General features: G+C 45.4%; 1 protein-coding gene across 1 annotated transcript; it reads left to right on the top strand.

The window, feature by feature from the left end:
• The first annotated feature begins 27513 nt into the window (after positions 1-27513).
• Positions 27514-71342, top strand: LOC144147219 (meso-2,3-butanediol dehydrogenase-like). The gene is made up of 9 exons (XM_077679301.1): positions 27514-27700; positions 35219-35358; positions 39503-39595; positions 43608-43746; positions 59605-59645; positions 64584-64653; positions 66938-66974; positions 68006-68069; positions 70745-71342. Exons 1-9 carry the CDS (start codon positions 27664-27666, stop codon positions 70940-70942), a joined length of 819 nt encoding a protein of 272 aa, XP_077535427.1. The 5' UTR covers positions 27514-27663; the 3' UTR covers positions 70943-71342.
• Positions 71343-72089: the final 747 nt, after the last annotated feature.

Below are 72089 nucleotides of genomic sequence, written 5' to 3'. Positions count from 1 at the left end.
GCGGACGACAAGGAGCTGTGATTTTTTACGTGAACACTGGAGCCCACAGGCTTTAGCACATTGGCGTACTAGAAGTGAGATGCCATGCATTGGTGTGAGCTGCCTTTAACTTTTGTAACTCTTAGCACATGAGCAAGGTGCGCACAGGGCTGCTAGACGGGCGTGAGTGGTCGCGTGACGCTCTCACGTGGCATTCAGTGAGAACGCAGGGGGTAAACCAGTAGATGTGCTTGGTGAGTACACCACCCGTCTTCCGCGTGTTCGCGTGGTCTCGTAGCTAAATCGGTAAGACAACCTGCTGTCTTCTGCTTGTTCGCGTGGTCTCGTAGCTAAATAGGTAAGCCAACAGGCTCTCGCTTTGTTAGTCTATTAGTTCTAGGTTCGATTCCCGGCGGTGCCAGTAAATTCTTTTATTGGTTCGCTGGAGTTTTCTGGTGACACCAGCGGCCGAAAAGAACCCTTGGGGGGTAGAGGTAAAAAGCTTTGCTTAAAAAAATTATGTCAACTTGACTTTGGTTGTCTAATATTGCTGCAAGATCATGTAGTGTTTCAAGTAATTGCGTCGTAGTAAACACCCCCTTTCGAAATTCGTGTTGACGAGAACCAACAAATGTGTTTTCTTCAAGAAAACTTGTGAGATGCCTAAAGATAACCTGCTTTGGGGTTTTTTGCGCAAGTACATAGTATATAAATTGGCCTGAATAATGCAATATTGGACTAGTCATTGGTTTTAGGTACTGCGGTAATTTTACCGTACTTCCAATCTTCTGGAACTTGTGCTAGGCTAAAAGACTTTTGGTAAATAACGCAGAGGTCCTGTGAGCACCATTCAGCGTATCTAACGAGGAATGCGTTAGGAATGCCGTCTACATAAGGTGATTTTTGTAGTCTAAATTGAGAAGTAATGAAAGTATGCCCTGCTGAGGTGCAACATTTTTGAAAGGGCTCATATTTTCAAAACGAGCGAAGTGTGGTAAGCTGCCGCCTTCATCAGTAAAAACTGAGCTGAAGAATTGATTAAAAGACTGGGAAATCACAAACCTGTCCGTGACTATTTTCCCATGGATTAAGAAACTGGAAGGTCCACTTTTTTGGGACGAAAAATGGCGCCAAAAGTTCGATGGGGAGGATAGCATTATATTTTTTAAGTTACGCCCTGATAGTAGTCTTTCACAGTTTTTATACTGCTACTAAGTAGTAGGCGTGTGGTTGTTAGCTCTTGCATGTTATTTACTGATAGGTATTTGCGGCACTTTATTCTTATCTTTTAGCTTGCCGCTTCAGTCTCACTATTTCCTTTTTAATCCACGTGTTCGCGTCTCGAGAAAATTTCAACCTGGTTGGTAGAAAATCCCGGACGCATTTCAAGATAAGGTTCCTAAAGAAACACCATAAACTGTTGACCATGCATGGGCTAGTTTCCGAAAGATCGATAAAGCGTGAAAACGGTATGTCCAGTGTGTCGAGTATGCCCACGTCATCAGCACGCAAGAATACGGGAACAAAACGCTTTTCTTTCTTTTTATTCCTTGTTACGGGATTCATCGCTAACGTAAGGCAGACAATTCTGAGATCCGATATACCATCAGTCACTGCGATTTTAGGGTCGCGTGCTAATAAACACCTGTTATTTTTAGAACTGTCTTAGACGCAGTCTTAGAACTGGTGCCTTGAACAAATGACGAATGCGAATACACGAACATTTATTTCGTTAGCCGGTTGCTGGAAATGTAACAGATAGCGTATCAAGAAAGCCTCGCGTAAAGATGAGTTGTTCGAATATTCACACAGCGGAGATGAGGGACCTAAGGTGTCGAAAGCCTTCAGCTTGAAACCAAGAGAAAGAGCTCGGCTCAGCCGTTAACTGTGGAGGCGTCAGCTTTATATTCACCTGTGCACGCAGTGGTGACAACACGAACGAGTATAAGACGGTAACCAAGGGAGATCACTGTAATGGCGTGCATTATATTTCTGAGAGCAAGGTATGTCATGGGTCGTTGAAAATACTTTTCTCTTTCGGGTTTTTTGGCGGTGATCATGCGTCTTTTCTACTGAGAAATTACGTAGCCTATTTTCCAGGCTATATTATTCAGATACTGCTACCACGGCTCGTATGTATATATTGCCCAGAATATGTTTGACGAGATTGACCAGACTAAGACAGCAAGCCTCCTGTTTCGCCCGTCGCTCAGCACAGCCATGAGCGTCGACATTTGCCGCCTTCTGTGGGTGTCCCACTACAAGCTTGCGGGCCTTACATTTCATCGTGAGAAGCCAGACCTGCTTAAGCAGCTCCTTGTGACGAACCTCATCCTGAAGGCCCAGGACGTCGAAGATCCGGAAATCCCAACACCCAGCATCCCCGGCCCGCCCAGTGGGGTTGAAATGGACGGCTCCACTGGGAATGATGCAGATCTGTGGGCTTTCGCGGCGGAACTGCAAGCAAGGCTGTCTGCCTCAGAGAGCGTCTTTCCTCATTCCGGCGCTTCGCCGCACAACTGAGCGCGGAAGACACCGCCCTACGTCCGTCCTGTGGTCTTGCACCTTCTTCCTGGACGCCAGGTTACACGGGATACCAGGCAAGTTTTATTTTCCCGCTTTATCTGCAACGCCGACAACTGTTCTCAGCGCATACCCATTCTGCTCACCGTGACTTAAAACTGTGAGCCTATTTCGAATAATTACGATTTCTGGGTACTGCCGTGGCACCAAAAAAGGAATCTTCAGTACACCACGTCCCTCATTATGGGAGTAGTACTTATAACTGCAGGTGGACGTCACCGCCGGGTGTGCTCAGCCCTTGCGCTTCTTCAGCAACGCCAACTAACACGTCGTGCGAGCTATGTTTCAGGACATCGACTGTTGCGTAATGCCGACAAATGCGTTCCCAGCGTGGCCGTCCGCCTCATCCTGCTTATTACAGCCGACTAACGCTCGCCAACTCATACTAGAAGTGTACATATGCCCAAAGCAGCGCTAGATCCAAGGCTACCTGCATTAAACTGCGTACATTGTAAAGAGCCATACCGGCAAAAACTGAGCAAGAACAACCCCGTGCGATAATATTGGGTCCTGTATGTTCTTTCTCAACGCAAGGGGACACCTGGAGCCAACCAAGTTTAATCTTCCCGGCTGTTTTGAAATGCCCACAAGCGTTTTGTCATCCTGATTCTCTCGCTTAGCTTCTCCCTTCTGCTTCACGCTTTCAGGAACTGGGACCGCACCTTTAACCAGGAAGATATGTCAGCGTACCGGCTTTGGAAGCATGTGTGCTGAGTTAGTGCGAATTTTGTCGTGCGACCATTCCATCTCGCAACTGAGCGCGGACGATACCTTCTGTCTTGTGCGTCCTAGCTTATCGGTAGTTGACACTTCTCACCGGGGTTTCATTCTTTCCGTCAGTTCTGCAATGCCACTTGCGCTATGATCTAGCACGTTCCCCGTCCTGTTCAACTATGCCGATTGGTGGGCCTCCGCAGTGTGTCTGGAAACACGGCTGTTTAACGTATGCATCCCTTTTGGTCATGCCACCATCCTTTCTAACTGAGCTCGGCCAGCACCATGCGACGTGCGTCTTCGGGACTTGCCCATGTCGGCACCTGCTGACACCTTGTTTCATTTGTGCAATGTCAACTGGTTTCACGGAAGGGCAGCCCAGCTTGCAACCGCCTGTTCGAGACTGCATAACTCATTTGTGTGTATGTATTTGCTTTGCATATCATGTCTTTTAAAAATGGTTCTTTGTAAGCATTGACCATAGGACGACGTTTCATCATGAGCCGCAACTGAAAGATTGTATAACCAAGAAAGATTTTTCCTGAAGCAGCCATTCGTGCGTTTTCGGCGATTGTTCTTCGTTTTCTCGCGTACATAAAAAAACCCTGCGTAAATTGCGCAGCTTGGCGGAAAAACAAAGCGTTGCACGTTGTTAAACGCAGCGAACGCTGCACGAACATTTGACAATCCCCACGTTTGTTTCAAGGCCAGGCAGCACAGGCAGCGCATCTCACAGCAAATAAGGTGCAAAAGCCAAGGCGACCGAATCAAGGACAAGGCAAACAGTCATCGCGCTGAAGCAGGTTGTGCTTGCTCACATTCTGTCGGTATCAAACAAGACGTTATCACTAGATGTTTCCCGCGCAGGCCGGAGCACGCCGCTCGAGCGTTATAAACAAGCGTTCTGCCAACTGTAGGTAGTGCACTCCCTCTCTGAAACGGGAAGGTTCATTTGCCTTCACGGTTCGAAATCATTGCCCTTGCGCTGATCATCAACACATGAGCCACAATTTGTCCTGTTTTCTTACAAGAGCGGCGTTGCACATTTTCTGTCGCATTTCAACTCTGTTGAGCAGTTGAGTAGTGTGCAAAATATCTGGAGATTTTCGGCTACGGATATTTTGCACCTCCGGCAAGGTCAATGTCTTGTGTTCGTGGGTAATTGTAATGATTGGGAGCATCTGTCAACTTTCCAGACACGCCCATCCAGCGTTTCGCTGTGCGCTATGGCATTTAGCAACAAGCAAGCATGTTTACCAGGCAAATTAGCAGGGATATTGTGTCGGGATGGCATATCTCTAAAATGAAGGAGAGATTCGTGACTAACCCATTTGTCGCTTTCTTTTACAGTACGTTTGAACTGCTCAGCAGGATCGGATAGCTAAGTGGGAGTTTTGGGCTGTCGTGTTTTTTATATTGTGTTGGACAGCGGATGACCCGGTTCGTGCGCACTAATCAAGGGTTGCTCTTGAAGGTATATATTCACGTGTTAGAAAAAAAATTTTGGTATAAGTCTTTATGACTTTTTTTTGTCGCCGTGTAGAGTTGGGGAAATACCCTCAATCATTCTTATAATGTATCTAGTATTTTGAAGCAATGGTTTGTGCCATTAATTTCTATGTTTTACCCAACATTTACCCGTTACATGTTACACCATAGGCCACAAACTCTGTTCCCTTTTTACCGTATTTGGCAGGTTTTAACGCTGCCTTCATTGTAACGTGCAAGTAAATAAACGTCGGAAAATTGAAGAACAGTAATTGGACACCGATTCTTCCTCGCAGGCGCAAAAAATTGACACCACGTACCCAGCAGAAGATATTTTATTTGGACACCATAGTGTGACACCAAAAATCCTTGGTGTGTGATTAACATGCTTCTTCGGCTTTCGCTGCCATTAAAACTGACGCGGGGAACAATGAAATTGTCCTTCCTATTTCAGGTGCGTTGACCTGAATAATTTTAGTTCAGTCGCTACTAATTTAGGAATTCAACCATGCAGTTTTCAGATTCTCAAAGAATGCGTGCTCAGGGCCGCTGAAGCCTTTCATGCAAATATGGTTCTGCTTTGTTTACGCCGATCGCGAACTATTGTCACCTGGTGGCCCAGTTTGCGGAAAGCTGCACGGTTTCCGTCGCTCTCGGCAAGAAAAATTATCGTGTGCTTGATGGACGTGCCATAGTAGTACCTAACTGGAGCCATAATGATTAAAATGAGACGCTAATTTCAGCAGCAGAAATATGGGAAGCAGCTGGCTGATGTATGTTAATTGTTAAATGGGTGGACCAAAATTTACTCATGGGTTGTTGGCGGGATGTTTTAGATAGGATTCACTCTACGACAAACGGTGTGGTAGTTTCTCCCTTATGGTGAAACAGGAATGTATCATATATATCTCCATAAGAGGTAGAAACATTGTCCCTTAACCTGGAGGAGCGCGTTTCTCCCCCTAAGAGTGGAGGAAGATTTTCCCCTGTCGTGAGCTAATGGAGGAGTGTTCCTCCCCTGGCGGCGGTACCCGAGCAAGGGTTGTTATGCGAAAAGGACCTAGGAAGCTGATCGGTTTGAGGATCGAGAAAGTACAAATAGATAGTTTACTGTTGTTGTGTGCACTCGAAATGCGCTAAAATACCCCACAAATTACCCACCGAGCACCATACTGCGATTAGCAACCCACGACGCCAATCGTATCTGCGCGACTTCTTGCATTCGTCCTGCTAAGCGCTCCGGCTACGCGTTCAGCTAGACTAACGCTTGCATTCGCAATGGTGCCTTTAGTTTCCCAAACGCTTGTAATCCCTTCTTTGACGAACACACGAGATCGCAAGCATGCAATGCAACCGTTCGAAAACAACTAATTGTTGTTAGTCGTCTTAACTCACAAAAACCGCTGCATCAAAACGCAGATATTCTGCAATCTGCATCTGAGCGCAGAGACAGTGAAGGTGGCACAAAAAATGGCTCCGCCGCATCCGTCCCAGCGAGGAGGTGACACTGCTCGCCATCTAGCGAGCTCGAAGTAAAGCAATCGTAAACGTTTAAAAATGACCGATAGATGACGCAAATAAAACCTTTAGGCAGGGGAAGTGCAACTACTAAGAATCACTATCAGAGTGCGCTGAAATCAAGGCGTTTCCTCTATTGCTAAATTATATATAGGCAACATATCAAGGGCCGCACGGGCCGCCCGCTGGCAAGCACAAATTGGGAAGAAACATAGCACAACGCAGAAACATACACTTCATTGAAGGCATTGTCAACCGCCAATACTCGCAATCAGCAACAGCGCAAGCATAATACACGTATACATACACACGGCACAATACATAGTACACTTTTCACATGTCCGCGTGATCACAAAGCAAAACTAAACCGTAGGCGGCTACAAAGTATATACAACACTTATTGCACAGCGTTCAAGAAGGAACATTGAGCTTGTTGTTTGTTTCAAAAAACCCACAGAAATGCATATGCCTTAGCTGTGTTTTTTGTTTTTTCAAATGTAACTCGTTCAATTGCACCCTTTTATTAGTTTCAGCTTTTGTAAGGGACACCGGAAAGCTCAAAAAAGAAACAAAAACGTGTAACGAAACAGTACAGCGCGTATGAATAGTTCACAGAATAACAAAATGTGTAACGAAACACTACAGCGCGTATGTTTGAGCAACTACACTCAGTGCCTTCTCTCTTATATCGAAGAGCGAACCGCTGGTCTGGCAACCATTCTGAATCGCCGGCCGAAATGCTAATGAATGGGCCCTTTCGTTGTTGGTAACTGATGCATGAATATGCTGCCGTCCGTGCTCGTTGATGAAGAAAAGGGCAGTTAGAGCATCGTCCTGCCCTCGTCCTGCCCTTGAGTGTGAGTAGAAAGCGTCCACAAATGCGGTCGTAACGTTGAAATGGGCGCAGGCGAGTCGCACCCAGCAAGCATGCAGCGGCTACCACAGAAAGTCCGCGAAACACGGCTGGAGAACTGTGCGTTTGCGTGGCGAGCAAATGGGGATAAAAAAAATAAAAAAAAAGACAGTAAGAGGACAAGGACCCGCCGCGTGGCTCAGTGGCTAAGGAGTTGCGCTGCTGAGCAAGCGGCTGCGGGTTGGTTTCCAGCCGCGGCGGCCGCTTTTCTGATGGAGGCGAAAAGCAAAAACGCCCGTGTGTACGAGATTTCAGCGCACGTTAAAGACCCCAGGTGGTCAAAATTATTCCGAAGCCCTCCACTACGGCACGCCTCATCGCCTGCGGTGCGTCAGCAGTTTAAACCCTACAATAAATCAATCAGTAAGAGGATAAGAAAGCAGCACACTGCAAGGACGATGTTGCAGAGAGCCATCGTGTACGCCAGATCGGCGAAAGCCACTGTGCAACGAAGAATGGTTTCATTATCGACGTCAGCGCCGACAGAAGATCGCAGACGACAGGGGAGAATGCATGCTCCCACGTCAGGCCGGACTGAAGGAGCGGCGGGCGTGGTAAGTGCGCGCTCGCCGCTCCTACAGTCCGGCCGGCACCCGTGTCCGTGTTTCGTAGAGGCTGTACAGAGGGCGCTACGGGTAATGAGCCATAGGAAGAAATTTGCAGAGCTAGCGGAGAAAACCCAAATTTTCTCCCAATTTCTACCCTTTTTTCTTAGAGTGCTTAGTTAGATTTCGGGTGGAGTTCGTCTCCGTGGCAGTCCTGCAGCCTGCTGTAAAGCTGACTTTGGTTTTAAAACCGATTTTAACACGCCCAAAAATATAAGGGCTACATTCAGGCAAAAGAGGTGCGGATCAGATTTGTGCAAATACGGTACTCAGTAAATATTCCAGCCAAAGCTAATTTGTTGACAACTTTCCGCCACAATTGCTACGTAACCGTCTGGCATTTTGCGGTATTGCGTAAGTAATTATATTCGGTGCAATTTTATGATGGACATCTTATTTCCCGACACTCGGTTCTGTGTAGGGAAAATAGATTATCTGGTAGAGCAGAGAGAACTGAACGACAGAGTAAGTAAGCTACCATTAGCCTTATCATATGCGCTTGATTTATTTTGGACGAAACAACAAGTACCAGTCCCTCGCTTACATAAGACCCTCTACGCGAACCATTCACTCCAAATCTGTCGACTAAACCTCTAGAACACTTTACGAAGATTTGTCATAATGAAAGCTCTACTACACTAAGTCTAGCAAGTTTATTCGTCTCGTAGCAATGACATTGAGTCACCGGCTTGCGGGTGTAGCTGGTGTAACGCCACGGTACGTAAGTTACTGCGGAGACGTCTCAGCTGCGCTCACTCTGAGCCACGCTGTTGTGATACCAAAAAACTATGCAAGGATTAAAGGCTGCTTTAAGGATTAAAGTCTCGCGCTGGACGGCGTGCGTGCTTGCGCAAAAATGACAGACTGAAGGAGGGGTTTATCGAGAATTTTGAGTTTTTTTGGCAGGGGGGAGGTGTTGGGGGGCGTGGATGTGGGGGTGTGTATGAAGCCCTGGGAAGAGTGGTCGTGGATGTTCAAGCTTTTTTTTTTGGGGGGGGGGGGGGTGGTATTGTAATCCTTGTGGGGGGTGTTTGGGGAGTGTATAAATCCCTAGGCTGAGGCGAATCACCCAGTAGATATAGCTAGAGAACAATTTTTCATATCTGAAGCAAAGGCGCTTCACGAACCGTGAGACCTTGTTCGGCAGCATTCGAGAAACACAAAAAGACACACCATCAGACTTTTAACCAAAACGTAATCTTAACATTCATGAAACACTCCACGTGTGTTTTGCAATACCAAGCCAAGCAGACCTTTTAGTTTCTTTTAATAGGTTTACAAGTTTTGCTTGCAACTCAGCCAGAAGAGAGGGTTGAAGCCGAGAATAAAAGACTCTCACCACTTGTTAAATATTTCTTGCTGACGTGAAATCTCTATCTTGCGGTTTACGCGCCGAAGCAACACATGCGTTATGAGGAGTGTTGTAGTCAAGTCTTCCAGGTGTACTCCACTCACGTGGGGATGTTCATGTGCACCAATACCTAGGAACTTGGGCATTATTGTTTTCGCCTTCTTCAGAAACACAGTTGGGGGAACCAGTATGAAGCCCGTGCGCTTTATGCTAAGGACCCGCCGCCTTAGCTACTCAGCCCCAAGGCGGATAAGGCTTTTGCTTAAAAGTCAGTGGTTTATTTACTATTAGGGAAAGGGCCCCATTGCTCTGCACTCCTACGTCTTCCGCATTCTTTGTGCCATTAGAACAATTATTTTCATAGAAATATTTGGAACAATACTTTCTGTAGGATGCTCATTCTTGGTTAGTTTAGCACTTTTAGTCTGCGCTTTTGCGGTCAGCGAAGCCATGCGCTCCGGTCCCTAGAGCTCACATCGTGGTGGACTGAATCCACCAAATATTATTCCTGGGAAGTTTTTTTTGTCAACAAAACTATGGCGTCAAAACATATGTTTAAACACTTTAAAATTCGTCTTTCAAAGCAGCTACAAAATGTCGCCCTTACCTATGGTATAAGAAAGTTACCTCAGCCTAGATAATCGCTTAGTTCATGTAAAACGCAAACTTGAAAGGCTATCTTTCACAAACCTTGCAAATAATTAGTTTAGTTATCTGCAAAAACCACATATATTGTTTGTTTCGGGTAATATACGCAAAAAACGCATTACAGCTCTTGCATAAAATACTTGCTGATACCAACTGAAATCAGGTGCTGCCACAGGGGCGAAAAAGTTTATTCATGTACGTCTGTGAGAGTTCTAACCACTCAACAGATATCGGCTAGCTGCACTAGCTATAAAACCTTAATTCTTAGCTTTCCTATTACTTGCTTCTTCTAGCATTGAACCTAAAACCTGGGCGAAGCAAAAAAGCTGGCTCCTGAGCCTGTCGTAGTAGCAAACGAGCTTAGTAATCTTCGTCTTGTGTACTGCAGAAAGCTGAAAAGGGTACACACAGAGTTATTGGAAGCTACTGCGTGGGTGCACGAAGAATTTTACAAGCTTTGTTACGGTCAACACTTTATAAATGTTTTGCTGTTATATAGAGCGAAATCTTGAAATTTCCAACTTCCATTATTTATTATAATTCAAGCTGGAAAATTCGCTTAGCAGGACAGTTTAGGCGGAAGGGCCCTTCATTAAAACCCTGAGTCATGATCTACAGCGTCTCAAAAGCGTCGATTGGCGGGAAAAGCATCTAAGGTCCCGTTTGCACTATGGTGTGGTGGAACTGAGCACACGACGATGCTTGCAGCCCGATATAGTTAGCAATGAGGGCTCGTTGAAGAAATACAACAAAGCAAGCCAGCACTATGGATCGCGAAACAGCATAAGGGAACAGTTTAATTTCTTTAAAAATTTATGCACCCTAAAGAAGTTTTTCCGGCTTGCGATAAAAATCACAAAAAAGAATGACTGGAACACTACCTTATGCACGTGCTGCCATGGGCAATTGAAAGGCGATGACGAAAATATAAACCGGTACACGCAAATAGTGCGATGTCGTCCGGCGCAAGTCAAATTGAAGGGTGGCTCGATTAAAGTAAGAAAATTGGTAAGCTGGCTTTCCAGTATGCAAATGCTGAGCCAATATTAGACCACCGCGAACAGTATTTTTTATATTTGTGTGATCTCATTTACATTCTCAAAATCTGTAAAGACGACTATATTCACCCGCCTGGCCGCTGTTCTATGGACGAACCACGATAAATGCATACGTCCCTTCAGTGCGCATAGCAATGTGTTGAAATATTCCTTTTTCCCTCGCGCTGTGAACGCTTGAAACGCGCTACCAAGTGAAGCTCTGAATATTACAAATATTGATCAATTTTTTTCATTTGTGGAGCAGGTAACAGAGCCTGTATAGTTATTTTTTGTTGTTGTTCTTGTTATTGTGATATCGAAAAACGCGTTTTACAGTGGTGTATTGTACTTTTTGTACACAAGTTGTTTGGCATGGGTAGAACGCGGTTTCTAGTATTATTGTTTCTTCTTCTCGTGTATGGGAAGAGCACCAATGTACTATTGATGTACTCGCTATTGTAAGTGTTCCGCTGTTCCACGTATTGTCCCTCGAAATATTGTAGTTCCTTGACTTTGTATCTAATCAGGTACCTGGGATGTTGTATGCCCGCTCCGCTTCGTGTATGGGTCTTCAGAAGACCTACAGTATTGATAAATAAATAAAATAAATAAAAAATTTTCGTGGTCGCATTTCATTTGTTTATGATTGCTCATTGGCTCAGAATGGACCAAATGTACAAGCGGTAAGTGAAACATTGGGTCGTAAATGGTGCAGTTCTGTTCAAACTTTTCATACAAGTTGCAGACAATACGAACTATGTATGGTAGAACGCATTGCTAACCTAGACTGCATTACACGTTCAGTGACAAACTATTTAAGCAAATTGATGGATTCTTTTATAGAACCAGCGACACCACACCACTAGACTACGTTGTTTAACAATTGTGGCAGGTGTCCTCAAAATAGCCACAGAAGGTGTTGAACAGGCAGAAAAAGTGGCGCAATGGTGTCTTAGCGAACATTTTTTTTACAACAAAATGTTTGCAATGCGAGCCGTGCTCTCTATGCGGTTCATAAAAAAGAAGATTGAAAAAACGCCACAGACGTTTTGCGGTTTATAGACAGTCGTTAGAGCAGGTAGATAACGGAAAAGGATGCTGAGCACAGCATGATCTAGATTCAGGCCCCATGCCAGTGCGGGGAAACAAATACATAAAAAAACTACTCGTACTGGAGCCAAACTACTCTGCTTTATCGCGTTACGCGAGAGTGAAATAGGTCGCACGTGGGCGTACTTCACCTTTGGCGGAAAGGCAGCGACGGATGTGCGCGGTTTCTGCGCATGGATTGGCAAAAACAGGTTGCGTTACTGTGACTGAAGCAACTGATTCCACAAGAAGGTAACCTAAAGTGTGAATCCCGAGTTCAGCACAAATTGAAAAATCCCCCAAAATACCTATACTGAAATATAAGTTTATCTTGATAACAGGTACGTGTCTAGTGGAAGTAATTTAAAAAGGTTCCTTTCCGCTCATTAGGGATATATTGGTACAGGGGAAGGAGGAGCTCACCTACTAGCACAAACGGATGATTCAAACAAAGAGAGAAATAAGAAAAATAATTTGGCCGGCTGGCGCGAAATCGGGCAGTAACACAACATTGCAATTTGTAATTTTCGTTGTCTCACCCGAATAGAATGATGTACAACCAATGCTCATTCGAGTTAGGAATTCGAGTGCAGACTCTTTAGGTTTTCTTTAAAAGGCTGAAACCATACATCTCTTAGCCCGGATCAGCCACGCAAAAAAGAGCTCCAGGAGGAAGGTTAGAATAAAGCAGCATAATAGAATACTGAGCCACTTGTATATAGGAATACACTCTAACCAAAAACCTTAAGTTGGGCGGGGCTTTTATTTAGCAAGTTATATAAAAGCAGGACTACCCTTGCAACTGAACACGATAATAAAGGTTCGGTTAAAATTATCAGATACCAAACACGCACAAAAAGTTTGCCTCCTAAGCACTATTTATAAAGTAGTAAATGAAAAAACGTAACGGTTCAATGTTTTCAAGTATATATGCCGCTTTTATCTCTGGAGCAAAGTCGTTTTGCGGATGGCGTCGTGCCGTGATGGCGTCATGCCTCCTACATAGGACAGCGGCAACGGTGGGTGTAGCACCATACGATAGCTGTTTATTCACAGCCGGAGTAGAGGTAAACGCCTCGTAGTTAAACCCCGTAGCTTCATCTCAGTCGCTGGTGCAGCTCATGGTTATATCATCCCGTCATGTGCGCCGCACCTTTCTTGGTTATGCTCGCAGTAGGCGACTGGGCGTCTGTTGGCGCGGAGTCGACGACGAGTTAACTCTCTTGGTCGCTTTCTGAGACTTCCAATGCTCTTCAGCGACCAATTTTCAAGGCTGATATAGATGTACGCAGTTGGTACTCGATCGCCGTATACAATGCCGCCGATAAAAATTGAGTAAAAATATCGCCTGAAATGTAGCGCCCATTTTATGTATACTCATGATGTAGTGCGTACAACGGTACACCCTTCTCATATTGGCTTCAAAGGTGGGTGTAGAACGATATCACGGTTTCCTCACAGTACAATTAGGTTTAATTCCTTGCGTGTTTTTTAGGGGTGAAGCCCTTTAGGGGCTGTGGCTCTTGGCGTCTTCTGTCATCGGCGTAAGCGTCGTCCCATGGAGTCACGGTAAGGAAGCACTCGTCTACGCCTCGCGCTTAAGGGTTTCGTAATGCGTGCTCAAACACACCGGCACGCTTGTTAACGCCTTGCACTAGAGAGCTTCGTGCTTCAAAGTCAAGAGGCTTTTACATCAAAACTGTATACTTTACCACCCAACGGTTTCATCTCCGTTGCCAAAAACCTTATGAGGAGAAGGATGCACTTATACACTGCATGCTTCACCCCTCCTCTGGTTTCAGGTTAGTGGAGATGCGGCGGGATTTTTTTCTTCCTATCATTGGTACTCTGCAAGAAAGAATTTGGGCATCGTCCTTGTGAACACTATTCATTCCATTTCATTTCGTTTATTCAACCTTAAGGGCCCGAAGGCAAGTTGGAAGTTTCATAGCAATGTAACAGTTTGAACGTTCACACTGAATACAAGAAATAAAAAAAACGAAAAGAACACGCATAACAAAACAATAACATATATAACAGGTAATAAATTATCCTAGTGCAGTCAAAACCCAACTATAAAGGCAAGAGATAAATTTGCTGTTAGGACCTATCATTTCGATTTTGGAAACGCTTTAGTTAATCGCAAAATATTTTGCGGTATCTGCAAGAAACAATATTATCTGGCAGTGAATTCGAGAGTGTTATGGCATGGGGGGAAAATGAGCTGCTCATCGCCGTCGTCCGGCATTTCATAGTCATTAAGAGGTGCGTATGGGTCAAGGGAGATGGTGTTCTTAATTGGCATTTTACTAGGGGGTGTCCCGATCTGCTGAAGTAAAGGAAAGTGTGAAGGAGGCAGACACGAGAAGTTATGCGACGTTGCGACGTAAAGCAAGCGATGCGAGTGACAAAGTTTGTTTTAGTGCGATTGCGCTGATGTGTCTTGAATATTGGGACGTATGAAACGAGCTGCGCGGTTTTGAACGGCTTCGAAATCATCCGCGAGATAAGCTTGTGAGGGATACCAGATGGACGACGCGTACTCGTGTTTTGGTCGCACGTATGTTAGATATGCATTTTTTTTTATGTCGGGAGATGCAGTTCGCAAGTTTCGTCGTAGGTAGCGTAATGTACGCAGAGGTTCTCAACGAATGGTTTTAATATGTATCACACAAGGCAGTAATGACGTGAGACGAACTCCTAGATATTTGTGAGTGCACGTGCGGTCAATGGGAACGAAAATAATGCAGTAGGTTTCGTGTGTGGTGGTGTGTTTATGCGTGAAAGACAAAGACAAGACTTTGCATTTAGTGAGGTTTAGAGCAATAAGCCATTTTTCGCACCATGAAGTGATTGTATTAAGGCCATGTTGTAGGGTGATTGCGTCGTTAGAACAATGAAGGGGTTATAAAGAACGTATTCATCTGCAAACAGGCGCAGTGGTGTATTGTACTTTTTGCACATACGTTGTTTGGCATGGGTAGAACGCGGTTTCTAGTATTATTGTTTCTTCTTCTCGTGTATGGGAAGAGCACCAATGTACTATTGATGTACTCGCTATTGTAAGTGTTCCGCTGTTCCACGTATTGTCCCTCGAAATATTGTAGTTCCTTGACTTTGTATCTAATCAGGTACCTGGGATGTTGTATGCCCGCTCCGCTTCGAGTATGGGTCTTCAGAAGACCTACAGTATTGATAAATAAATAAAATAAATAAAAACTTTTCGTGGTCGCATTTCATTTGTTTATGATTGCTCATTGGCTCAGAATGGACCAAATTTCCAAGCGGTAAGTTGAACATTGGGTCGTAAATGGTGCAGTTCTGTTCAAACTTTTCATACAAGTTGCAGACAATACGAACTATGTATGGTAGAACGCATTGCTAACCTAGACTGCATTACACGTTCAGTGACAAACTATTTAAGCAAATTGATGGATTCTTTTATAGAACCAGCGACACCACACTACTAGACTACGTTGTTTAACAATTGCGGCAGGTGTCCTCAAAATAGCCACAGAAGGTGTTGAACAGGCAGAAATAGTGGCGCAATGGTGTCTTAGCTAACCTTTTTTTTACAACAAAATGTTTGCAATGCGAGCTGTGCTCTCTATGCGGTTCATGAAAAAGAAGATTGAAAAAACGCCACAGACGTTTTGCGGTTTATAGACAGTCGTTAGAGCAGGTAGATAACGGAAAAGGATGCTGAGCACAGCATGATCTAGATTCAGGCCCCATGCCAGTGCGGGGAAACAAATACATAAAAAACTACTCGTACTGGAGCAGTATGAACTACTCTGCTTTATCGCGTTACGCGAGAGTGAAATAGGTCGCACATGGGCGTACTTCACCTTTGGCGGAAAGCCAGCGACGGATGTGCGCTGTTTCTGCGCATGGATTGGCAAAAACAGGTTGCGTTACTGTGGCTGAAAGCAACTGATTCCACAAGAAGGTTACCTAGAGTGTGAATCCGGAGTTCAGCACAAATTGAAAAATCCCCCAAAATACCTATACTGAAATATAAGTTTATCTTGATAACAGGTACGTGTCTAGTGGAAGTAATTTAAAAAGGTTCCTTTCGGCTCATTAAAGATATATTGGTACAGGGGAAGGAGGAGCTCACCTACTAGCTCAAACGGATGATTCAAACAAAGAGAGAAATAAGAAAAATAATTTGGCCGGCTGGCGCGAAATCGGGCAGTAACACAAAATTGCAATTTGTAATTTACGTTGTCTCACCCAAATAGAATGATGTACAACCAATGCTCATTCGAGTTAGGAATTCGAGTGCAGATTCTTTAGGTTTTCTTTAAAAGGCTGAAACCATACATCTCTTAGCCCGGATCAGCCACGCAAAAAAGAGCTCCAGGAGGAAGGTTAGAATAAAGCAGCATAATAGAATACTGAGCCACTTGTCTATAGGAATACACACTAACCAAATAAATTAAGTTGGGCGGGGCTTTTATTCAGCAAGTTATATAAAAGCAGGACTACCCTTGCAACTGAACACCATAATAAAGGTGTGGTTAAAATTATCCGATACCAAACACGCACAAAAACGTTGCCTCCTAAGCACTATTTATAAAGTAGTAAATGCAAAAACGTAACGGTTCAATGTTTTGAAGTATATATGCCGCTTTTATCTCTGGACCAAAGTCGTTTTGCGGATGGCGTCGTGCCATGATGGCGTCGTGCCTAATACATAGGACTGCGGCAACGGTGGGTGTAGCACCATACGATAGCTGTTTATTCACAGAAGGAGTAGAGGTAAACGCCTCGTAGTTAAACCCCGTAGCTTCATTTTAGCCGCTGGTGCAGCTCATGGTTATATCATCCCGTCATGTGCGCCGCACCTTTCTCGGCTATGTTCGCAGTAGGCGACTGGGCGTCTGTTGGCGCGGAGTTGACGACGAGTTAACTCTTTTGGTCGCTTTCTGAGACTTCCAATGCTCTTCAGCGACCAATTTTCAAGGCTGATATAGATGTACGCAGTTGGTACTCGATCGCCGTATACAATGCCGCCGATAAAAATTGAGTAAAAATATCACCTGAAATGTAGCGCCCATTTTATGTATACTCATGATGTAGTGCGTACAACGGTACACCCTTCTCATATTGGCTTCAAAGGTGGGTGTAGAACGATATCACGGTTTCCTCACAGTACAATTAGGTTTAATTCCTTGCGTGTTTTTTAGGGGTGAAGCCCTTTAGGGGCTGTGGCTCTTGGCGTCTTCTCTCATCGGCGTAAGCGTCGTCCCATGGAGTCACGGTAATGAAGCACCAAGAAACTCGTCTACGCCTCGCGCTTGAAGGTTTCGTAATGCGTGCTCAAAAACACCGGTACGCTTGTTAACGCCTTGCTCTAGAGAGCTTCGTGCTTCAAAGTCAAGAGGCTTTTACATCAAAACTGTACACTTTACCACCCAACGGTTTCATCTCCGTTGGCAAAAACCTGATGAGGAGAAGGATGCACTTATACACTGCATGCTTCACCCCTCCTCTGGTTTCAGGTTAGTGGAGATGCGCCGGGATTTTTTTCTTCCTATCATTGGTACTCTGCAAGAAAGAATTTGGGCATCGTCCTTGTGAACACTATTCATTCCATTTCATTTCGTTTATTCAACCTTAAGGGCCCGAAGGCAAGTTGGAAGTTTCATAGCAATGTAACAGTTTGAACGTTCACACTGAATACAAGAAATAAAAAAAACGAAAAGAACACGCATAACAAAACAATAACATATATAACAGGTAATAAATTATCCTAGTGCAGTCAAAACCCAACTATAAAGGCAAGAGATAAATTTGCTGTTAGGACCTATCATTTCGATTTTGGAAACGCTTTAGTTAATCGCAAAATATTTTGCGGTATCTGCAAGAAACAATATTATCTGGCAGTGAATTCGAGAGTGTTATGGCATGGGGGGAAAATGAGCTGCTCATCGCCGTCGTCCGGAATTTCATAGTCATTAAGAGGTGCGTATGGGTCATGGGAGATGGTGTTCTTAATTGGCATTTTACTAGGGGGTGTCCCGATCTGCTGAAGTAAAGGAAAGTGTGAAGGAGGCAGACACGAGAAGTTATGCGACGTTGCGACGTAAAGCAAGCGATGCGAGTGACAAAGTTTGTTTTAGTGCGATTGCGCTGATGTGTCTTGAATATTGGGACGTATGAAACGAGCTGCGCGGTTTTGAACGGCTTCGAAATCATCCGCGAGATAAGCTTGTGAGGGATACCAGATGGACGACGCGTACTCGTGTTTTGGTCGCACGTATGTTAGATATGCATTTTTTTTATGTCGGGAGATGCAGTTCGCAAGTTTCGTCGTAGGTAGCGTAATGTACGCAAAGGTTCTCAACGAATGGTTTTAATATGTATCACACAAGGCAGTAATGACGCGAGACGAACTCCTAGATATTTGTGAGTGCACGTGCGGTCAATGGGAACGAAAATAATGCAGTAGGTTTCGTGTGTGGTGGTGTGTTTATGCGTGAAAGACAAAGACAAGACTTTGCATTTAGTGAGGTTTAGAGCAATAAGCCATTTTTTGCACCATGAAGTGATTGTATTAAGGCCATGTTGTAGGGTGATTGCGTCGTTAGAACAATGAAGGGGTTATAAAGAACGTATTCATCTGCAAACAGGCGCAGCTGTGTTTTTATGTTACTGGGGAGGTCATTTACTTGAATAAAAACTAATAAAGGCGATAAGCCGGCGCCCTGGGGAACACTATCACTTTGAACGAGCTTTGCAAGTCTCCCTTTCTTCACTTCTGCAATGAGCTTGGTTGAAATGCCCCAGTCAGGGGGCACTACATCTCTCTGACACGTGCATCATCCTAAAGGCTACAGCCTATATGTACACCTGTACAAAATGAAATCATTGATTTGTGGTCCTCAGGTGCTGTAACGCTCGCCTCTCAATTTCGTGGTGCTAGATTCATATGAAACGACTGCCAAATTTACCCACTTTTATTTCAACTAGAGTATTTAGCTTTTAGATGAAACGCATCACATGCTCTCCCCTCTGTCCTTCCTGCGTCTGTCCAGCCTTGTCCGCACAGCTGCACCTGTCCTCCCATCCTCTCTCCGATAGCGAACACTCTCTCCCAAACAGCTGCGGGTTGTCGCAGCGCGCTCTCACTCCGTTGCTAGGCGCCGGTGGGCGACGCTGCGCTCGGCGCTGCGCGCACTGCGCATGTGCAGTACTCTCTCTCCGCGCTCTCCTCTCCTTCGGGCGCTGTGAATATAAAGCGTCATGCCGCGCTCCGACGGTCTCAGTCGACGGTCGTCCGCGTTACGCTTGCACTCTCTCGCAATACTCGACGATTGCTTCATGCAATCGTCGAGCCCTAACTGTGCACTTTACGGACCACAAGGCACTCATTCTCGTCTGCAATAATGACCGTTCCTGAGCATACGTGTACTGCATGTGCATTGCATGGGGAAAATGGAAAATTACGCCCACCTTCCTTCGCGTGAGAATCCCTGCTATAAACGTAATCAATATGATGGAAAACGCCAATGGAACTCCCCATGAGATGCGTTGCATCACACCAGGGTTATCGCGAGGGGAGGTGGGCGTAATATTTTACAGGAGGTTTTTCTGCGTATGGCTTAGGGCCTTAATTCGTGCATGAATTCATCTGTTTTAAAGTGAAGAGCACTTTAGCGGCAAGGCTTCTTGTGATAGTTCTTCCGCTGTCACGCTATCTATCCACCGTAGTAACCGGCGTAACCGACCGAAACAGAGCCGGAGGCGTCACGCACCCTTGGAGAGGCTTCTTAAACATACCCCTTGTCCCTCGATTTAGCCTTCCGGGCAAACTTCTGAGCACAAATAAGCAGACGCATTCGAAACTCCTGAAATCGCTGACATTGGACTACACGCCCCCGTTTGCAACGCAAACGAAACTGCACGTACACCAGAGGCATGATATATCTACTTAACATGCAGTCTCTGCGTTCATGTAGTTAGGAATTCTTCGGGGGTTCGTTTGTTATAATAGTAAGCCAAAAAAAAGGGGACGCGGAAGAAAAAAATTTAAATGCATTCCACTCAACTTGAAAGCAGTCTGAAGTGCCGAGAATGATTCGCCATAATGGGCTGTGGTGCCATATTCTCTCACTGCTACCGCCCGTCTTGTTTTTCACCTCCCCGTCTCATTCCTCTCCTAATGAATTGAACGGAGGTCTGCCGCACACAATTCAAATTTCCCACCTTCACAGTGGTCACCCACCTCTGGCCTGAAACTGCGCTAGCGGACTGGCGCCTCACTACGCAGTTTTGAACGCGTGTTTTTTATCTGCCGCTTTTTTTTCTTACTGCCGTAGAAACGAACCCAACGGGCGTTCTTCACTAAATGTACAGAGGGGGGGGGGGGGGCGCCGGTTTTATACTTAGATTTTGACTCAAATATACCTGCAGGCTTCTTTTCGCTAAACAAGGGGGGGGGGGGGGCGGGATGTCCAAGCAGTGCAAGCGGTTCGGGAGTTTCGAATGGTCATGACTATATAAACTGCCTGTTTTTCGGAGCCTCTTTCACGGGCTCTACACGGGTACGTCATATTGCTGCGCCGCCTGATTGCAGCAGTCGCTTGTCGTCGTAGATCGTGACACCGAATGAGCTACGACGACAAGGCGAGCCCCTAAAGCGCTCGGCAGTTCAAAATACGTATTTAGCAGAGGGCATGTTAGCGTCTTTACGGATGCTTACATATAGGCTTTATAGCAATGCTTGCCTAATTAATTAATTTATTTATTACACGTACCTTAAATCGCAAAAGAATTGAACAGGGTAGTGGGTTTTGGAACAAAATACAAGTAACAAGTAACAAAGCGGCAAGAATGTAACATAGACTAGATATGCTGGTAGTACAGACAACAAAAGTACATAACAAAATACGCCAAGGATGCTTCTAGAGGGATCTGTAGATATATTCCCATTGTGAGCAGCGAGACGAAAGCATTTGACGGATACAATGCACACTACGAGAAGTTTACGCAGTACTGCACAGGAAATGCGCAGAACGCGTTCAACAGCAGTTATTTAAGAGAAATGAAAATGAGCAACAAACAAGAACAAGATGAACAGAAAGAAATTCACGTGGAATCACTACACCCGAAAAAGGCGAACAACGATCGGCGAAAAAGATCTGAATCGGTCATTGATGCTATATCGCCGGGAAGGTAATTCCATTAGGCCGAAGTTTGCGGCAAGAAAGATAAAAGAATCCATTTATGCGTCAAAGAATGTTCGCGACTTTGTAGCGCGGACGACACGTGACGAGCGAGAAGATGACCTTGCAATTAGTTCACTGGATAAACACTGGTGGTGATAAATTTTATTGAATAAGCATAGACGGTAAACGTTTCTTCGTAATGATAACAGCGGCAGTTGCAGAGTTAACTTCACATGTGTCATGCACTGACTGCGCATCTTTTCGAAAAAAACTGGACGACCATTATCACCACACCGAATATCAATGCTGATTCATAATATTGATCCTACTAGTTGGAACCTGCACAATTGCTCTCGCTTGTTTTTTTCTTTTTCTGTGCTTTTTTGTCATATAACTGAACATGTGTATTTGGTAATTTGGTATTAGTTTTCTCTGATCTGCATTTTTTTGTTTTGTTGTTGTTGTTGTTAGTTGTGCGGCCTGATGCGTGTGAGTTACTATTTTCTCTTTTTTTTCTTCTTTTTTTTGTTGTCTTCCTTATATGTATCCCCCCCTTATGTAATGCCTTCGGGCCCTTAAGGAACTAATAAATGAAATGAGAAATGAAATATATGTTGCGCTAGCAGTTCTGTTGCTGTTTGAAAGGATAAAACGGGCGGTGTTATTCTGAACAAGTTCAAGGGTGTATTGCAAAGAAGCTTGATTCGGATCCTAGATTGAAGCGGCATATCCTAATTTTGGTCTAACAAGAGTTTTGTAGAATAACATCTTAAATGAAACTGGGGCTTTGCGGAAATTTCGCTGAAAGTAGCTTAATGTGTGGTTGGCATTACTTGTTATGTATTCGATGCGTGCTTTCCATGAGAGAGTTGAAGTTATAATTACTCCTAACTTTTAAAACGATGACACGCCTTTCAACTGGGTGCAACTGATGTTGTAAACTGAAGGTGGTTCGTTTTTGCGAGAAAAGTGCATTTTTTCAATTTGTCAGCATTTAGTTGCATTTTCCAAGTTTCGCACCACAGCAGGATACTGTCCACATCTGACTACAAAAATGCTGGTCAGTATCATTCGTTTTTTCTCGATAAAGGATGCAGTCGTCAGAGTAGACGTGGATATCAAGGTGTAATTAGCCGAGGAAACGTATAATTTTGCGTGGGAATAGTAAAACGGCTGAAAGTTTAGATCTCACCGGCATATTCAATCACCAAATAATCACGGCGGTACTCTAACAATAGAGTTACTTGAAAAAGAGTCCCTACAATCTCCCCTAACGTGATACCAGTGGAGGGGCGAAGCATGGATTGTATAAGTGTATTCCTGGCGCCTTTACGTTTTTGCCAACGTAGATGAAACCGTTGGGGAGTAGAGGTGTGCAGCTTTGCTGTGAAAGCCTCTTATCTTTGAAGCACTTATACCTTTAGCGGGAGGTATAAACAAGTGTCACGATGTTTTTATAGTACGCGTTATGAAGCGCTCCAGCGCAAGGCGTAAATGGTTGTCCCGCAATGTAGTACGCGTAATGTTCTAGCGCGGGGAGTAAGCGAGTGTCCTCTTATTTTAGTACTGTGACTACATGAGACAACAATTACGACGACGACGACAGGAGACGCCAATAGCCCAGCTAATGAGCGGCTTCGCCGGCTCAGTGGCTAAGGAGTTGTGCTCCTGAGCTCGAGGACGCGGGTTCTATTCCCGGGCGCGGCGGCCGATTTTTTGATGGAGGCGAAAAGCAAAAATGCCCGTGTTTACGAGATTTCGGCGCACGTTAAAGATCCCCGCGTGGTCAAAATCTATCCGGAGCCTTCGACTACAGCGCGCCTCACCGCCTGCGTTGCGTCGGAGCGTTGAACCATTCAACTAATCAACCCTAAAAAACCGACGTGTTTTCAATGGTAAGTGTTTTCAAAGTGCAGTAAGTCCCAGCCCGTGCGAGAGGAAAGAAACCACGAAAAAATAGAACTCCCACTCTTGCGGTTGCAGGAAGGGGGCGCAAGCACTGCGAAGACGAGAAAGTTGAATTGCATTGGACAAAGCTATCTTCAGTGCATCAAAAGATTGTTCTGAGCATGAAAATACCATCGCTTGTGTCGCTGCTTTCTAGGGTGATAAGGGGTTGACCAACCAACCAGTCGACGCTACCGGAACATCAATAATGAATTCTCCAGGTGCACCCTGCGTAAATATGCTTGTCTAAAGCCGTCGGTACATGGCCATGTCTTCGCGATACAACCGATTTCGAGTTGGATACATTCTTCGTTCTATGCCATAAAGGCCTGGGGTGTCAAATCATTTCCTTGTGATGCTTTTGCGTGTTGTGCTTATGGAACTGCGGCTGCGATCCCACACAGAGATGCAGAGATTGTATCAGCCCGGGCAGCGTCACTAGCTGCTTGGTTCCCTACCAGTGAAGAACGAACCTTGCAAATTCCAGCTTATGTGAATGGCCATTCATTGCCGTTGTAAGGATGACGTATAAGCAGCTGTTGTACAAATGCGTCCATTTTCAAAGTTTTGTACATAGTTTCGTAGTTCGACATGATAGTAACCAGTTCTTTTCCCGTGGTAGCTGAAAGGATAATGGCTGCTTCCTCGGCAGTGTCGATGTTCTTTGTGGCCATGGACGCATACTTTAACGTCATTCTCTCGTTGGTAACTACGCTGATAGCTTGGGCTGATCGGTTAGTGTATGGAGCAGCGTCTATGAACCTAACTTAATGTCAGCGCATATTGCGGATTCAGTTTGGAGAGCTTAATTTTGCCTCTTGACTAGCGTAGTTCCTTGTTGTCGACCGGATGAATGGTAATTGGTAATGGCGAGACAGTGATCTGCGCTCTAACATGTAGAGGAGGGTGTTGGTTTAGCGCTGTATGCGGTTCTCATTTTGTAACATAGTATTTGTAGGGCGCAAATGTTTTAAAAGCACCGGTCACTACAGAAGTGCGGGTAAATTTACGCAGTAGATGCGTCAAATCTCGCCTGACTGCTTCTTCAATACGCACCAGCTGTCGCTATTTAGCATCTATTCATGACGTTAAGCCTAACGTCTAAGGTTTGTAGTTTCTGATGTACGCCGAGGCTAACAGCATGCCAGGCGTCGTTATACTCACTGCAGATTGAGCTGCGGCATTGATTGCTGAAGTTACTAATTAGGTGCAACCTTTACTCATTATTTCAACATTTTACAAGGTACCACTTCTACTTCTTAGTTGGGTGCGCGCCGATTTTTTTGCTGCTCCACTTCAGCAAAGGGCGCTGGCTATCTGCACTCGTGTTTCCAACTAGCAAGAACATTTAGTGACCCACTGTGAAAATATTCAAGAATTTCTTTGAATTTCTAAAAATTATCAGGATTCAAATGAGTTCAAATAATAGTTACTCCAGCACTTTCGCACACGTTGCGCAGTAGTATTCGTTGTGGTAGGGATGGTGGTTACGGAAAGGATGTTGAAATGTTTCACGCAGTTGCGCTCGTGTTTCATGCAGGTTAAGCTCGTGCGTTTCTATTGTCTTTTTCCTTTTTTGCGTTGGGTAGCAAAACTTGGCAGCACTAAGAAATATCTTCACGTACATAAATGTTAACACGCAAGCCATGTTACCTGAAAACCCAAACGCGAGCCAATTCTGAAGGAAATTGCGAAAGTAGCCATTTAAGGGCATTGAAAAGGTCAATATATTGCAGATGTAAATCGTTGGAAGTAATATTTCGGAAAAAAATGAGATACAGCAAAGCGATAAAAAAACATGGTTATTTTCGCTATTGGTTGCCATGCCTACACATTTTACCAAATATTATTGGAAACATAAATAAATAGAAGATGAAAATGAAGTAGCAGAAACAAATGCCTGTTTTACATGGCCCTCGGAAAGGTCAGCCAAAAACAAAAATATCACGAACAAAAACTACTTAAGAAGCTGCATATAAACTGCAAACCTTAAAGCGTCTATCTAGCGCAGCTTCGTGACGTTAAAAACAACAAAAAGACCAATACGCCTTATGTGTCCATTCATAGCTACCAAGAAAACTTAAGGTTGGGGAAACACAGAAGCGGCGCCTGTACACAGTACTCAGGATTTACCCATTAGTTTAGGGGCTCAGACTTGCTATTTGTGCCCTTTGCTTTACCATCTAATCCGATCGTTTGGGGCTTGACGCACTCAGACGTATTCCACAAGAATACAGAGGTTTTGACCGCTGAAGAAATAGCACTGGAGCAAAAATTTTGTGAAATCTGTTTTTTTACTCAGAGCAGTACAGGAGCAGTTGTATGTCAACGGGATATACCTTCGTCCTGCAGTGTTGATGATGATTAACATCAGGATAATAGTACTAAAGATGATGGCGGCGGTGGTGGTGTGATACTGATGAGGATGGTGGTGGCGGTGGTGGTGGTGGTGGTGGTGGTGGTGAATGTGTCGACGGCGGCGACGATGTCGGCGGCGACGACGATGATCATGATGCGTCCCCTCACCCGCTCCAAGCCCCAACTACCCGCCCCAACCTACCACAGATAATCTTGGGATACGGCAGTCGAATCTGCGGAACTAACAGTTCACGCAGGCGCACAATTGTTTTAGCCAGTGCCCTGGGCAAGTTTACTTCCTTTAGAATAAGAGCTTGACAGGCTTTACGCACAGATCTGGGACCCTTTCATACTTTGGTATCAATACCCCATTTCTTCGTTCACTAAGAAAAAAATAGCGGCGTCCCTAGATCCCCATTGCGTGAATGCGTCTAAATTTTATTAGGTCGTCCAGCCAGTAGCTCTCTTAAATATTGCCTTTGGCTGCACCTGGCGTAAAGCGTTTATAATATTTTTTTTTCATCCCTGAGTACAGCAGTACGTGGAGGTTGACAATTTGTTAGCTTCAAGCGGGGGTCTCTCGCGGCCTGATGTCCCCTTTGGATATCTGAGGGCGTATCCTTAGCCCTAACGTTGCGCTTTGCTGTTCAACGCTTTTAAGCGGTTATCCGAAGCTTCACGTACAATGGTCCAGTTTGATGTTGCTTGATATGTCTTCTAACTCGACATCGCGCTAATCTAAGGCTGAGGCTGAATATAGTCCTAACGATACACCTAGTCAAGTGGATTGGCCCGTGACGAACACCGCATCCGTTGTAAGCTTGCGGCCGATTCACCAATTCTGATTTCACTTCAGCTTCAACATATCCCCCACAATTCGATTAAGTCATTCGGGAGTATTCATATAAGGCTCGTTGAGAAATGATGACAGGCTTCTTTTCGGAATTTCAATTACCTTGTGGGCTCATCAAGATAAGAAGCGGTCTGTGCCTGAATATGTAAAACGTACCAGTGCCTACAAAGCAATTTCAGAATTGTCCCAGGCAGTTAATAATGGGCCAATATCAGTTTAGAGAAAACGTACACGGTTTCCGTTTTGTACGACGCGCTTTACACCCGCCGTGATATCCGCGCCGCTTGTCCCCGGTTGTTGCAGCTTCAAAAATACACATGTACTTCCTTTAAGGCGTTTTTTTCAACAATCAAACAATTCTAACAGGGGAGGCAGAACGAACTAAAGAAGAAAAAACTTGAGAAACTATTTTACGTGGAACTGCAGTGCAGGATTCGTGTTCCCACCAAGTTTTCAAGGCACCTAGAATCGCATATTATTGTCAATTTCACGGCAGTTTCCGAAGGCTCCGGAAATCCTCATAGCACGATCAGCCCTCAAATGCTTAGCGTTTCATAATAACGTTAATGGAGTAGTTCGCCCACGTGTAATCACGATTGAAGCCTTGACACGTAACAGTGGGGAAGGCTATTTCAACAAAGGATTGAGCAAAGCCACAAAGATTTCTGATAAGTTATTTTGCCAAATAATAATAACGGCGAGTGCTCACCATGGGCAAACTATATCGTCTATTAAGAGCTTCCAATGAGGGTTGTAAAAGTATGAAGCGGAGTGTTGGCGCAATCTATCTTAAATATGCAGACGATATTCACTCTATTCAGTACAGTACAAATCAATGTACATAGCAAAAGAAATTAACGAATTAAACGAATTACTAATCACTGTAACATGTTCCGTTACAGAACTAACCTAAGCTTCTATAAAGTAGATTTGTATATGGCTGCTCGAAAGGAGCGAAAACGGTACATGGAAGACCAAAAGAATGTTTCAAGAATATATATTACACAGTCTTTTTTTGCTTCCAAGCCAACCACGGCGCGTCCGGAAATAACAAAAAAGATATATAAAAGTAAGGGCATAGAAACTTGTTATCACGCTTCGTACTAGCGTACGAGAGGGCGAAGCAGGATGTGAAACAGAGGCACGGAGACCTTTGTAGCATCGCCCCACTCTACTGCAAATAAAACACGATAAGAAAGCTGGACAACTGCCGCAGGGGTCCCGCTGTGTACTGAAGCTTCGTTTGCGGTCACAAACACCTGTGGCGCTAGGTCTTCTCCACGCCACTGGATCCGACTAGAAGCCGGCGAGAGTGCACCTGCGCTGACAAGACGCAGCTTTTCATGGAGATTGAAGCGGCTGTTTGAGCGCATCGGCATTCCGTAATCAAGGGAGTCACCAAAAATGGCGGACATGAAGACGAAAGTGGCCTTGATCACAGGTAGGTGATTAGTTTTAAACGGGCGGCCTAAGTTTAGGCCAAATACTAGCAGAATGCAACGTAAAATATTCTACGACGCGAAGCTATAGACTTCATTTCACCTTGTGTTTTCGCCTGCTAGAATTGGTGGTAAATTTCGAGTGCCACCTGTTTGAAACAGTGATCCAAAAAATAGGAAAGGAACGACGGCTGGGAGTTATATCAGCTGTAGTGCATTCGTAGAATACAATCAAATAATGCAGTAAAATACCACTCGGACCAACGTCATGTAAACAAACTATTAAGCTGAACTAACGTTTTTTATATCACACAGTGAACCTGCTTTCAAGCCAATGCAAACACCTTTCAGTTTATTAAAACTCAGCGCAGTGCGCATTTCAGTTTTACTAAACTCTTCAATGACACCATCGTATGGGTCGCGGGTTCGATTCCCGGCCGCGGCGGCCGATTTTCTGATGGAGGCGAAAAGCGAAAACGCCCGTGTGTACGAGATTTCGGCCACGTTCAAGATCCCCAGGTGGTCAAAATTATTCCGGAGCCCTCCACTACGGCGCGCCTCATCGCCTGCGTTGCGTCGGCGCGTTAAACCCTACAATCAATCAATCGACACCATCGTATGTTTCCCGGGTCATTATCATTACTTCAACAAATACAACTGGAACGTTTCAAAGCGATACCGTTATTTGGCTCATTTTTTGATTTCCGCGTGGCTGCTAGCCGTACGCTAGGGCCGTGCTCATCAACTATTCACGGAAATACGTAATTGCTGCAGCCGGATGCTAGGAGTGATACAGAAGGATTTGAGTGCTTGCCTAAATCTGGGCAAATGAAGTGTGGAAAGCAGTACAATGATACTACGGCGGAGACGAAAGAAAGGACGCGCATTTTCCGCAGGACGCGCGTTTTCAGCGCATTGAAGTTCGTCCAACGCCAAGTCGGTTGTAGCAATGTCGACAGACCCGGTCGCCGGCCATGCCCACAACCGACCTCACCTTGGCAAAGCGTCTTTTCACCTTAATATAAAAATAAAATTCCGGTAATTCATGAGCTGAAGCTACACGTGGGCTGCCGGGCACGCCGTAGTGGAAGTTTCGCGAATAATTTTGACCTCTAGGTGATCTCCAACGTCCGCCGAACATTCGACATACGGGCGTTTCAGTTTTCTGCTTAAATTAGAAAGACTGCCACCGGGGCCGAGAATCGAATCCTTGTCCTTGGGCTCAGTGGCGCGACGCCTTACCCACGGGGATGCCGGCAGCACCAGCATTGTGTCATCTTAACTAAAACAGGCGGTAAATGATTAATGCCAGTCGTTGAGAATCCACGAAAACCATTGATTGTAAGTAGAAACAAACTAAATCCAAAATACAATGAATAATTTTCAAACTACGTTACGACATTCCCGTCGTTCTGTGTCCAGTGCAAGCTCCATTTAGCAAACGATAGAGGGCTCTACGCAGCCAAGTTAAAATCCCTTAAACGGATACGGATGTCCTCCAAGAGAACAGTCACGTAAGGGTGCTCCGCGTGGCTCTGGTGCCAAGTGGCACAGCTGACCTGATAATCTCCAAAAAAGAGGAAATATGTAACAAATTACTCACATTGTAAAACGCCCAACCAATAAAAGGCAGGAAAGAAACAAGAAGAAGCGGTAGCGCTCATTCAGGCACTGATCATAAGTTGGACATTGCAGAACTTACTGTATCTGTGATTTTTCCGCACCGATGAAAATAAAAAAAACACCATCATCAGGACAGCATAATGGAGAGTTGTCAACCACGAAATTTTGACAGTGACACGAACTGACAACCGGTGGCTCACCAGGGTATCATAATGGACACTTAGAGATGGGTCGAACAGAAAGCGAAGACCATTAACTCGATGGAGGGAAGAAATAGCAACATTCGGACGGAAAGAACGGACTCGTGCAGCGCAGGACAAGAGCGGTGAACTTCATTGGGAAAGGCGTTCACCCTGCAGGAGACCTTAAGAGGATGTTGATGATGATGATGACAATGAATAGACCCTCAAATTGTCTTTTCATAATGCTCTTGAAGAAATCAGAGAAACCACTCTATTTTCACCAAGTGAGCGCGTGGGAAAACAAAATTTGGAAGGGTCATCGTGTGGAACACAGGTTACCCCCCTGAAAAGAAACGACTACCCGCCTTCATGGACAGGTCACCGATTCAGCTACTCCGCGTAAACACTCTCCTGCACCAAAACCCTGGTTCCATACCAACACAAGAAGAGGCATATGGCAGGATCAAGTTGATTTGAAGAAAGCTTTAAACTCATGAGACCACAGAATACACCCACTCCGGCACGTACGAAAGTACGATGCAGCAGTTGTCGTAGTTGACTACTTAGGCAATGTTTGTGATTGCATGGCCTTTGTACGTACTGGAACGAAGAGATGGAAGTAGGTGACATCCTCTTGACAACACGACTAGAGGGGGAATACAATAATAGAGTAAACATTATAACACGCTCTCGAAAGCCATTATACTGTTTTCTGGAGGCAGAATACCGAAACGCTTCTGTAAGATACTACCTTCCATAATTCAGAAAATTGAAAAGGTTCCCTGTGTGCCCAGACACAAGGGTCGGGAAGGTAACATGGCACCAACCAAGAGGCACGGGAACTCACAAACCGTGATCCTTCGTACCACGACTGCCGCGCCCCCTTCCAAGAAAAACGCCAAGAATGTCTCCTCCTACGCCCAGGAACACAGTTTTTTCCCTCGTTACAAGGAGTTCTGAAGGCCGAATAATCACAAACTCTGTGGAGGATAAACCAACACAAGTATCTACAAATAAACGTGCGCGAAGATGTCTTGTGAGTACATCACGCATTAACTTTGCTAAAATCAGAAAAATGTACATCCTCTTTCACGCAACGTAGCTATGCCCAAGGGTACTTTCAGGGTAGAACAACTCAAACATTACGTATTGTACTTCTATCAAGACATGGGAGGCAGCTTTGACGAGCTTGTTGCCTCAAGATCAGCGCGAGCTGATGATTGGGCAAGGGAAGGAGCTGCTGCATCTGGCTCCCTAGACTTCAGGTTACACGCTTGAGCTTCCTACCATCTCTTTACCCCCTTTTCCTAAAGCTCAACTACTTCTTCCGTAACAAAGATCTTCATACACACACTCTCTATATTCGGAAAAGAATTTAGGTCCGGCTTAAGCCCGAGATAATAAAAACTTTGAAACACTGACACTGACACCTTCTCGCGTAAATTCAGCAAGAGCCAATCGGCAGCCGCACCCTTTTACGCTTACACCTTAAGCTACAGAAACGCAGAGGAACTTTGTGTCTCCTGAGCCACGGCGCTTAGAAACTTTCCCTGATAGGCTTTCTCTCTTCGCTGACTTTCAGAGCTTGTGAAACATTGGTCGTAAATACAGCGACTGCTTTCCAAACCGCTCCCTCGCAGTCGAAGGAACGCTATCGCGTCCTACATCTTAAGACCCTTACGTAGATGTCCCGTGCACCTTTGTAGATGCGAAGCATCTCTTGCTCTTGGCCTCGTCGTCCGTCGTCCGTCTAGGTTCGGCCTTATAACCCCTCGAGATCACGCTCTCTCGAGAACGCCCCTGTAGCATTCGTACACGCGTAAGGGAGTGCCGAAATTCACGTAGACAGCTGTCACTCAGCGCGGTACGGAATATTCAATGAGTCGCCGCCATCTTTGGGTCAACAGCACGCACGCGGGCGAGCAAGCAAGCGCGACCCGGAGGGGTGAGGGCGAAAAGCGGCGACTGTTCACCATGCCGATCGGACCACGTTAACAATGGAGCTTCGCACGGCGCACGCTCCGACGTCGGCAATTACGCCTCCCAGGCACACCACGCTGACGATTCTCAGAACCCGGCGGCGCCATCTGCGTTTTCAAGGGGATTATCTCCATGGGATTCGGTCAGCCAGACAATCCGTCTCCCGTGCGTGCCGTGACAAATTGGCGACGGCTGCTGCGTAGAGTCCACAGTGTTGAGCCACCAGACAGAGTGGCGGGTTCTCACGCGGAGCCTGCACGCCTGGGCACTGGCCTCATAAGTGTCCCTTACAGGCGTCCTACATCTTAAGACCCATACGTAGATGTGCCGTGCAACTTTGTAGATGCGAAGCATCTCTTCCTCTCGGCTGCGTCGTCCGTCGTCCGTCCACCGGCACCTCTGCCCTACACTACAAAAAAATGAAATAGCGGCGCCCGTTTTCCATCCCACGACTCTCTGGCCGCAACGGGAGGTACGTGGTAAGTAAGTAAGTTGTGGTTTTTTGGCACAGCAACCTTTCGGTTATAATGCGCCAGACGCAGGGCAGAATAGTTAAGCGACGATTAAACGATGTTATTCAGGGTGTTGTGAGGATTAAAAACATTTTAAAAGGACTCAAAGAGGCACATAGCTAAAACCGGTGTAGAAGGCCGGCGTCATCAAAAAATTGCAAAACGTTACTAAAATCCACCAACGGTTCATCACTAAGTAAAAGCGCAGGGTGTAAAGGGATGCAAAAGGTGTGTAATGCTTTGAAATGTCTGATGCGTGCTGCTTCAAGGTGTGGGCAGCTTATTAAAACATGAAGTACAGTAAGAGGTTCTCCACAGTGGTCACACATGGGTTTCTGTTCTTTCTGGACCAGGAAGCCGTGTGTGAGCACAGTGTGACCTATTCGCAGACGGCACAAAATAACCTCATAAAAACGATTTCTGTGTTTGCAACTTTTCCATTCAGATAGGTATGGCTTCACTAGGTGTAACTTATTTTCAGTCTGTCTGTCCCATTCAGTTTGCCAGTACATTGTAATGGACTTTCGTATGGTGTTCCGAAGGTCCTGGTAAGGAACCTTGGACTTCGTCATTGCACAATGCTTAGTATGGTATGCTGCTATATCGACAGTTTCATTTTCTGGAATGCCGATGTGGCTTGGTACCCAACAAAAGACGACACTAACCCCTGCCGATGTGAGGTACGTGGTGCTCTTTCCACTGTGCTACAAAACCGAGACAGGAGCAAGTGCTACGAACGCGCCTTATGTCCTTTGCTCATTCAAACTACGTCAAGAAGCTACTGATACAACGAAGGCACGTGAAGCTGAACGTCAACGGAAACGACGAACTGAAAACTTTAGAGGAGGGTGTTGAATTTCCCGTGGGAAAGCTGTGGCGGGAAGCGCCACCCGCCTTGCAGCTCAACCAGAGATGAGGACGAAGAGGGCGGGGAGCGGGGTAGGATCGTGAGCAAGCAATAAAGAAAGACGAGAAAAAGGAGGTGTTCGATCAGGTAACGCCGGTGTCGGTCTCTTCGCTGTCTCTGCATTTCTCTACATTTGTCTGTCTCTACATGGTGGTTCACACTACGTTCCCATTCGTGCTCCGATAAATAAAACAACATAACGGCAACACAATAGAGCCTACATGGAACCCCTATGATGCTTCGCATCCTCCTCATGATTCCCCACGGCAAGATGGTGCAATTTTTTGTAGCATATTTTTTGTTAGGAACCGCGTTCCATTACAGCGCTACAAATAATGGGCCCTATTTGAAATTTCAACTGGATCGGCGACCTAGGTAATTTCTTAGCTAGCCGAAGCGATAGCCATAGCCACAGCTAAAGCTTTTGCCCTACCGCTGTTACAATCACAAAGAAAAGGGATTCAGGCGCTGGATCATGAGCACCAAACGAAAGTGCCTGGCTCTAGACGTAAAACAAGGAGCTTTGCGCAGGATGGACTCTAGGCAACGCGGAGTCAACGTTGCGAAGACATTTGGAATCCCCGTGGCATCACTGTCTGCGATTAAAAGCCAGCGCCAAGGGATCGCGGCGTATCTGAAAGTATTCAGCTCGGCCCCACGTGCCGGAGAGTGTGCGCTGGGTAAAGTCCACAAGGCTGTGGCTGCATGACTAAAGGACTTACGATCCAGGAACGTTTCAATGTGTCCCATACCTTTCCTTAATCCGTTAGCTTGTTTTCCTTTAGCGTGTGGTAACAAGCTGCAACATACTTACTTTATGTAAGTGAACTTTCTTCAAACTTCTTTCTGGGGTGCCTTGAAGTTCGTTCAAGTGAAGTTCCACCGTACATCGTCGTTTCCCTTGGCCAACAAAATGGCGATACACAACCCACCCGTTCTTTCAGTGCGAAGTAATGATGCAGAAAGTTGAAGATATAAAGTTGAAACTAGGCTTTACGAAACCCGAGTTTACGAATTTCCCGATTTAACGTACAAATTACGATTCCCCCCGCAGTTGCCCATAGGCATAATGTTTTTACAGACCCGAAATAACGAAACAAACTTCGCCGTCAAACCCGATTTAACGAAGAATTTCGGTAAAAAAGATGCATAGACAAAGCGTTTTTTTCCATATATGTGACGTCTACAATGGCTGGCAGTGTGCTGTTAGCTCGTGTTGCGGGCTCCACAAGCCCACACCAGGAGCAGAAAGAGGCATCGCCCAGTTGTTGGGAGGAGTTTATCGGCCTTGCGAGGTGGCCGCAGATCAGAACTTCGAAGACTTGGTGAACGCCGACGCAGACGCGCCCGTACTGACACAACAGAAGTTTCTAGAGGACGAGGGGATAGTGCAGCTTGTTCCCGGCCCACAAGAGGAGTCCGAAGATGTGAATTATCCGGATACTGTCTAAGCTTCCGTGCCCCTCCCAAGCCAGTTGATTGGCGTCGTCGGCACTCTGAGGCGGTTTTCTGGGCCACACGAGGGTGTCGAGGACGCTTTGAATTCACTGGCCAGCTAGTTGAAATGTGTGCTCACGCTGCTTACAAAGAGCACGAGCGAAAATCCCAAGCGTTGAAGTTCTCGAGGCGATAAATTGGTCGTTCTCTCGAACCAATTGTGTCGTTCTCTCGATTTTACGAAGTTCCCAATTTAACGAAATAATTTGCGGGTCCCGGTGACTTCGTTAAATCGAGGTTCAACTGTACTACCTGGTTGAAGAATCACAAAGGTGAGCACATACAAATAACAAGCACAAGGGCACCATTCAATGCTCAGCAATGGAAAGTCTGCCCTATTTGCTAAATAAAATTTCGCAGGGCAGTGTCATAACCAGCACCAGAATAACCAGTAGAGTTGGGCTAGGCCTGCATACGGAGGGATACAAACACATAGATTACTAAGGCGACAAACAATGGCAACCAAGACCCGCAGTAAAAGATTCGGGCGGAAAATGTGTTAAGAGGTTTACATGGGTACTGACGCTTGAAATAGCCTCGAAAGACACAGAGCAGGGCCAGTTGGAAGTGCACGAGACAACGGGTATAATTACGGTAAGTGTGATTTGAAATTTAACTTCTCAAATATCGCAGCTGTGCCATAGGGCAAAATGACTGCGTTTAGCAGTCTACACAGCTGTAGATTACACCGCACCAGACCTGTTGAAAAGACAGCACTACGTGAACCAAATATAATAGCCCAAAAATAACTACTTTGCGCAACACTCGAGCGAATCACGTAAAACCCGCCCAACGCTCCAGGACTCCGCTGTTTTGCAGGCGCATCATCAGGCATAGGCGAGAGCACGGCGCTGCACTTCGCCTCACTTGGATGTTGGCTTGCCCTGACGGCCAGAAACATGGAGAGACTGGAGAAGGTGGCGGAGGCCTGCCGGGCCAAAGGGATCCCGCACGAAAAGGTGAATATTGTAAGGCCCTTGAGCAACGGGTGAACCGAGACGTTTATTCGGCGATCCAGTCGGTTCCGAACACCGTACCGAGAGCGATGATGATGATGCACGAGCGAAGAGGATCGGGTAATTTTAATGAGAATGATAATGTTACTGCGAGGAGGCAATGCAGGAGATTGCCCAGATTGTACGAACAGTCCCTGGGAGTGTCGAGGCTGTGCCGACGCGACATACGCGCTCACAATATTTCGAATACCATAACATTTTCAAGTGTCTTTGAAAGTGCCCGCTTAAATAAAGCGCATCGCCCTGCGTTCCATTATGCTTCTCCATCAGCGTCTTGTCTTGTCAATCTTTCTTGCGTCCCGTTTGAGCGCCGTTATTGTGTGTGAACTCTGTACCAACAATCCCGCACCAACACGCTTTCTCACTTCACGCGTTTTCTCCATAGAGTGTCTTTTATTTGCTTAATGTTTATTATTGTATGTGAATGCCCCACTATTTTATGCCTTATGGGAAAGTCATTGAAGTAACCATAAACGGCGGCTTGGTATTTAGCGCTCACTTCATTCTCAATTCACTTCATCACTTCATCCACCTCAGACTTCTTAATTTCGTTGATTCATTTAGCAACACCTTCAGCCACGCAAAATATGATATGTTTTCTGCAGTTGCGTTCCTTTAGCCACACGTGTTTACTAATCGGGACCTTGCTTTAAAAGACCTTCTTCACCCATTCGCGTGCCTCAATCATGCCCGCTATATCTCTCGCACCTTGAGGACCCGCGGAATGAAAACATACTTTTAAGGTTAAGGGTTTCACTGTATTAAAGTAAGAGAAGGCTCGTTGTTAATTTAAAGCAAAACATTTGAGGTGGATTGGGATAGTAATATTCTTCATTCGTCCCTGAGATGATGGGGTGCATTGACTGTTGACGGGCATCAAGTTGGGTGTTCGCTTGCGCCACGCTAACGCTATATCTATCTATCTATCTATCTATCTATATATATATATATATATATATATATATATATATATATATATATATTTAAGGGTAAGCAGTCGAGAAAGCCTATGAAACCAAAGAGAAAATGCGGCGGTAGGTCAGATATATTTTTTGAACGAAAAAAAGAGAGTGGAGAAAGAATCGCCAGAATACACGTCTGGTGCGATGACGACTGCGCTAACGGCGGGGCTATTTTCCCCTCCACTTTCTTGGGTATTTATCTCGAAGTAATATTTTTCCATTTTTACTTTTTTTTCGTGGGTTCGGATGCCACTCAGCGGGCATTTTTTCCGCACTTTCTTGTTTTTAAATACAGCGGACGTACCACATTTGCCCCTTCCTTGGCCTTCTCGACTGCCTATTTTTATTCCTGTCTTCGTTCAACGAGCCCTTAAATTCCAATTATATATATATATATATATATATATATATATATATATATATATATATATATATATATATATATATATATATATATATATATATATATATATATATATATATATATATATATATATATATATATATATACATATATATATATATATATATATATATATACATATATATATATATATATATATATATACATATATATATATATATATATATATATATATATATATATATATATATTTGTATTTGAAAAGCTGAGAGCACAATGGAACAGAAAGCATGTCTTGAATTCCTCGACAAAACTACAAAAAAAAGCCGTTCCACTAAATGTGAAAGCGGTTAAAAGTGCAGAACAGTGATTCGCCATAAAGGGCTGCACCACCGTGATTCGCTCACTCCTGTCACCCAATGCATTTCAAATTTCCCGTCTTCCCAGTGCTCGCACGACCCCTGCCTCAAACGGCGCCAGGGTTGAGTTGTGTTTTTTTATCTTGCTTCAATTTCTTATAATAATAATAATTACTTCATTTTCCCCAAAACTTGGTGAGTGGAGGAAGGGGAAGTGGGAGCCTTCCTGAATCCCTCCCCCTCATATGGCGGCCGGCAGCCCTTGGGCGCGAGTGGCATCTTCGGGCAGTTGGAACACCTTGACCTGTATTTCGGTGTCCGAGCTAAGCAATAGGTCTCCCACTGGTCTGCAATTGCTGGAGCTGTTTTGCGTCATTTCGGACACGTATGTTTTCTCGCGCAGCCGGAACCTTTCTCCGTCATTTCGAACATGCCATTTTTTTTCTTGCCGGGCTGCAGCCTTTGTGCGTCACTTCGAACGCGCTATTTTTTTCTTGCGCGGCTGGAACCTTTCTCCGTCATTTCGAACGCACAATGTTTTTTTTGTTTTTTTTTTGCGCGGCCGCCTATTGTAAAAAGAAACCGAACGCGCATTTCTAACTACTGAAGGAACGCGGGGGGCTGCCAGTTATATACAAAGATTTTGCTTGAAATGTACCTGCAGTTTTCGTTGAGCTAAAAAACTCGGAAATGTATGAAAAGCGTCAGTGGTTCACAAGAATTGAGCGGTTATGACTATTTAAACCGCGTGGTTTTCGAAGCCTCAGCGTGAGTCCCTGACACCGGTAAGTACCGGCTATACTTAGGTCCGTTATCCCGCTGCGCCGCGTGATTCCGGAAGTCGCATGGACCATTTGCGAGCTAAGACGGCACGGCGAGCCCATAAAGTGCTCCGCACTTAAGAGGAAACATCGACACTAGCGCCTTATTCTCGACATATACGGTACTCTACCCCTACGCAGCCCATAGCGCACGAGTTTGCTGCTGCAGACAGATGCGGCAGTGGACATCCAGGAGGCTGCTGTACTTCTGGAGGTTTCACGGCAGAGCTCTCGGTCTCTCATTAGTCATTATTTTTGATGCGGCTGCGTGGAGTATAATGTAAAGTCGTGGAAACACTGGTAGAGCAAGAACAAAAATAATTGATGACGTGCTGTTGTCTGCTTAGAAATGCATAATAATCGCACCTTTAAAACACTTTTTCTAGCTGCTTTCAAAACATCATACCCTTTCAGATTGCTGCAAGACCTAAGGAACCCTTTCCATCATATGGCATGGAAACTTGCTCAAAAGATTTGTCTCTCTTTTTCAGTCTGGACACTGTGCACTTAAGCGACGGCCCTTCAGCTATAGCTTGACTATTGTCCAACTCATCTCAAAGTTGCAACAGTAAAAACCTTGGGTAGCAACGTTGAAGAAAACCGTAACACAGGCAAAGGAGATACTTGAAGACTTATCGGCTGCGATAAGCATTACACGCAGTGCGACTCTGCTGAGGCGATTACTGTAACTTTCGCAGGCACGAGGAAAGGGGTGAAAACGTTGATTATGAATGCTATCTGTTCCCTTGGAGGTTCTTATGCGGTTCCACAATTATCACAACAGTGGAGCACGTCCTTCTAGAGTGTCCGGCATACAACCAAGAAAGAAATCACCTCGCAGAAAAGATTGAGTGCCTCAACAACGCATCTATATCTTTGAAAGGTCTCCTTGGACCCTGGCCCTCTCCATCGTCCCAGAGAAACGTGTTGGTTGCTTTATTTGACTATTTACACGGAATCGGCCTCGCAGAGACAATTTAGAACTTTACGTGTGAGATCGTGTGGACTTTTAAGTCACCACGCAAAGCCTCGTGTTCACTTTTTCTTTTAATCTCTTCTTTTCCCCTCTTTCTTCTGCCCTACTTCTTTTAGGGCCTTTACTCCCTTCTCCCCATCCCCGCAGAGTAGCATGCAGGCGGGAACATGCCGGCAAACCTCTCTGCTTTCATCAAATAAAGAGCTCTCTCTCTCACTCTCCCTCTCTCTCTCTCTCTCTCTCTCTCTCTCTCTCTCTCTCTCTCTCTCTCTCTCGCTCTCTCTCTTATGCGGGTGGCCCTGCATTTTTTTTTGCCGATGTTAGCGGGTGATGTGTGATTAAATTGGAATTACTTTGATGGTAACACTGATACTTCTATCTAAAAAATGTCTCATATGCATTCGTTTCTATTACAAATCAATTACACAATCTTCAGAGACCATGTGTACAATTCAGGCCAGTGTTTTTCGATGCCGAACCGCGCATGCCAAATCTTGAACGCATCGTCGCGTACAGGAATTACCATATTAGAGATTAGTCCTTCCGACGGCGTGCACAAATTCTAGTTACCTCTTCTTTCTATTTCTTGCATGGGTGCTACGTAGGTATTAGTGGTTCCAGGAGATGTGTCTGTAGAAGACGACGTGGCTGCGGTGGTGGAAAAGGCGGTGAAGCACTTTGGCAAGATGGACATTCTCGTAAGTGCACTTTATTGTACAGATTTACTCGCCGTGGTGGCTCAGTGGCTAGCGAATTGCGCTGCTGAGCACGAGGTCGCGGGTTCGATTCCTGGCCGCGGCGGCCGCTTTTCTGATGGAGGCGAAAAGCACAAACGCCTGTCTGTACAGGATTTGGGCGCACGCTAAAGATCTCTACGTGGTCAAACTTCACCCGGAGCCCTCCACTACGGCGCGCCTCATCGCCTGCGCTGCGTCGGCGCGTTAAAACCCTACAATAAATCAATATTATCCCATATACCTTGCGAAGACGCAGCCAAAAATCTGTCTCGAGTACCCTTTTGACAACAGAAAACCATATTGGTTAGATAGGCGAAAGCTTCTTAAAATCGAGCCCCCCCCCCCATAAATTTACAGTGCGTATTTAAGCAACAAAATATCTAGAAGCAACGAGAACACTTTAAATTTACATCCTAGGTTTGAATGGCTACAATTAATTTCATAACAGGTCACAACATTTCAGAAAATAGCCGCTATTCATCATGATAACTATCAGGAGCCTTGTATAAAAGAGAGGAAATACCTTCTCTTCCGTCCCAAGTACTTCCAGCGAAGACTAGTGGCGCTAATTAACGTTCCTTTTACTAGTTACTCGCTTCTTCGGCCAGACGTTTCGGTGCTTGAAAGACCACCTACATCCAACCCTGCCGCGGCAACAATGCCCCTTTTTCGCCTTCGTTGCGTCGGCGCTTTAAACACCACAATCAATCAATTGTACAGATTTAGCTTCAGGCTAATTTTGCAAAGGAATTTCTACACATTGTTTTGAATGAATGAGAACAAATTTATTAAAACGCCAGTTTCGTATTTTAGGTTTACGCACATTTTTATAACATTCAGCAACTATGAAGCCTAAATACATAAATATTTTACTACAATTCAATCTTTGTTTGCCTTTTAAAGGTATTGAGTGAGTTAAAGTCTCACCTTAGTTATCTCGAAGGCCGATATGAAGGAATGATTGGATTAACCTAAAATGCACCAACCCCAGCCATCCGGGAAGGGCTACATAATTTATCGGCACTCCGTATTTACAATTCGAAGCCAACCTTCCAAAAGCTGTTTGTAATCCGCATATGGCAATTTTCACGGTTGTTTTATATATTTAGATCATACGAATGTCACTAGAACCACAGACGGCAAGCGTTACCGTTTTCGTTGTCTGTGTTTTGTTGTCGTGCTTTACAACAGCATTTTTACGGCAGAACTGCATGGAATCTTACTTGCAGTAACCTACACTCAACCCAAAATAATCAATTGTTTTCACAGACTCTTTGATCATTGTCATGTAGTTGAAGAAAGGGAGAGGTGCAGAAACATGGTTCTTTATATTGTCATCAAATCGATAATGTTGGCCTTTTCTGACAACATCCATACAATAGTTTGCTCGGTGTCTGGGCACAGTCACATTCTAGGGCAGGAAATGGGAGATAGATTGGTTGGTAAGGCCGCACTCCGAAGTGGCATAGACATATCGCAGGTCCCATACCAGTACATGAACACACTTATACAAAGAGAACTCCGGGAACAGTGTTGTAGCAGGAATGGGACGAACAAATTCTTAACAAATTACTTCTAAGAAAACCACCATTGGGTGATCATAATACAGAACAATAAAACGGATTTCCCGAAATGCCAATCAGCAGACTCAGAATTGACAACACGTGTGATACTCAATATTACCTATAAAATAATCACACAACCACCAGTAGGCCACAGATGTGGAGGACGGCTCTCAGTTCGCCGTATCTTAGCTGAATGTTCAGAATTTGAAGACGCTAGACGCCCTCCCTTTCTCGAAATTTGTAGATATGCCATACTACTCCAGCCCTCGCTAGTTTTAGCAGATGAGCCTAATTTTCCCATGAACCGCCTTTTAACTTGAATATAAGATTTCGTATTTTAAAAACTCATTACCTACCGCGTGTAACTCCAAGATTGTATGCGCTAGGATCGTTACATTTTTTGAGGGCCTTTCGCAACCCCATACCAACTATTCATTTCTTAGGCTCCTCACGTCCTAGCAATCTCAGGCTCCTCACGTCCTGGCTGAAAGACCACTAAGACTGCCATGGCGCTTTTTGGACTCGATGCCCTTGTGCCGTAAACAGATCCATATTAGTTCTTTTTCCATCGCCCGTTATCGACAAGCCTTACTGTCACGCCCTTAAGTCATTTTGTTAGAATATTACTTCATATAAGCATGCACCGGTTCTTTTGTATGTTCCGTAAGCTTACGTCTCAGTGTATTACGTACGCTTTTCTCAGGATTTGTAATTATGAACCCAGCCATCGCTTGAGCGAGTTGGCTTTGTTTAGGCACACCCGCTGGAATAAGCAACGCCACGAGCTTAATTGCCTATTTTATCTGTGAGAAATAATAAAGATAAATGAACATCTTCTGGGCACTTTCTGATACATTTTTTAACCTTCAGGTTTTCCGAACAAACACTGCCTCTATTCTCCAAAAATTCTAAACCAGGTGTTAACATAAACGTTTTATGTGTAATATATGTAGCAATAACGAAGCCTCAGAGGTTCCTTCTCTTATTCACTGCAAATAAAAGTTGCATCTTATCGCTGTCAATGAGACTGTAAGCCACTTAGTACCAGCGAAACTATTATAAAATGCAGCAACAATAAATCAAACAATGCACGAAAAACCGAAATCCGTGGTATACTATAAGCAACTAGCGGCCGTATAGAAAATATTTCGTATTAGTAGGGTACAACCGTAGAATTCAGGTAGGAATATATTTTGTTTCAGAATACCGTTCAGGAGGCGAGTGATAAATATTTCATATTCTGCGTGCAATCTCCACAGAAATTATCTCGTGCTAAGCAAACATCCCGCGCATATGTGTATAATTCATTCCATGACGTCCCATCACACTCGCTTCAACAATTTTTATGAAGCATTTCAAGAAGCACTCCGTCTTCACCGTTCGTTATTTACGGTAAATTCTCGTTATTTCGGCCCGCGTTACTTCGTAAATTCAGATAATTCCTAGTTCCCTCACCCTTCCTTGAAAAATGCGCGTAGCCTTATGGCAACAAACATTCGTGAACTCGATGCAAAATTGCGCGCTCACCGCTTAATTTCAAGTGGGGGCAATTCAAGGACAGCGCAAATGAAAGGAGTTTTCAGCACGCAACCTTGCGACTAGTTTTGAGATTTTCTTAGGGCTACACGTATTAGCGATAGCGCATCGATACGTGAACAGGTGAGTGAGATACTGACGAGTTTAAGAACACACCATTGCCTATATTTTCTTGGTTAGGAGTAATATTTTGAAAAATAACGCCTTAGTAAACCCTCACGCCATAATACAATGTACTCTTGAAATTTCAACTCTGTAAGTATAGCAGTATTGGTTGGGCCTTCATGAGCTCGTGTGTGAGTCGGTGAGTGAGTGAGTGAGTGAGCGATCCAGTCAGTCAGTCAGTCAGTCAGTCAGTCAGTCAGTCAGTAATTCAGTCAGTCAGTCAGTCAGTCAGTCAGTCAGTCAGCCAGTCAGTCAGGCACTTCTAATAGGTGTAGATATCACTGTCTCAAACATAATTAGGAATGCGATGTTGGCGCGTAATTGTTTATGAGAAGAATAATATGAGATCAACATCTTTTACACATTACATCCTGCAGTATTGCTACAGTCTATCACTTCCATTAAAGGTCAACTGTCTCCTGCATGTATAAGGCGGTGTTCATACACTTGACATGAACACACACCATTTTTAATGTATGCAATTTGTCATTACAAACGGGAAAAATACGTGCATTGATTTTTCTGGCAAGATGACATTGAAACCATTAGTACTTAATCTCTAGACATGAGGTGGCTGCAAATAGTCGCAGGCGGAACATGCCTTTTCACCATCGTTGCCCTACTTCCTTAGTTGCGGCACTATCTACGCATTGTGTTTGAACTACCGCCAGTGTGTAATGTAATTCGAACTAATCTTGGTCATTTAGGTGAACAATGCTGGAATCAACACGAAAGAACCAATAGATACCTGTACCGTGGATGACTTGAGGAATCTTTTGGCTACAAACGTCGAAGGTCCACTGTGCATGCTGCGGAAGACCCTTCCTTACTTGCGGAAAACCAAAGGTGTGATATCGGTATTTCTAAAAAACTAATTAGCATTTCTGGAACATCATTATTACGTGCGGAACACTTGATGGCCCCGGCTTGTCGCTGTACCTCTTGAGGAGTAAAGGCTAGCTCCAGTAGCGCCTAACGCCTAACGTAGCGCATAACGCCCCCAACACGGGGTCTTCGAAACGATTTGCGTTTCCCTAGTGCGGATCGAACTTATGTCACACGCGTTGCAAAGCCGTTTTTAAACCTACTCGGCCGCAGAGGCACACGTTCGTCGTATGCGAAGCGTTGGGGCTGACCTCTGCGCTGTGCTGTTGCCGCGTAGGCTGCCATTGCTGTGCTCAAGTGCACAATTGTTCGAAATGCGGCACAAATCATGAGTTAAGGCATTAATTACCCCAAATTATTGAAACCTCAAACCAGTGTCTCTGTATGGACGCTGCTGCTGCTGATGATGATGATTAGTGGCTCTCCCTTTGAATCGGGAAGTCGGTTGACAGCAACCGCCTTGCCTGTTTTATTCCACTTACTTCCTTACGTAAGACTAACCTATTACATTTGCCACCTCCCCCAATCCCCCCCCCCCTGTTTTAAACTCAATCGCCCCCTCCTCCCTTTTTCCTTGCTCCCGCTGTTCTAAATTCTCATTCGTATGACTACTCACCCTGCGTATCTATATGTTACTTGCTTTTCGTTCATCACCAATCAAGCCGCCTCTTGAACACCTCTATGGCTGGGAAGTTGCGGCTCCCTCTCACGCCAAATCCCAAAACCTCCGCCAACATCATTTCCTATCGGCCTGTGGCGGCCCTATCTGCAGTCCCTTGCAATACTGTCGATCGTTTCCCGATCTCTGCCGCAGCATGCATAGGTTTCGTCCTGGTGCTTGTAGATATCCGTGTATTAACGGGTTCTCAGGCACATGGCCCGTGCTTCAAAGACCAATGCACTGCCTCTCGTACAACCGTAGATACCTTCATTCCTGATCTCTAGTGTTCCTGTCCTATACGTCTCCAGGGATTTTGTGCTTCCAGTCTATATGCCTTTTTTGTCTTATCTGGTGCCTTTACCTGCTTTTTAACTGTTGTGTAAACGCCACCCTCCCTTCCGAGATTCCGTACCGCCTGGTCAACTGTCTGGTCCTCTGTCTCCACCGCGTGCCCGTGCTACTCCAATGCTGGTACTTAAACACTCTCGAGGTCCATCTTTCATGCTCTATGTCACGAAGTCAGTCCTCAAACTTTATCTTGGTTTGCGCTTCCCGCTCCTCGAAGGACGACCAGCCCATATTTCTCTGTAATGCTTCGTTCGTAGGTTTGCTGTGGGACCCTGAGTCCAGTCTGCCTACCGTCCTCTGATTCATTTCCAGACCTGCTTGGATATCCGGTTTTATGCAGAGAGCCGAATTACCGAATGTCAATCCTGGTACCATGACCCCTTTCTAGACTCTTACCACCTCGTATTTTTTGTAAGTCCAGAGAGCCCTATGCTGCATTATAGCCGCGTTCCGCCTTTTGTTGTCCTATAGAGAGCTTCTTACGTGTGCGTGGAGTCTCCGCCGTCGTTAAGACATGCTTTTAAATAATTATACTCTTCTACCCGTGGTATTTCTACATGTTGAATGATATTGTTTTGTACTTCGTGTCATCGTTAAACACTATGACGCCCGATTTTTTTCCAGCTAAAAACTAGTCCCATGTGTGTAGCTTGCTCACCGCATGCATCCACCAAGGCCTGTATCCAATTGTCCGCCGTCAACAGTACGTCGTGTGCATACATTATTCTGGAACCCCTTTTTTTACCGCTCACCCATTTTTCATTAATGACAAGTCGAATTCTTGCCTGCGGCCCTCTATCTTACTCTTTAATCCCGCCATGTAGATCGTAAACAGCAGTGGAGAGAGAGAACATCCTTGTTTCAAACCATTGCAGGTGGATACAGACATATTGAACCTTTGTATATTAAATTTCCCTCCACTATATTTGCACTTGCTTCGTGAGGTCAAGTTCCTTCAGTAAGGTAATACATTCTGCCCCTCCCTCGTCCTCTGGAATATTTATAGCCGCTCCCTGTCTCCTTTATCACACGGCACTTTAATGTCCACAAAGGCTACATAAAAGGTGGGTTTTGCATCTTCGCCATTGCTATGCATTTATGATCATCATCACACCAAGCCTATCTACACGTACTGCAGGGCAAAGGCCTCTCCCATTATTCCCCAATTATCCCAGTCCAGTGCTAACTGCGACCAATTCATCCCCGCAAACGTGTTGATCTCAACTGCCCACCTAACTTTCTGCCGCCCCCTCCCATGCTTGCCTACTCTAGCGATCCAGTCTGTTACCCTTACTGACCAACGGTTAGCTTGCCTTTAAATTACAAGCCCTGCTCACGTCCATTTCTTCTTCTTAATTTCTACTAGTATGTCCTTAACACGCGTTTGTTACCAGACCCACTCAGGTCTCTTCTTGTCTCGTAATGTTACACCTATCATCTTCTGTTCACTTGCTCGTTGGGCTGTCCTCAGTTTAAGTTGAACCCTCGTAGTGAGCCTCCAAGTTTCTGCCCCGTCTGTGAGTGCCGGTAAGATGCAGCTATCATACACTTTCTTCTTTAGGGACAATGGTAGGCTGCCTTTTATTATCTGAGAATGTTTGCCGTATGCACTCCACCTCATTCTTATCCTTCTAATTATCATTGCCTCATGCTTGGGATCCGGGGTCACAACTTGGCCTAAGTAGATATATTCGTTAACCACTTCCACTGCATCGCCACCTATCTCAAACCGCTGTGCTGTCCCGAGGTTATTGATCATTACTTTATTTTCTGCATATTAATTTTCAGGCCCACGTTTCTACCCTGTTCGCCCAATGCAGAAAGCATGCTTTGCAATTCGTCCCACGAGTTACTTAGCAAGGCGACGTCATCAGCAAATCTGAGGTTGCTGAGATACTGTCCATTAACCCTTACTCCAACCTGTTCTCATTCCAATGTTTTGAATACTTCTTGTAAACATGCTGTGAATAACATTGGCTAGATTGTATCTCCTTGTCTTACGCCCTTCCTTATAGGTATTTAATTGCTCTCCTTATGGAGGATGACGGTAGCTGGGGACCCATCGTAAATATCCTCTAGAAGTCTTACATAATGATCATCTACACCCTGGTTTCATAATGCCTGAAAGACTGCTGTGGTTTCGACCCAGTCAAATGCTTTGTCATAATCTATGAAGGCTACGTATAGGGGTTCTGTGTACTCAGCGCACTTCTATATCACCTGATTGATCGTGTTAATATGGTGTACTGTTGAATAGTCTTTACAGAACCCTGCTTGTTCTTTAGGTTGACTGAAATCTAACGTAGCAGAAATTTTGTTAGCGATTACCTTGGTAAGTACCTTGGAGACGACTGACAGTGAGCTGATCAGCCTGTATTTTTAAAGTCCTTCATGTTACCTTTCTGAAGGATGAGGATGATGTTCGCGTTCTTCCAAGGTTCCGGTAGACTCGCGATCATTAGGCCTGGCGTATACAGGTTTGCCTGTTTTCCAAGTACAATTACCCCGCCATCCTTCAAGAGGTCTGCTGTTATCTGATCCTCACCAGGTGCTTTGGTCTGTTTCATTTCTTTTAAAGTCTTCATAACTTCTTCTTTCGTCACTGGTGGGATGTCCCTCTCCTCTGACATTCTTTCTCGTTCGGCATTGTTCTGGATGTCCCGGATACTGTACAAATCTACTATGACTATTGACTATGATAGTCATAGTCATATGACTGTGATTATGAGCTATATGACTATTTTATCCCTATTTGTGATAACATTGCCTTTCTTATCGTTAGGTGCATACATCTTATTTTTCGCCACGCCAAGATGCCTCTTCACTGCTTTTAGGCTGCCTCCGTTCGTTACAGCACATTCAATCCTCTCCATACTAAACTTCCGTACCTCAGCTGTCTTACGCTTATTGATTAGCTTCGTAGCTACGCTAGTTCTATTCTTTCAGCTGCGGTGGAGATTGTCATGGTTTGCCGTTTCCTAATTAGATCTTTCGTCGCCTGGGAAAATTTGCCAGTATCCTGTCTAGCCATTGTTCCCCCGACTTCTACTGCACACTCTGTGATAATGCGTGTAAGATTGTCGGTGGCTTTCTGTGTCGTAAACTCTGCTTCCTCGGTAAGAGCGGAATATCGGTTGTGCAGCGCGATCCTGGATCATTTTAATTTACGTCTTGCTGTTAGCTCATTAATGCACTGCTTTCGTTCAAGCTCGTTACGGTTCCTCCTCAAATCTAGCCTAATTCGAGATCTTACCATACGCTAGTCACTACACCTTACCCTTTCGATCTCTTCAACATCGTGCACGACAGCAGAGGTATCGTATTATATGAAGTCTATTTCATTCTTATGCTCCCCATTCGGGGTGCTCCACGTCCACTTCCGGCTCTCCCGTTTACAGAAGAAGGTATTCATGTTGCGTAGGTTATTGCGTTCTGCGAAATCCTCTAGTGGCTCCCCCCTACTATTTCTACAACCAAGACCATATTTCCTAACTGCTTTGTCTTCAGCCTCATTCTTGCCTACTTTACCATTGAGGTCTCCCATAACTACCGTATACTTTGTTTTTTCTTAAGCCATATCCGATTCCACATCTTCATAGCAGCGTTCAACTAGCTGGTGGTTCTGACTGGATTTGGGCGCGTAGCCCTGTATGACCTAAAGTTGTTACCTCTTATTGAGCCCAATTACAAGACTATCTGCCCTTTCGTTAATGCTATAGTGTTCTTCTATGTTGCCAGCCATGCTTTTATTGACTAGGAGTCCTACTCCTAGTTCTCTTCTTGCCACTAGCCCACGGTAACATTGGACGTGTCCATTTTCAAGTACCGTAAGGGCTTCCCCTGTCCCCCTCACCTCACTAAACCCTATGACATCCCATTTAATGCCCTTCAATTCCTCGAACAACACCTCTAAACTCACTGCGATAGATATGGTTGTCGCGTTAAGCGTTGCCAGGTTAGGATTGCAGTGGTGGCCTGTCCGGATCGAGGTATTCTTAGCCCCCTCTGCAGCTTCACAGGTCGTACCGCTGCCATGGTCAATTGCTTCGCTGCCACTGGAGACTTAGGGGGGTGGGTTAATTGGCGTATTTATGGGAGGTTGAGGCCATTACTACACCAGCGTGGCCAATCCTGCTCTGGTGAGGGAGCGCGCTACGGTTAATGGTCGCCGGGGTCATGCCGCACCCAAGGCCTGATATTGCAATTCCATCAGTACCCGGATTTTTTTATCCGGTGGGAATAATATGGCACCGGGATTCGAGCCACGGTCTTTCTGCAGGCAAAGCGGATGCTCTACCGCTACGTCCCCTCTAAGCATTGGCTCACTACAAATGGGTTGTCATCTAGTCTTCTATCCTTTCGAAACCCATATTAAAATTCCCTTAGTATCTTATTTTTTTCTACCCACTGCTCTAGCTCGAATTTCACTGCCTGCATTTATAACTTGTACAGCACTGATGTGGCTGCGACTGGCCTGTACGGGCTCGGTTTAGTCCTGTCTCCTTTTCCCTTCTACAATAAGTTCATCCTTCTCGATTGCTACGTGTCCGGCATTGCCCTCTTTTATATCCTTGTGCTCAAGGCTTGTAGTAGCTTGCCCTTCTCTTCGGACCTCAATGGTTGACAAACTCCATCGGCATCCCACGGGTGCCTACTGCAGTATATTGGGGACTTCCTCTGCTTTTTTCTACCTGAGCTTGGCCAAATCTATCTCCAAACACTCCGGCCTCCCCGTCGTGACACCTCTGTGATGCTGAGGGGCTGCTACATCCACCTTACAGAATTTATTTGTGATATTTTTACAAAGGTACGACAATGCCTGCTCTCCCGTGAGCATCTGCCCCTCTTCGTTTTCGGTAGTACCGTCTTCTGTTTGTCCCGTGCGTGTCCCTAATGCCCGCACATGGTTCGAAAACTGCTTCGGCGCGTCTCTACCCTTCCTTTGTATTTTCGCCACCCATCACTCACTTTCATTCTTTATCTTGGCCTGCGCAAGCAGTTCCACTTCTTTTTTTTTTCTTGCACTGCTCCAATTTTAGGTCTACATCTTCCTGCTGCCTCCTTGCCCTCCTGACCGGCCTGTGCAATCTCGACGCTTGTTTATGCCTCCCAATACCGTCCTTCATTTCTTCGTTCCACCAGCCTGCTTGGCATTTTCTATCCTTTTCCTTGATTTGCCATTTCTGGTTTCTTAACGAAGTTTGTTCTCTCTCTGCCTCGACTACACCTTTCTGCATAGTTTTTTGAGCCTGTCGTATTCCCATATTCCTTCTGGATTTCTTTCTATGTGAGCAACTATTTTTTCGGCCGCTGCAGCAATTTCTTGTCTGTCTAAATTTGTGTACTGCCCCACTTCGTGCGTTTTCGCAAACCCGGTTTCCCAAAATTCTGCTGTATACGCTTGCGGTCACTTCTCAGACTGTGACCCCCTTCCTCATCTATACTCATACAATTGAACCAGTCATAAAGCCCCTTCGAGAGGAGATAGTAGTCGATACTCGATTGTCTGCTACCAAATCCTGACGTAATTTGACCCTCGCGTGTTTGTTCTCTATTTAATATGAGGACTTTTTGTGACGAGGCGCTTTAGTGGCTGCGGCGCCATCTCGTGACTACTGGGGGTGTAAACACCAGGCTGCGAATGAAACTGGTCACGAGAGGGCGCCAGAGTCCATCTAACGAATCTCTGCGATGCACTTGACAGCTTTCACGATCAGTGAAACAGCTTTAATGTTTTATACACGCACGCAGTGCGTAATTTGTATTCACTTGATTGCTGTCTGTGAACAAGTTCTCACTTACAACGCAGTAGCTTATGCATTTTTTGTGCTCCCTTTTTTGAACTTAGCTATAAACCTGTTAGAAATCTCGGCCTGCTCTTCGCCTCAGTGTACCAGCCTGGCGGATGATTTGCAGTGTACCAGCCTGGCGGATGATTTGCTATCCTACGGGGGATCACATTTGTTTTATTTTGCGACGGGGAGACACGGAATTAGCGCCACCTCGATGGTAGTGACAATGTGATATGGGATGACAATAAAAAAATGGGTTCAACATTAATGTCAGCTCGCCTATGTAATAACTTTTATTTCTACTGTGTATCCTTTCCAGTTGGACTTGTATGTGGCTTTATATATCTGCTGAAGCTAACTATGGATACGATGGCGCTGTAGGCATCCCTTCCCGGCAATACCTAAACTCCCACTGTGCCTTCTGCTCATCTTTACTGCTGGAGATGCAATGCTTCCGTGCTCGGTAAAATATAGTGTTCTAGGAATGTAGACTTTCGTTTCATTTGTGACTTGGCTGATGTTTTGACAATCTACAACTGAGAGGTCGATTCTTTCAGTACAAAAGTCTTTACATGTGTATGCTCACAAGGGTCTTTCTGGTCAAGAACAAAGGTCGGGATCGAATAGCAACAGAGAATATTTAGCAGTATTGTATACATTTTCTATTTCAATACTTGATTTTCCGGCCATGCTGAAATCAACAAGGCTACTGAATCTTCCCGGAAAGTGATCAAGTATGACACGAAGCATCTGAGCAGCTGAAATTGCAGTACACCTAGTGATGACTTACATCTGTTTATCGACGTCAAAAGCACAGAGGCACAACTAAACTCGCAAGCGGACTAGTCTGTCTTGTGCAGAAGGAGGCGGACTCACTCATAAGTGCATTCACTGAGACTAATTAGTGCTCAAACTCACTCACGAGTTCGAGTGAGCGTGATACTAGTGTGGCATCATCACTTTGATCGAGAGTGAGTTGGAGTAGGCGTGAATCGGAGTGACTTTGGGCTGGAGTTCTTCTGAGTGGTTTTGAACCCGACTAAGGTTGAGCCCAAGTTATCCCGATTGAGTTTGAGACCGATTTATTTATCTATTTGTTTATTTATCATAGTACCCACGGCGCCTTTTCGACGTATTACAGTAGGGGGGGGGGAGAAAGTAGAAACTCATACAAAATACAGGCAGAACAGAAACATAACTTAAAGCACAATTATTTTGAGTACGGCTTAGCCCGAGTGAGGTCTTGCCTAAGGGATCCCGAGTGAGTTTGAGCCCGAGTGAGTCTGAGTCCAAAAGAAACTGTGTCCCGATAAGTCCGTGGTACTCTGGGAGAGCTGAGATAGCATTCGTGTAGATTCTGGCCACAGTGATTTTGCTCCGGCGTGAGTATAGGCCACAGTTGCGCCCATTATGTTACATTAAAGCCGAAGAGGCTCCATTAGTTCACCTGAGCCAGTCAGATTATAACATAGACAATGTCTAGCTGCTGATCTTGTCTATTTCAAGTGAATGAGGTCACTATATGCTACAAGTGAATTTGTGACCCGGAATGCCGTTGTGAGTTTAAGCGAGGGCGCGGCTTCTTTGACATCATGTACAACTGCGGCAGTGTAATGAAACTGAGTAACGCTGCCGTTGCTCATTACAGTGACCGTTATTACATTCGTAATTGTATATGGCGTTAGGGGGATCAGATTTTTTCACGCCATCTACTTGAGGTTTGCAGCATGATGCGGTTGTGCTAGAACTACACCAGCAAAGATTAGGCTTGCGCGTTGTTTTGTCGTTAGATGCCTGCATTGCGTAACTTGCGTGTTCAGAGATTTATTATAGCGCTTGCTGCGTTTGCGCGCGAGAAACGCTGAATTTTTGTTTCAGGCTACATCGGCACCGCGAAGAGTTTTACACCACCGTTTTGTCGGTTTTGCGTTGCGACACCCTAACGCTTGCTGCGCTATCAGTTGATCTGGCGACAATCTAACGCTTACTGCGCTATCTATTGATCTAAATTTGACTCAGGCTATCATTCATCTTCCCGAACGACGACCTGGAATATTGCACTCCTATACAACCAGTGGAACCAAACGGCTTCCCGTTAGTATTGCATGTAAAACATCTAGAGCATGATAGTAGTATTCTCTACGTAAGCACACTCTATAGTAGAAGCATTGAAGCCCCGAGGTTACTTGTTTTACGCATTCCACACGACACACAGAACCAAAGTACCTGGTTTTACGCACACATTTTGATCCACTCTGGAGAAACCGAGAAATCTGCTTCAAACAAACTCGATGTAAGGACGTAGCTCTTTGCAATGCGAGGCCAAAGCACAAGAATAAAATGTCATGTTTTGCCTCCTTGCCTCCAGCCCGTGTTAAACACTGTGCTCGCTTCAAGGGATGCGCCAGTCAGTTCACTTTGGCGCATGCCGAGAAAACTTTGAACCACGAAGACTGGGTTGAGCTGTCGCCAGCGGTAATTTCGATCAAAGCAAGCACACAGCACACCGTAACCTTCCCCCTGAGGCGAACGTTTCAATGGCACACACACACAGAGTCGGACGCTGGCCTGAAGGATGTTTGTTCCGGCAGTCACCGATTCCACACCAGTTCCGCTCACAGCGAAAGCAACGTACCCGCCAGACTTAGTTAAGAAGATGCGAGAAAAATATTTGCTCCAATCGACCATGTGCGCGTGTTTGGAATAAGAAGCTGCATACGGCACCCACACCAATTGCCCTTGCCACGTAACTTGAATTCTTACACGTCTCCCTACAAAAAGTACATTCTGACATTCTGCCAGCCATTACCTGTGATTGGCAGGGCCGGGGTCCCGAACGCAGCAGATTCTGCCACGGCCGCGCTGGAGCGCTGAACAGCGCTCTCTAGCCCAGCCGTGCGTCGGCAGAAAGGAAACGGAGAGGGGCGTCTTTCGAAGGGTGACGAGGAGGACGGCATGCGCCGCTACTGCGTCGTGTCTCTCACTGCCTCCCCCTAACCCTTGTTTCATGTGTCGCCCACTAAAAGCGCCCTTCCCCTCCCTAGTTGCTGAATCAAAACCAGCGTCTGTCTCACCGTCTCCATGTGTGGGCGTAGCACAGTCGCCCAGACGACGGGCTCTTTTCGAGGCCGAGCTCGATCCTTGGCGTTGCCAGTGGTTTTTTATTAACCTGGTTGGGAATTTCTGGTGGCAAACGGCACGACGAAAATCTTGGCTCGTAAAGGTAGAACGCTTTGCTTTAAAACTTGTTCTATAGGATGCAATGGACTGCTCAAAATGGAGCGAAAGCGCTGACGCGCTCTTCTCTACCGGCCACCATTTTGTAAGCACGGGGATACGCATGGGCCTTAGCGTACGCACGATACTTTGCTGATATAGCGTGCATTAGTTTTACAGCCGCTAAACGTCAATGCAACTTTGCGTACATCGCACGCGCATTGCGAACGTCGCAGGGGAGCAGCGTACGCCAACACTTTGCGTTGGGATGAAAACGCTACACTAAAACTGTATTGCTGGGCTTGTGTTTGCGTCGGTGAGGAGGCCACCATGAAAGTTGAATGTTCATTTACTTGATTTGCTTAGGGAGCGGCACTTGGGTTAAGTGCGAATAATTGGCAAGTGCATGATCTTCAATTCTCCTGTATAATTTTTATGACGAGCGGAATTTGCTCTATATCATTTTTATTTGGCGCGGCGGGAGATAATCGGTTGGTGAGGTGATAAAAGGATGCTTATCTTGCCTTTTCGATGGTGGGAAGCAACGCTGCAGCGCAGGTTTGCTGGTTGTTCACACGGATATGTTAATCGTTGGTGATATGCTCGGGAACAAAAAGGAAGAGGTAAGCGCTAGACGAAGGAGGGTGCGGCGAAATGAAGAGTTCAGCGTGATTCTTTCTGTGTGCCACGTGGCTGTCTGTCGCGCAACTATCCGACGCGCTTGGAGCTTGACCTCTGCTGATTCTCGCGTTCATTTACGCATCAAGTTTCGTTACATAAATAAATAACGCAAGCAAGGAATAAAGCAATGACGAAGGTATGAAAGACAAAAAGCATAAAAGAACAATCTGGCGGGAACCTAAACTTACTCTGTTGCCGATGGTGCCTTCCCCGGAGATATTTAGGCCCCGTCTGACACACCCTCACCAACGCGAGGACCTTGCTGATTAGACATAATTACACAAGGCACCGACTGTCGACTAACACACTATGTGGTTATGAGGGGATTTGCTACAGTTTCCACAAACGAGGATTGGGCGGCCAGTTCCCGTACACGAGAACGCGGTGTAATGGCCTCGCATTCCTATGCTACCGGTGCCCAGCCTCTTGTGTCGTGGATACCGCAAATTCATTTTAGATGCAAGGCATCTCTTACACTCGGCCTGTCCTTCCATCCGGCGTGCATGCGTCCGCAACCCTCCTGCTTTCCCCTCGCCTGCCAGCTGCGTTAGCGCGTTCTCCTCGCCATGCCAGCTGTGCGTCAGCGCGCCATTAGCGCGCGGGTGCTACACTCTCTCTCGTTCTCCTCCCCATGCCAGATGTGATTTAGCGCGCATGCGCGTCTCTCTCTCATCACTCTCTCTCGCGGACCGGCTATATAACCGCGGTATCTGCGGCGCGCTCCTCATTCGCTCCGTCAGTCGCTGTCGCTGCTACTGCTCCGACTGCTGCTCCGATGAGTTGAAATGGACACTAACATGACGTTCTTTACGTAATTGGAAATCTACGTGCGATTGAGCATCATTTAAGGTTCGCTACACTTCAACCACATTTGGGTAACCAACATAACGGAAACGCAAATTGAACCCCGTGAGATGCCTTGCATCACCCCAGGGTTCCCCTCGCGGGAAGATGGAGAGAATTGTTTTCTACGGCACCCTCGCAAGGTAACGATATACAAAGCTTCGCTGTAAAATGTTCTGTACTTAACTAAATTTAAACGAAGAACAAGGGGAGCAACGGCTATGAAAACACTGGTCAGGGCCAAGTAGTCTTCGTTAAGCTTGAATAGGGGCCCGAAAATTGAGTTTGTTCAAAAAAACAGCGCCAGATTCTTGTCCTAGCGGCTTAAAATTGAAATTCCCGAACGCCGATTGATAGTCTCAGGCATTGTTAGTAGCGCATTTTTTGCGTGCGCACGGGCATGCAGCACGTTGCATGCTGGGACACCGGTAAATGAATAATCACATGACAAATCTCCAAGGCACGCGTTTAGCCTAGACAATCACCCCATCGCAGAATAGTCATGGTTAGTCCTAGCTTCGGTCATTTCTAAAGTGATATCTTTCGGCTAAGTTGGGTACCAAATTATAGGTCTTTGCGAGGGGAATCACGTGGGAAAAATCAGTCACACTTGCTGATCCGCACTAGTTAGTAGTAGTTAAACTTCGCAAACTGACTGTAAGTGGCCGCAGACGCTCAAATAAGGTGTGAAATGAAAGGTCCAGGCGAAACCCGTTTAGCCCGAATAATGAACGCATCAAGAGATAGCAGTGGTGAAATCTAAAATTCAAATTGATGCCGCTTAGGCGCGTGGGGTACCACATTAAGGGGGGCGGATGAGGAGAATGACGTCGGACCGTTACCAAAATGTGCCCTGAAATTATCATCAAATAGCCATGGCGAGCCATAAATTGGGTTAGAATTCAAATGGATTCCGCTAGAGTCTGCTGGGTATCAATTAAAAGGCCCAATGAGAGGAATCATGTGGCACAAATAAAAAAAATGCTTCCTCGTTTTTGTCATCATATAGTCATAGTGAGACACAGATTGGGGTAAAATTCAAAATGATACCTCTACATTGTGTGCGGTATCATTGTTAAACGTCTGAATGAGGGAAATGACATGAAAAAATTATTATGCATCTTACAGTCATGCGACAGTCATGACGATTCATAGATAGGATTAAAATTCACGTGAATTTTAACCCACACGCCCTGTGGGTAAAACCCCCGTGATATCCCACATGCCCTGTGGAATCACTGTACAGTGATGCCAGAGGGCGTGTGGAATATCAAAATAAATGTCTCGGTGAAGAGAGGGCGATTGGATTCAAACATAGGACAGCAAGACACCCAATTATTACCAGTTCAGCCAGAAACTCATCCGAGGCCCCACAGATATAATTGTACTGGTTGGTTATTGACATAGCGTGCTTGGTTTGACACATTGCAGCTCTAAACTTCCATCAACCAGCGTGTGTTGCGATGGAACAGCTTATTAACTGATGTGCTGATATAGTTTGCGGATCATCAGGCCTCAGTTATGCCTATGAATCTCTGGCTTGATCACGCATTGCCTTCACATTCAACAATGTGTTCCGTGCCCGCGCAGGGTGAGCCGCTAACGTTTAACGCTAGATTATAGGCTGATATTCAGCCTCCTAATGCTTTTCTGCTGAGTTACGGAAAAGACATTCAACTGGCCGTGTTTGACTTGATATGCATACACTGTGGAATAAAATATATTGCCTGGAAACGAAAATGAAAGACCCATGTCTCACACAAAATACGTGATGTTTCTCGTGATTATTGTTTCGGTTATTTTTCGCGGGCAAGGCGGTGCGGTAGTGTGTTTACTACAGTGCTAACCTCCTAAATGTTAAGACCCAGATGCGGTTTGTGATGGGTGTTGACAATCGCACACCACGTATTATCTACGCACCTAAGCGGCATGCAAGCGGCGGATGCTGTGTGCCGGGAATACGCACTATTACATAGCAGCGCTTGTATATCAAAGGCATATTGACTGCTAGACATGCTGAATAAGTATATCAACTTTTGGTTTTAGGTTTTAATGAGCCGAATCAGCCACTCAGAAAATAGCGGCGCCGTATTGAAAGGGTATAAATAAATTTTGACTACACGATCATCTTTGACGTGCGCTGATATCTCGACGCAGGGGCGTTTTCCCTTTTCAGACCGCCAGAAAAGCTGCTATGCACCCCAGCCGTGTTCAAAGCTGTCTGCTTGGGCTCAGCAGCGCAACGCCTAAAACCACTGCGCCACCGCGGCGGCAGCCGTACTGGTCGCGTTGCTAAGGGTTACTGAGAATATTAAGTACTTTAAACCCTATATGTCTGTTGCATTGACATATTTTCTTATGCAATCTATGCCTTCAAGAACTGCTAAAAAAAGAGCTTCTGCAAACGTCTAGTGAAGCACGTTATGAGTACAACGCTTGAGGAAACTACGCATAGGTAGGAATCGACGAAAAGCAAAGCTTCGTACTTGCTCTGCAATATTGGCTTCATCAGTTGCATAAATATAAGGTGTACATAGATTGCCGAGCCGTCGGAAAGGTCATGCGCAAGGGCCATAACAATGTGGCTCACGGCCACCGGCACAATAGCGATTTTGCCGGCGATACCAGACTGATTCCAGTGCACCCTTCGCCTAAGTAATATTCATGCAAGGGTGATTCGCCTTGATGCTTGTGGTCCTCTCGGTGCAGTGCCAACATCGCTAGTCGTCTTTTAAGGCCCCCACGTGTCGTTACGTTCCCTTGGATCTTCAAGCCAACGCACATTCACGCTGTGAACCATTTTTCGGTGCTTAGCGAAAATGCCTCTGTTCAACACGTTGTTGGAACGCCCGCTCGAATCGCAGAGCACGTCATAGACGTTTGAACCTTGCGGAAGACGCATATACCGTCAAACCCGCCTATAACCAACCCGGATAGAACGATTTATGCTATATACCGAACAAAAATAATTCAGTTACGGAAATACACGCGAAACATATTCCTCATAACGAACTTCACATCTGATATATCGAACTCGGCGTGCCTAGAATGGCCGCCAAAATGCATGGTCTCGGAGCGGTGATTTAGTTGTTGATCAGCTGCGACCACTGAGCAAAGGCCGCTATTGAGACATTGCGCCTCGTATGGAGTGACATGACGCCTGACACTTTCCGTAACTGTTTCCGACGCGCGGAACTCACGACGGACCCTGCTCAGTTAGTGAGTCCGGACCAAGGCGGCAGCTCGCCAACCTTCCCGATGCTGTGCCCAAAGGAGTGTCCTTCGAAGATTTTCTGAGTGTCGACGACGACGTTGCCGTCACTGTAAGCCCCTCGGACGCGGAAACCGTCAGCAGCACCGTCGTAATGCTGATGAAAAGCAACGAGGGGGCAGGGGATGTCCAGAGTGAAAGTTCTTTCGGCAGCCGATGTCCTCCGCCAATATTACTTCGATATTGAAGGACACGGACTCGAACTGGTGCAAACAATGTCTCGTGTGAAGAATGCTGTGCTAGTTGACGCAGCCAAAACGAAAGGGAAAACAAAAATCACCGCTTTTTTTGGGGGGAAGTAGGCGGTTAAGGCGTTAAGGCGGAAAGATTGCTTTATTATTTGCAATAAATCGATTGTTTTGTGTATCGTAATGACATACTTTATTTTATTCGTTTCTTCATGCGGAGATGACAAGGGGATTCCCGCGTATTGTGAACTCGTAACAATAAACTCGTTATAGGCGGGTTGGGCTATATCGAACTATTGAATATATCGAACTAATCGTGGCGCATATTGCAGTTCGCTATAACCGGGTTTGACTGTGCACCAACCAAAGGCGTATATTGAAAGCGGTTTCGTTTTGAACAAACGCCCTTGGATAGTGTATTTGCCTTTTCCTCAGGTATCACTCTAGCAAACAGAGTTCTGTCGACGATGTTCACATTTAAATGTTTGAGCTTTGAGACACCTCTCCCGCACGCCACGATGCCGCAGGAGGGAGGAGGGTGGAGGAGGAGTGCCACCGGCTGGTGGAAGGTCTCCGGTGGTCAACGCCACAGTAGCAGCAGCAGTGGGCGAAAACCGGGAACGCTTTTCTTGGAATTGAGGTAGACCTTGTTCCAGTTTGGTCACCATGAAACCCTCGCGCAGAAGGGGAAGCAATGGCGTCAGTTTGCTTTGTGCTATGAATGTGTACGCGGAATTTACTGCAGGCATTTAGCGCCTTGTTAAGGATGATACTTTGAAGCCGTGTTTTGTACTAACCCACTGGCTTTACTTGTTTCAGGATGCGTTGTAAACGTCTCAAGCCTTGCGTCACTAGTTGTGGTGAGTACTTATTTCTGGTAACGCACGAGCGCACGTAGTTTTAAAGGGCCCAAAGCAGGCAAGTATGTTAGTGAGGATGTTTGTCTGCGTCCACAAGCAATTTTATTATGTATAATTGGTATCGGATTTTAGAATGCGCCGTCACACACTAGAAATGTTTAATCGTTTTTATTACAAAATTCATTTTTAAAATTGAGGCCAGTAATACTTGAAGGTGTAATTTATTTTGCACAGCGATATTTTTCTCAATTTTTCTCGAATCCCATACTCGGTGCGTTTTGGAGTTTTGAGCCCTGGTTTTGTTATTTGAACCCAGCTTCTTCAAAGCGAACGCTCTATTACTCTAGGTGCAAACCGAGAAAAGAGAGAGAGAGAGAAATGACTTTATTGAACATTTGTCCGGCGGGAGGAGACGGGTCAGGCCACGCAGGGCTTCGCCGTCCCCCCTGTCTCTATGGTTAGGCAGACCTCGAAGCACTGGGGCCTGGACCACAGCCTGGGCTACTAGAAGGCTCTCCGTCTCTCTTCCCTCCGCCACCCCGAGGGGCAGCAGATAGAAGAAGGTGCGGGTCCACCTTTCGCCTCTGCTGCGCCAGAGCAGCCTCGAGCCGCTGGACTGCCTGCAGTTGCCGCTCGCATAATGCCTTGTTCCTCGTAGCGTGAGTCTGACCTATAAGCTTAGCCAATGTCAGGGCATCTCCTCGTGCCGTTTCAAAGCGAAATTGTTTAAATACCTGCTTTTTCCAAAATTAGGGCGGTAAAGATGGGAACAGGGATGGAAGAATAAGGGCGCAATACTCCACAAAACAATACCAGGTGTCACTAGCTGCGTTCACGTTCACGGCGCGTCCTCCCCTGCAGCGGTGACTGTGTCGAGCAGGGTGTCTGGTTTGTCTTGGCGCACAATTGCATGCTATTCACCGCGAAGGCTGAGCTCTCGCTCGACAAAAATGAATTTACCCCTATTCAACCAAGGCAAGATTGTTTCAGAAAGCTTCCTGAAATTTATGTTGTGGGGTGTTCGATTTTTGTTAGATGATTGTGCCGCCCACGGTGAATCTTGTAGGGAAAAAAAAATAAGAGAATTTCAATACCGAGAAAGAAATGTTATATTCGAAGTGTTTATTTGCACAGTAATCGCTGAAATTCTTCAGTCAGCCGATCTGCCTGCCAAACAAAATAGATATCAAAGAGTACTTGCAGGATCGACGGACCATTAATCAGAAATGGGTTTGCTGGATGCAGATTTACTACCGAAATGTCGCGATGCGATTCACTGGTTACGCAGCAGTAGCGACCTACCTTTAACCATTAGGGAGGACTGTTGCCCTCTTCCTCGCGTGCGAATGACCAGTTAGAGACCTAGAGGTGAGGTATTACTCGTGAGCCTAAGTCAAGCCTCAAGGGCAGTTTTTGAGCCAGTCATGCCTGAATAACAACGGAATTGTGATCAGCCAGGTGTCCTCAGTTATTTATCAGTCGTTGCCATTCCTCGTTAATAAGTAGTGATGAGCCACCCGTCTCTTCCGAAGGTGAGTAGAGGGTAACCTAACAGACCCGCTGCTCTTCGCTTTAATATATGTAAAAGGTAAAGCACTCTTTCATTTGTATAGACTACGAAACGTGTTGAAATTGAATGCGAATTCCGCAATAGTCAAGGAAATAAAAAGTCTAGAAACGGATGAATCGTTCCCTCAGACGAGCAAAAATGCTACATCCTTTCGACCTCACTTGAAGCGAAGCACGCGTTACTCGGTCATACAGTCGCTAAATTCCTAGAGACAAGCTTAGTAGCCGCTAAATTGATAACTGTTGTTTCCCCACGGTAAAAAATACGCCAGTAAGAGGCAGTGATAAACGTACCAACAAAATGTACTTCCAGTTAACTATGTTTGCTTTTAAAATAGAAAGAGATGATATTGTGTGTAATATGTCGGCTTCTAGATTTCAAAGAGAAGACGTTGTCGGTGTCGGCTACATTTAAGAAAGCACATAGTATACTTGTGGTTTACTCCGGGAACCTTAACATGAGAGGTTCATTGCCCCAACACCTAAGCAGGATGGAGCCGAGTTTACACTAACGACAAGTTCGATACTTTTGGACCTTCGGCACAACGGTGCTGATGAGCAACAGAACAGAAATCAGCCTGTGTCACACCTGCTGCACACTAGCCATCTGCCCACCACAGTTGTCAGGAGATAGTAGTAGCCTGAATATACCCTTACCGTGCGCTGCAAGACAAAGCCATAAAGGGGTTAGGACATGTTAGCCAACGTCTTCCTGGTTTGTGCAACAGCTGTTACGATGCTCCTCAGGTCGCTGAAAAGATAGCCGCAGTTGCGACAGCAGAAAGACGCTGGTGACGAAAAGCTATTGCGCATGCTTCCAGTTCAAGCAAAAACATACTCTAAAGGCTCTCTGTCGAATGTCCTGCTGTGCCACTTGGGCATCCAGCCTTCTATGACTTTGTCAAAAAGTTCCACTGATGATCCCGGAAACTGCCTTTTACCGCTTCGTGGTGTTTTGCACTACCACGTCGTTTCGGTTTATTAGCGAGCATACAACGGCCTTAAACCAAGAGTGGTGTAATTTAGGACAACTGTGTGGTGTTGTGTATTCCAGGGATTGAAAACGTTCGGAATATTTTAATTGGGATACATGGGAAATAAACAGTTTCTACGGAATAAAAACTGCAATACCACAGTAAAGTTTTGGGTTAGGAGAAACAGACGTTGATAAGTTACGTAAACGAGAGAGGAAAAATGACGGCCCTAGATATGTCTTCTTGTAGAAGATAGAGAAAGAAAATGATACAAAATGCACTAATGTCAAACCTAAAGAATACGTGCACACGAAGACTGTAAAGTTCCTGATGTGCTGAGTGAAGATACTAGAAAAGTGACATCGAAACTGGAAGTGCCTGATGAAGACGGCTCTTGGGGAGCACGCCTAGGAGCACGGATAGACCCATATAATGCTGAAGAGGCTCTTAAAAAGCCAGCATTGCGAAAATAGCCGGCCAACGCTACACGCAATTGTACAACAGAAGATACAGTGAGAAGGTCGGGTGATGGGGGATGAGCGAGATAATCAGTGAGCCTTTTTACTGTACTTTTTAAATGGTCTATTTTCTGTAGGTTGAATTAGAAGCTTTCAAAACTGAGTCAATCGGCGCCCTGCCGAGAGAGAGAGAGACAAACATTTATTCTAGTAATGAGCAGGAGGATGTTCTTAGGGCCTCCACCCAGTGAGAGGCAGCTTTTGTATTGAAGGGAGCAAAGAAAGATGACCGCAGCCGATAATACCAATAGGAGCTGAGTGCACCACCGACAATCTAAATCACGGCAAGCTCCTTTGTAAAGATAAACCAAACTGTTATGAGGAGCTGTTGTAAGCAGTTTTGGACTGAACTTTCGCCGCTCTTGGTTGCACAGTACAACGAGAGCCTTAAACGGAACGGGTTACCACTCTGTTGCTGAGAGGCACGCACGATGGTTTCTAACCGAAGCGAAGACGCCGTATCGCCCAGATCCTTTTAAAAATGTAGATTACAAGATTTCTATGATCATGCTCGCAAAAAGAATAGAAAGAACCCTCCAGAACTTTGGTACAAAAAGGCGTATATTTTTTTCTCAAAGGCATAAGGGCAACGCGTCTCCCGGAATGTCGCGACGCTACCCCAGGTGGGGTAGCGGTTCTCCAGCTCGACCTTGTAAAAAGCCCTGGATGGTGTGTCATATGAATTATTTATTTTAGGCTATATGAATGTTGGCAATGGAGATAAGGAGGTGTTGCTCTGCCACTCTCCAAGTATACCAGAGGAAAATTAGTACATCTTTGCGAGGCAGGAGTGAAATTTCTGTTCTAGGCAGATGACAGCGGTGTTTTCTGTACAACTTAAAAAAAAATTGCAATGGCCTTCAACAATGCCGAACGGTTGTGTCCAATACAGGTATTACGGTCAACTTGGGGAAGTGGCTGGTTTTGTGCAACGGGGAGTTGCCTTGTATACCTTACTCTTTTGGCCCCGTGAGGTGGTAGAGCAGCCCCGAAGAATCAGGTACGCCACTAGGACGCTACAAGAAACATAGTGGCGCTCACCAGACCGGTCCCCAACTTTTAGGTTTGCTGAAAGAATTTGATGGTAGCAATTTACGTGCGTACATCAACAAGCATTGCCATTTACATTCTGGCGCTTTTCTTCAATGGCGTATACACATTACGTATTCCTCCCCGGCAAGAACCGAGATTCCGAAAGGGCAGGTACAATGAATTATTTATGTGCGCGAGTCGCAGAAGCAAATACCAAATCAAACGCCAGGGCTGAGTGCCAGAATGGAAAGACAGGTCTCAATTCCGCTACTCATAACATATTGTTGAGGGGCATGACGAGACAGTATGGACAGTATGACAGCCGTCAGACAGTATGGCATGGCATAAGAGAGGACGTTGAGGATTGAAATAGCGTTCAACCGCGTCGTAAGGTAGCGGCAGAAGGACCCGCGCTTGAATATGATGTTTCTATTCACGGCGTCACCTTTTTGACGGGTGAATGTCATGATCGTCGTTTCCAAAATTTCATAATAAATCAATCCCGTACTCATATGCATGGTTCCAAACAACTGCTTCGCAATACAAGGCCCGAAAATGTTTGGTATTCTGTAGATGATGTTTCATGAAGGTTTATTCTTCGCCGTACAGACGCTCTACATCTCGGACGAGCCATGTGGATATCATAGCGCCCCAGTTGTTTATTGAGTCTAGTAGAGCCTGCCGGGGAAAACATCTACATAAGGGCAGAAGAAAGAATAAAGCCGTCGGATAAGGCTCAGGGGAAGAAGTTTTTTTTAACTACGGATTCCAAATTTGGTGGTCTTGTATTTGTGCACTTTACACACAGTTCATGTGTGCACTTTGCACACTGCGCTTTTTTCCAGTTGCACAATAGGTCCGCATACAGCATGAGTAAAGCAGCCCTCGACCAGATGACCAAACATGCTGCTCTCGGTAAGTCCTTATTTTCACCCCAGTCAAGCCGCTCAAACGCAGTCTTTCATATAACAGTGACGCCCGCAATGCTCGTTATTTTATCACAGGACGCATATGCAAAGCACATGTCATGGTATCAAAGGCTGCTTCCTCGGAGCACAACAAAACTGTTCCCACAGACTACCTTCAGAATTGACCTTATCTGAGTTATAGAACGGTAGTATCAACTGCAACCAAGCTTGGAATAGCCCAAAATAGTTATAAAAAATGAAGACAAAAGCTTTGGTGCAAGGAAAAAATAAAGTAATAAAGAATATTGGGGCTATAGGGTTATTCTCTACTGCCCCTGTTTGTGGCGAGTTGGGTAATGCCGTTCCCGTTGCCGTGCTGTCGTTGTTTCACCTCAGTCACCTCCGAAAAACATTTTTCAGGTCCTTTAGGAAGTAAGTATACATCAACAATATATATTTTGGCGAGCATAAATATTTTCAAATTCTTTCCTGTGAGCCCATAGTTTAAACAGCATGTTAAGGTCATTTTAAAACAGGCACACATTGCTCCTTGTTCGTGCAGTATCCTCCAACAATGGCGTAAGTCGTGGAAAGATCGAACAAAAGCCGTGAGGTCGAGATATCTATGGACAAAAATCCCTACGCCTTGCTATAAACGTAGAATGGTTTGTTTTTGTTGGCGGCAACAATGGGCTGTTCTAAAAGAAACAAAAGGAATATGTGAGAAATGGTTTCCTTATATATAGGCCGAAGTTCAATGACTAATGGTTGTTTATGGCTGTGTAATTATTGTTTAATAAAAAATTTCGTATACTGCTCAGCTTTTTTTGAACGTCCAAATGGAAGCCCTTAAAAAGGAGGATTGTTGGTCTAGTCCCCCAAAAAAACAAAAACCAATACAAAACTGAGGAAGCTGTATGGTTTTGTATCCGTACGGCTGCATTCAGGTGGATGTCAAACATTCCTTTGCAGAAACTTACTCCACCTTCGGGATTTCCCCTAAATCTGGTTGATTACCACCTGTCCTTCACTTGGAGTTGTTGATCAATTCCGTCTCGTGGTACAAACGACTGGCCGCCTGGTTAGCTCAGTTGGTAGAGCGACTGCTCCGGTTAAGCGGTGGTCCTGGGTTGGAATTCTGGTCCAGGACGAATTTTTTTTCAACTTCGAAGTTCCTGAGGAAGCTGTTTAGCTTTCTTTTGTAGCCGTACGGCTGAATTCTGGTGGATGCCAAATTTCCTTTTCAAAAGCAAAAACAATTACTTAGCGTACCGTTTTGTATATAATGGAAATCAGTGACTAATATGGAGTGGTTCCTTATGTACTTGAACCGAAGAATCGTCAGATTTGCCAGGAGGATGTGTGCGTAAAGTTCCGGCCTTTTCACAATCTTGTTTAGGTCACCGAAATTTCACTAATCACATACCTGCACGTAGCCGCAGCCCCGCCTCGTCACGGGTTCGAGAACCTGATGAATGGACACTACCGGGCGCTTTCTGGAATCAGAAGTCTTAGATGAATGTTTCGACTTCACAACTTGGTTACCGTGAAAGTCAAAATACAAGCGAATTATAAAAATTCCCCGCATTTCCCCGAGGGGAAGAATGTGAAAGTGCGAATGCACGAGTTGAATTTGCGCGGTTCGGTAATGTTCGCGAAAGAGAGATCACACACACACACACAACTACAAAGAAAGAAAGATGCATTTATTCACAGACACCTGTTTGTGTTGTCGTTGTACTTGATTGCTAGAGCGGATCTCAGCTTTGAAATTTCGTGTCAGTACTCCTTTAAGCGGGTGCATTAGCCCTTCTCACGCCCGATTCCTGGCCAATCCCCCGCGTGGGTATGTGCCATGTCAGCGGCCAGGCAGCGCGCGCCCATCTCCCCCCGTTGCCAAGGAAGACGAGGAGATTCCTGGCCAATCCCCCACGTGGGTATGTGATGCGGACATCGCCGGTGGACGCAGGTTCAGGGTCGCTTAAGAAGTGCATTGCACTTAATACAAGGTCACGTACACGCGTATCTGTGTGATCGTTTTGTCACATCTGAACAGTGTATATGGCAGAATAGGGGAACCCGTTTCGCGGTAAAATAAAGAAAAAATAAACATAAGCGCCGGCTGCCTTGGAGAGCCGAAAAGGAACTGCATACATGTATGACAGTACTTGTTGAAAGCCTCTGTTAGAGAACTGTTCCTTCGATATAATTGGATACGAGAACCAGGAAAACGGACGCCCGTTTTGTGCCCGTGGAATTTCCGTAACATGGTCTCCCATTTTGTATTTCAGAAAATGCCCCATTCGGTGTCCGTGTAAACTCTGTCAAGTAAGTCTACTGACTTTCGAATTTGATCGAAACTTCTTAAAAATGTTCAGTAGTGGTCATGTACCTTTTGTCTCCATTAGGTATATATGGCTGCTATATCTTCCGTGCGTGCACCAACAACCCATTGTACACGCGCAGCTAGTTGCTAACATTTCGAATAATAAGGTACTCAAAGAATACAAGTTAAAAGTTAGGTACTATATAGGAGTATGTTCAAACTAGAATACCACTTAGCATGACACAAATTGTAGAAACGCTAAAGTTGACCATGCGGGTATTGAGTTTGTCATGCCGAGTAAACTGTTTGTCTATGTCCGAGTAAAATCTCTTTGTCCAAGTAAAAATTGTCTTTGGGAAGCAGTACACTGCCATTTCGATCCAAAATACGCATTGCATGCGTTCTTGTAGGGTATAACGATTGCGAATGCCAAGCAAGCGTTGCAAAGGCAATGGTTTTGAAAGCATTACCGCTTATCCAAATGGGAATGACGTATGCTATTGTTTCGAAAGGATATTTTCCAGGAAGTATGGTATAGGGTAATATTGCTTTTATGGTGCAATTAACACTGTTTTGGTCAGTCTTCGTGTATGGACTGACCGATGATTTTAGGGAAGTGTAATTTTGCTTTATTCATCGTGCAAACTGCATTTTCCACTAAAAATACTAGAAAGCATTGTTGGAAATTGTAAGGTGTGCAAAAACCTTTATTGGAGTATTATTGAAGCACCACAGCGAGAAAGATAAAACATGCGTTTGTTTATGGCAGAAGAAAAACTCCTCACTCGAAATATTTCTGAAAACGAAAGGAGTAATTCTTCCAGTGGTTCTGACGAAGTATAGAACGGATCAATAGATAGCTTCCAAATGGGAGAACAATACATATTCGAAGTTTGTAATTCCTGAGATAATAAATACTGGGGGCTAATGGCAGGTTCATCACGAAAAATCAGTGCATGACTGGAGGGCCGTCTAGTCAATTCCGATTGTGTGCCGGGATCAATACTTGCGTATGAATTTTGCTTTCCCCCAGCCCTGCAGCCATAACGACGCCGATTGGAAAACCACCGGGTGTCTCTGATGAGGAGCACAACAAGGTGGGTTAGAAAACACTGGGTTGGAAACAGAAAAAACAGCGCCCGGTGCAGCGTTTCAAAATTCATCACAAGATATAGAAGATTAGGTAGTCATAAAACAATACAAGATGAACTGCTCGTAACTGCAAGACATTTCTCCTCTACATGACCTAGGCATCCCCCCCATTCGTTAACTAGAGGTGGAGGGGGTGTATACTACGGGGCTTATGTCTGTTTCGGGGAGCAGTCGCGTGGCCAAAATTCACGGTTGTGGATAGGGGCTCCTATATGTGATTTACGTCTGTATTGGGGGGCATGGCAAGCAAGTAAACACGAATGACAGCTCCGGATGGGGGAGAGTGAAAAGGAGTGTGGCGTGTTGATAACGATTAAACATTATAGGGAAAAATGAGAAGTGACTCAGTGCCCGCATATGTGTACGTGAGCCAGAGCATCCGTCTTTGGGACGTCATACGCGTCCGAGCTTACGTTGGGACTGCAGCAGCGGTACTGGCCGATGCATGGGAGGTGTGATATTTGCGGAACTGCTGCTTGTGCGCGCGTAGTAATTTGGTGGCTCTGCTATGGTATGACGTCTGAGAGCGCATCAATAAAACTTCGAGCTGCTTGTTAGAGCACTGCGCGAGACCAAACAAGCCGAGACGCACGAGATACTGGCAAGAAATAAAGCATTCTACATGCCTGTTAGCTGGTGACGTGTTATCCAACAGCGCCGTTGGATATCAAATTCCAGTGGAACAAAATGGCCTCTTCCTTTTAGAACTAACTTAATAATGCGTTTTGTCTCGCTAGGTTATACGTCGCGTCGCAGCCTCCTTGAGCCTCCAGAGCGCAAGAGTTAGAGGTGTGACTTCCAGCCACGTGATCCGCTGCAGAGAGGTCACACCAGCGCTCACTGAAAGCCTCGCCGCTTTGGTGCCACCTTTCTAGAATCTAAACCACAGTGTAACGGCAGCTTCGCCGGCACTTTGTCGCTCAGTCTCGCACGGATGGCACGCCTGATGGCTAAGGCAAAATGTCTAAGGCTTCGTGTTGTGGCTTTTTAAGCAATACCACTGATCAGACATCTCTGGCGTATGCTATTGTTTCATAAGGATATTTTTGGAGGAAAGAAATTGTCGTGGTTGGGGTCTCTGCCCAAGGACATGGCTAGGGTCTCTGCCGCCGTGGCCGTTTTAAGAATTGCGGCAGAAGTTCCTCAGGCACTTAAGTCTGCTTGCATGCGTCAAAGACTAACGTCTTACAGTTATGAAATGAATTATCACTGCTACATCGTGTTTGCATCTTTTTCTAAGTTTCCGTTTTTATTTTTTTGCCTTCAAACCTTTTAACAGGCACAACGTTCGCTCTTCACGCCACAGCTTCCACAAAAAAAGAGCTCTCCCCCGCCTGCCTTGTTCTATTCACGTCCCCTCATGTTCACCTATGACCCTGCACGCACCGTGAGGTCGACTCTTGTTTCACCTGTCGTAGGGTGCCCCCTTGTCGCAGCGGTAACATACAGGCCAATACAAAATAAAACGGGCCCAGCGAGTAGACTACAACCACTATCGGCGCAACATCTCCCGCCCCAGCTCCGGCTGTTGAGATAACTGAGTACTTGTGTGTCGCCTTGGCTAATCAATGAATGTTAATTTTCTACATGTCAGCCGCAGCGCTTCTTTCGACTCCGAAGTAGGGCGTGGCGGCGCCTTATGCATCAGGACGAGCAAGTGGCATGATTTCTGGTCGCATTCGGCGTGCGCTGAAGTCCATCACATGTCGACAGCCAACGGTTCATGCACGCATGAATTTTTACCGTCGACTTGGCCTAACAGCAATCTACTGTAGAGGCAAAAAACGGACCATAACCGAGCTATTGACGCACATATTATCATGAAGGTGAACAGGACTCATTGCACGGCTTCGACACAAGATGCAGGCTGCCGGCCGTAGCAACAAACCTGCCGCTCAGTCGGTGCGCAGCGCAATGAGTCACAGGTACTCTTTTGGAATATGTTTCTAGTACAACGGGCCCTTTTACGTGTTTCTCCCCCGACCCTTCTCAGATGGTTGCCTTAGCCGTCAAAGCGTTCTTTTAAACACGCTTACTCACCTTTTGCATTCGTGAGAGGTTGCTACCCCAAGAACTGAAGGTTCTGTAAGGTGAGAGCCTGCCTCCAGCAGGGTTCATTGCGAGGCTGCTCAAGATGTTCAGAGGCCATTGGGAAAAACTTGCCCGTCGCTACAAGGCAGCGCTTGTGGTGTGTAATTCAGCCTGTACTTCGTCAAAATGTGCGGAGTTCCTTCCTTTGTATCTGACCACCAACTAGCCCAACATGGTACCCTTTTGGATCACGTTTTGTATCAGCAGAACGGGTCCATCTATTTGCCATGCTGTAATAATTTAAACCACATAGCGTGGAAGTAACTTCTCCAGCTAAAACCTAAAACGTCTTCGGTAACTTCTTTCTGAGCCATGCCTTAATTCAAATGGAGACAAAAATATCATATAATAAAGTGGACCTAAGCGCACACTGCTAAAAATTTTTGGATTTCAAATAAAATACTAGGAATGTTTTAGAAGTCTTTTTTTTATTTCAATCGTGTGTACCGTTTTGGTAACCATGAATGGAATGTTTTTTTTTTTGAGTACGGGATTTTTTAAGGCCTTTCTTTTTGTTTTGGTTTTTCAGATAAGAGAGCAAGAGTTCAAGGACCGGCATGCGATGGGTCGCTTTGGCACTCCAGAAGAAGTTGCTCGCTGCATCGCCTTTCTGGCTTCAGAGGACGCTTCCTTTGTAACTGGTGTAACTCTGCCCGTTGATGGCGGGTTCCTCCTGATGGCCAGCCTGAATGACACCGCGCGATCGAATTATCATGGCGTGGCGTGAGCCACCGAAAGAAATTTTGTTCTGATTGGCAAAAATCAGGCAATAATAGAGACAGATTGAGTCTACGGGTAATCAGGCGTGCACTGACAATTGGGCTGCGTGTGTTTGAATAAGAAAGTAGAATTTCCCTGTCTAGGAAACATCGCAATCAATGGTGTGTTTTGAAAGCACTATATTCGCACTATATACCCCATTTCAATTTGAACAACTGTATTAGTTGTACAGAACCCTTGCCTGCTTCAAATTTCTTGTACATGAGTATATCTAGGTCTGTTCTGCTTTCGTGTAGCTCCGTGCGTGCCATGTACCTTAGTTCATTGACATCTTATAGTCTAACCTGTTTAATTTTACCCAATGTGTTTTTCAAATAAACCAATAAATCTCATGGTTTGGCCTTCGACTTTTTATTGAATATCTGAGCCATTTATTGATTGTTTTTCTGATGAATGACTGTGGTGCTCCTTTATTTTCAACAAAGGCTTGAGCTACATCATAGTTAATTTGCCGATACAAAGAGTCTATTAACAAAGTCGGAGGCAATACAATAGCAAAACGAAAAAAAAATAAGCGCATAAACAGCAGGTTGCATCAAAATGTAGAGTTGTACACAATCTAGACAGCCGTTACTAGTTCCGGCATGCCGGCACACCGGCCAAACGGTGTATGAGCACGCCTCTTAATATGCCCGCTGTAAAGTTCTCCTGATCGGCGCGGCTTGGAAAAATCAATTCGGGCAGGCTCAAAACCCGAGAGGGTGTTAAGCAAGAGTGTACATGCGACATGGCTGTACAAATTATTCCCTCTTAACATGGTAATTTCAGATCCGGAAATTGTGGCCTACCGTTAGGATGCGTAAATAAACTGCTATACACATGGAAGAAATGGGCATCAGTTCCTTTCTTTTCAGTTAAGAAATATTCGAGCCAATGAAAAAATAATCGGGGATCGTGCCCGCACACAGCACGTTCACCGATAGGGAAGAATCGACAGCGGGCGAATTCATAGCTTATGTGCACAGTGTTGTCAGATTGTTACTTCTTTGGAATGACCGTCGCTTTGTTGTGTTCTCGTGATAAGTTGTCGTTAATCTCGGGATTTGCTTTCTTTTTGATAATTTCAGAGGCGGATTTATATTTCAATGAAGCTG

Source organism: Haemaphysalis longicornis, unplaced genomic scaffold, assembly GCF_048455015.1.
Source record: "Haemaphysalis longicornis isolate Haplotype H1 unplaced genomic scaffold, Haemaphysalis longicornis Haplotype H1 scaffold_7, whole genome shotgun sequence".
NCBI classification, from domain to species: Eukaryota; Metazoa; Arthropoda; class Arachnida; order Ixodida; family Ixodidae; genus Haemaphysalis; species Haemaphysalis longicornis.
Note: the sequence above shows the minus strand (reverse complement) of the source record. Positions and strands in the feature narration are given on the sequence as shown.

Excerpts from the sequence above, each read along its gene's own strand:
- LOC144147219 (XM_077679301.1), top strand. The coding sequence starts at position 27,664 with ATGGCGGACATGAAGACGAAAGTGGCCTTGATCACAG. Across the intron at positions 43,747-59,604 it reads TTACTTGCGGAAAACCAAAG|GATGCGTTGTAAACGTCTCA; the intron begins GTGTGATATCGG and ends TACTTGTTTCAG. Across the intron at positions 59,646-64,583 it reads GCCTTGCGTCACTAGTTGTG|TTGCACAATAGGTCCGCATA; the intron begins GTGAGTACTTAT and ends GCTTTTTTCCAG.